The following is a 72,089-nucleotide window of genomic DNA, read 5'->3' as shown; positions in this document are numbered from 1 at the left end:
CTGCCTCCTGGAAGCCCTTATACACCACATCGACCGTCCTGCAATCATTCGGTCTCTCTGTTTCCAGTGTCCAACAACTTATTAAAACGCTATTTTCCCTGTTGCGATTCATGCTGGCTTTCTGTAAATCAACATGAGTTCAAGTGGCTAATAAATTTCTTCCAAAACGGCAATGATGATGAATAGATTTTTCATCTCCCATAAATTCCATGCAAAATTTGACATAGTTGATATGAATGTCCGAACTAAACATGTTACATTTCTCTCTTACAGGACCAGCCTCAAACCCCACTGCAGGTATGCTCTATACATATCCTTGTGGCTGTAATTTCAGGGACAGGATGATTGCTGAAAACCAAAAATGAGATTGCTTGAATCTGTCACTTTAGAAAATGTTATCGACCCTGAAACCATTGTCCTGAATCGTTTCTGCACATTTCGGCACTCTCTTCATATCCTTTTCACAGACAGACGGTGCGTAGATTGGGACACAATGCTCCAATCCTCCAATTTAAGCTGAACTGGTGTCTCAATACACGTTTATGATAAACCCTTTGCTCTTGTACTCTATTCCCATATTAATAAAGCTCGTATACTAAATACTCTATGAATCACTCTTGTATCATATCCTTCAGTTATGACATATGCACATATACACTCAGGTCCCTGTGCTCCTGTACATCCTTTGGAGTTGTATCCTACATAGACACATAGAAAGTAGAAGCAGGAAGAGACCATTAAGCCCTCAGATACTGCCCTCCAATTCGTTCTAATCATTGCTGATCACAAGTTCAATACTCTGACCTCACTTTCCCCCCCATATCCCTTGATCCCTTTAGCCCCAGGTGCTAATCTCATTACTTCTTTATATTGCACAATGTTTTCTCCTCAACTACTTTTGTGGCAGTGAATTACACAGATTCATAATTTTCCGGGTGAAGAAATTTCCCCTCACCTCAGTCCTAAAAGGTTAACGGCGTATCCTCAAACTATGAGCCCTAGCTCTGCACTTTCCCATCAACGGGACCATTTTTCCTCAACCTACCCTGTGTAACCTTTCAGAATTTTATACGTTTCTCTGAGATCCCCTCTCACTCTTCCAAACTCCAGTGAATATAATCCTCACCGATTTAGTAACTCCTCATATGGCAGTCTGACCATCCCAGGAATCAGCCTGGTAAACATTCGCTGAACTCACTCCCGAGCAAGAACATCCTTCCTCAGATAAGGACACCAAAATGGATGCAATACTCCAGGGGTGGCCTGACCAATGCCCTGTACAATTCTGGCATATGATCCCTATTCCCACAGTCAAATCCTCCCTGTAAAGGCCAACATAGTATTTGCCTTCTTTACTGACTGCTGGACCTGCGTGCTTACTTTCAGCAAGTGATGCACAAGGACACCAAGGTTTCACTGAGTATGCACCTTTCTCAATACACACATTCAAATAATGATCTCTGTATCTGTCTATACATAAGGGGTTAATGTATAGTCATTACAGTTGAATGATCACTAGAGGGCAGCACGCGTAAAGGGTATAAAAAACAGACGCAACCTGCTTTACTGCCTCTTTGTGTGTGTTGTGGCGAGAAAAAAGAGGTGTAGAGTTAGCTCAGAGTACAAGTATAATATTCACAGTTTAATCTGATTCTATCGTGTTTAGTTTGACTACTGGTAAAGTATTGAAGGATCAAACTCACAAAATAATTGATTAGTCACAGGATGATATCAAGTATTCATTTTTTTTGTAAATAAATTTAGAGTACCCAATTATTTTTTCCAATTAAGGGGCAATTTAGCATGGCCAATCCACCTATCCTGCACATCTTTTGGGTTATTGGGGTGAAACCCACGCACACACGGGGAGAAACCCACGCACACACGGGGAGAATGTGCAAACTCCACATGGACAGTGACCCGCGGCTGGGATTCTAACACGGGTCCTCAGCGCCAGAGGCAGCAATGCTAACCACTGTGCCACCGTGTAGCCCGATATCAAGCATTCATCATCATCAAACTTAAGTTCAACTCGGCATAAACAAATTAGTAACATATATTACTTAAAGTAATATAACATGCTACCAGGAGATGTAATATAATAAAACTCTGCCTTCCTATTTTTGCTGCCAATATGAATAAACACACATTTGTCACTTTAAAAAAGATTTTCATCCCTGGAACCATTCTCCTGAAGCTTTTCTGAACTTTTCTGCACTCCCTACACTTTCTGCTGACAGAGCAGACCTTAGATTTGAACACAATGCTGCTGTCCTCCACGTTAGGCTGAAGTGCCTTTGTACAAGTTTATGATAATTCTAAGCCGTTTTTAATCAAACTAGGAGTCTGTATCCCGCATTAACCACTCTCGCATCCTATCCTTCAGTTATGACTCACACATGTACACTCAGGTCCCTAAGCTCCTGTACACATCATTTTCATCCAAAAATATTAAAACGGTGCCCTGTACACTAAAGTCTAGATCTGTAATGTGTAACAGTATAAAAGGAGACGCAACGGTCCGATCGTTGATCTCTGGGGAACACCACTGCAAATTTCTTCCACCTCGTAGAATATCCAGTAACTACTACGCTCTGTTTTCTGTCACTCAGCCCATTTGGTATCCATGCTGCAACTGATTCTTTTATTCAATGAGCTAGATATTTCCTCAGAAGTATTTTGAGCGACCCTGTATCAACTGTCTCCTGGAAGTCCTTGTACACCACATCGACTGTCCTGCAATCATTTGGTCTCTCTGTTTCCAGTTTTCAGATGTCCAACAAGTTATTTAAACACAGTTTTCCCTGTTGCGATTCATGCTGGCTTTCTGTAAATCAACATGAGTTCAAGTGGCCAATATATTTCTTCCAAAACGGCAATGATGATGAATAGATTTTCATCTCCCATACATTCCCTGCAACATTTGACATAGTTGATATGAATGTTTGAACTAAACATGTTACATTTCTCTCTTACAGGACCAGCCTCAAACCCCACTGCAGGTATGCTCTATACATATCCTTGTGGCTGTAATTTCAGGGACAGGATGATTGCTGAAAACCAAAATGAGATTGCTTGAATCTGTCACTTTAGAAAATGTTATCGACCCTGAAACCATTGTCCTGAATCGTTTCTGCACATTTCGGCACTCTCTTCATATCCTTTTCACAGACAGATGGTGCGTAGATTGGGACACAATGCTCCAGTCCTCCAATTTAAGCTGAACTGGTGTCTCAATACACGTTTATGATAAACCCTTTGCTCTTGTACTCTATTCCCATATTAATAAAGCTCGTATACTAAATACTCTATGAATCACTCTTGTATCATATCCTTCAGTTATGACATATGCACATATACACTCAGGTCCCTGTGCTCCTGTACATCCTTTGGAGTTGTATCCTACATAGACACATAGAAAGTAGAAGCAGGAAGAGACCATTAAACCCTCAGATACTGCCTCCCCATTCGTTCTAATCATTGCTGATCAACAAGTTCAATACTCTGACCTCACCTTCCCCCCTTATCCCTTGATCCGTTTAGCCCCAGGAGCTAATCTCATTACTTCTTAAATTGCACAAAGTTGTCTCCTCAACTACTTTTGTGGCAGTGAATTCCAGAGATTCATAATTTTCCGGGCGAAGAAATTTCCCCTCACCTCAGTCCTAAAAGGTTAACGGCGTATCCTCAAACTATGAGCCCTAGCTCTGCACTTCCCACCAACGGGAACATTTCTTATGAATCTATCCTGTGCATCCTGTCAGAATTTTATAAGTTTCTCTGAGATCCCCTCTCACTCTTCCAAACTCCAGTGAATATAATCCTCACCGATTTAGTAACTCCTCATATGGCAGCCTGACCATCCCAGGAATCAGCCTGGTAAATATTCACTGAACTCACTCCCGAGCAAGAACATCCTTCCTCAGATAAGGACACCAAAATGGATGCAATACTCCAGGGGAGGGCTGACCAATGCCCTGTACAATTCTGGTATATGATCCCTATTCCCACAGTCAAATCCTCCCTGTAAAGGCCAACATAGTATTTGCCTTCTTTAATGACTGCTGGACCTGTGCGCTTACTTTCAGCAAGTGATGCACAAGGACACCAAGGTTTCACTGAGTATGCACCTTTCTCAATACACACATTCAAATAATGATCTCTGTATCTGTCTATACATAAGGGGTTAATGTATAGTCATTACAGTTGAATGATCACTAGAGGGCAGCACGCGTAAAGGGTATAAAAAACAGACGCAACCTGCTTTACTGCCTCTTTGTGTGTGTTGTGGCGAGAATAAAAGAGGTGTAGAGTTAGCTCAGAGTACAAGTATAATATTCACAGTTTAATCTGATTCTATCGTGTTTAGTTTGACTACTGGTAAAAGTATTGAAGGATCAAACTCACAAGTTAATTGATTAGTCACAGGATGATATCAAGTATTCATTTTTTTTGTAAATAAATTTAGAGTACCCAATTATTTTTTCCAATTAAGGGGCAATTTAGCATGGCCAATCCACCTATCCTGCACATCTTTTGGGTTATTGGGGTGAAACCCACGAACACACGGGGAGAAACCCACGCACACACGGGGAGAATGTGCAAACTCCACATGGACAGTGACCCGGGGCTGGGATTCTAACCCGGGTCCTCAGCGCCAGAGGCAGCAATGCTAACCACTGTGCCACCGTGTCGCCCGATATCAAGCATTCATCATCATCAAACTTAAGTTCAACTCGGCATAAACAAATGAGTAACATATATTACTTAAAGTAATATAACATGCTACCAGGAGATGTAATATAATAAAACTCTGCCTTCCTATTTTTGCTGCCAATATGAATAAACACACATTTGTCCACGTTATGATGCATCCTTATCATCCGTAAACCTTAAAATTATGTCCAGTTCTGCAAGGTCTACATCATTGATGTATGACAGGAGAAGCAATGGTCTGATCATTGACCACTGGGGAACATCACCACAAGCATTCTTTCAGCCCGAAGAACATCCAGTAACCACAATGTTAAATTTTCTGTCACTCAACCAATTTTGTACCTATGGTGCTACTGGCTTTTTACTCAATGAGCTAGAAGTTTCCTGAAGTCTTTTCAGCGATTCTTTTTCACCTGTCTGCTGGAAGTCCTTCTGCACCACATCAACTATGGTGCAATCATTGATTCCCTCTGTTTCCTGTTCACAAATGTCCAGCAAGTTAGATAAACTCTATTTTCCCTGTAGCAACCCATGCTGGTTTTGTTTACTAAATCAACATGTGTTCAAAAGGGTATTAAACATGTCACAAAACAGCAAAGTTTTTCATAATGTTTTAATGTTTTTCTTTTGCAGGAAGTCTATCCAAAATTTGATACAATTGATATGAGTGTTCAAACTAAATATGTTAAATTTCTTACTTACAGGAGGAACACCATCAAAACCCACTGCAGGTATACTCGAAAGATAGGCGTGTGGCTGTAATTTCAGGAATAGGAATTATTGCTGAAAACCAAAAATGAGATTGCTTGAATCTGTCACTTTAGAAAAGTTTTTCATCCCTGGAACCATTCTCCTGAACCTTTCCTGAACTTTTCTGCACTACATTCACTTTATGCTGACAGAGCAGAGCTTAGATTTGGACACAATGCTGCAGTCCTCCAGGTTAGGCCGATCTAGGGCCTTTGTACAAGTTTGTGATAACTCAAAGCCCCTTCTAATCCAACTAGGAGACTGTCTCCCGCATTACCCACTCTCGCATCCTATCCTTCAGTTATGACTCACGGACATATACACTCATGTCCCTAAGCTCCTGTACATGCATCATTTTAATCGAAAAATATTAAAACGGTGCCCTGTACACTAAAGTCTAGATCTGTAATGTGTAACAGTATAAAAGGAGACGCAACGGTCCGATCGTTGATCTCTGGGGAACACCACTGCAAATTTCTTCCACCTCGTAGAATATCCAGTAACTACTACGCTCTGTTTTCTGTCACTCAGCCCATTTGGTATCCATGCTGCAACTGTTTCTCTTATTCAATGAGCTATAAGTTTCCTCAGAAGTATTTTGAGCGACCCCGTATCAACTGTCTCCTGGAAGTCCTTGTACACCACATCGACCGTCCTGCAATCATTCGGTCTCTCTGTTTCCAGTGTCCAACAACTTATTAAAACACTATTTTCCCTTTTGCGATTCATGCTGGCTTTCTGTAAATCAACATGAGTTCAAGTGGCTAATAAATTTCTTCCAAAACGGCAATGATGATGATTAGATTTTTCATCTCCCATAAATTCCCTGCAAAATTTGACATAGTTGATATGAATGACCGAACTAAACATGTTACATTTCTCTCTTACAGGACCAGCCTCAAACCCCACTGCAGGTATGCTCTATACATATCCTTGTGGCTGTAATTTCAGGGACAGGATGATTGCTGAAAACCAAAAATGAGATTGATTGAATCTGTCACTTTAGAAAATGTTATCGACCCTGACACCATTGTCCTGAATCGTTTCTGCACATTTCGGCACTCTCTTCATATCCTTTTCACAGACAGACGGTGCGTAGATTGGGACACAATGCTCCAGTCCTCCAATTTAAGCTGAACTGGTGTCTCAATACACGTTTATGATAAACCCTTTGCTCTTGTACTCTATTCCCATATTAATAAAGCTCGTATACTAAATACTCTATGAATCACTCTTGTTTCATATCCTTCAGTTATGACATATGCACATATACACTCAGGTCCCTGTGCTCCTGTACATCCTTTGGAGTTGTATCCTACATAGACACATAGAAAGTAGAAGCAGGAAGAGACCATTAAACCCTCAGATACTGCCCTCCCATTCATTCTAATCATTGCTGATCACAAGTTCAATACTCTGACCTCACTTTCCCCCCCATATCCCTTGATCCCTTTAGCCGCAGGAGCTAATCTCATTACTTCTTTATATTGCACAATGTTTTCTCCTCAACTACTTTTGTGGCAGTGAATTCCAGAGATTCATAATTTTCCGGGCGAAGAAATTTCCCCTCACCTCAGTCCTAAAAGGTTAACGGCGTATCCTCTAACTATGAGCCCTAGCTCTGCACTTCCCCATCAACGGGACCATTTTTTCTCAACCTACCCCGTGTAACCTTTCAGAATTTTATAAGTTTCTCTGAGATCCCCTCTCACTCTTCCAAACTCCAGTGAATATAATCCTCACCGATTTAGTAACTCCTCATATGGCAGTCTGACCATCCCAGGAATCAGCCTGGTAAACATTCACTGAACTCACTCCCGAGCAAGAACATCCTTCCTCAGATAAGGACACCAAAATGGATGCAATACTCCAGGGGAGGGCTGACCAATGCCCTGTACAATTCTGGTATATGATCCCTATTCCCACAGTCAAATCCTCCCTGTAAAGGCCAACATAGTATTTGCCTTCTTTACTGACTGCTGGACCTGCGCGCTTACTTTCAGCAAGTGATGCACAAGGACACCAAGGTTTCACTGAGTATGCACCTTTCTCAATACACACATTCAAATAATGATCTCTGTATCTGTCTATACATAAGGGGTTAATGTATAGTCATTACAGTTGAATGATCACTAGAGGGCAGCACGCGTAAAGGGTATAAAAAACAGACACAACCTGCTTTACTGCCTCTTTGTGTGTGTTGTGGCGAAATAAAAGAGGTGTAGAGTTAGCTCAGAGTACAAGTATAATATTCACAGTTTAATCTGATTCTATCGTGTTTAGTTTGACTACTGGTAAAAGTATTGAAGGATCAAACTCACAAGTTAATTGATTAGTCACAGGATGATATCAAGTATTCATTTTTTTTGTAAATAAATTTAGAGTACCCAATTATTTTTTCCAATTAAGGGGCAATTTAGCATGGCCAATCCACCTATCCTGCACATCTTTTGGGTTATTGGGGTGAAACCCACGCACACACGGGGAGAAACCCACGCACACACGGGGAGAATGTGCAAACTCCACATGGACAGTGACCCGGGGCTGGGATTCTAACCCGGGTCCTCAGCGCCAGAGGCAGCAATGCTAACCACTGTGCCACCGTGTAGCCTGATATCAAGCATTCATCATCATCAAACTTAAGTTCAACTCGGCATAAACAAATGAGTAACATATATTACTTAAAGTAATATAACATGCTACCAGGAGATGTAATATAATAAAACTCTGCCTTCCTATTTTTGCTGCCAATATGAATAAACACACATTTGTCCACGTTATGATGCATCCTTATCATCCGTAAACCTTAAAATTATGTCCAGTTCTGCAAGGTCTACATCATTGATGTATGACAGGAGAAGCAATGGTCTGATCATTGACCACTGGGGAACATCACCACAAGCATTCTTTCAGCCCGAAGAACATCCAGTAACCACAATGTTAAATTTTCTGTCACTCAACCAATTTTGTACCTATGGTGCTACTGTCTTTTTACTCAATGAGCTAGAAGTTTCCTGAAGTCTTTTCAGCGATTCTTTTTCACCTGTCTGCTGGAAGTCCTTCTGCACCACATCAACTATGGTGCAATCATTGATTCCCTCTGTTTCCTGTTCACAAATGTCCAGCAAGTTAGATAAACTCTATTTTCCCTGTAGCAACCCATGCTGGTTTTGTTTACTAAATCAACATGTGTTCAAAAGGGTATTAAACATGTCACAAAACAGCAAAGTTTTTCATAATGTTTTAATGTTTTTCTTTTGCAGGAAGTCTATCCAAAATTTGATACAATTGATATGAGTGTTCAAACTAAACATGTTAAATTTCTTACTTACAGGAGGAACACCATCAAAACCCACTGCAGGTATACTCGAAAGATAGGCGTGTGGCTGTAATTTCAGGAATAGGAATTATTGCTGAAAACCAAAAATGAGATTGCTTGAATCTGTCACTTTAGAAAAGTTTTTCATCCCTGGAACCATTCTCCTGAACCTTTCCTGAACTTTTCTGCACTACATTCACTTTATGCTGACAGAGCAGAGCTTAGATTTGGACACAATGCTGCAGTCCTCCAGGTTAGGCCGAACTAGGGCCTTTGTACAAGTTTGTGATAACTCAAAGCCCCTTCTAATCCAACTAGGAGACTGTCTCCCGCATTACCCACTCTCGCATCCTATCCTTCAGTTATGACTCACGGACATATACACTCATGTCCCTAAGCTCCTGTACATGCATCATTTTAATCGAAAAATATTAAAACGGTGCCCTGTACACTAAAGTCTAGATCTGTAATGTGTAACAGTATAAAAGGAGACGCAACGGTCCGATCGTTGATCTCTGGGGAACACCACTGCAAATTTCTTCCACCTCGTAGAATATCCAGTAACTACTACGCTCTGTTTTCTGTCACTCAGCCCATTTGGTATCCATGCTGCAACTGTTTCTCTTATTCAATGAGCTATAAGTTTCCTCAGAAGTATTTTGAGCGACCCCGTATCAACTGCCTCCTGGAAGCCCTTATACACCACATCGACCGTCCTGCAATCATTCGGTCTCTCTGTTTCCAGTGTCCAACAACTTATTAAAACGCTATTTTCCCTGTTGCGATTCATGCTGGCTTTCTGTAAATCAACATGAGTTCAAGTGGCTAATAAATTTCTTCCAAAACGGCAATGATGATGAATAGATTTTTCATCTCCCATAAATTCCATGCAAAATTTGATATAGTTGATATGAATGTCCGAACTAAACATGTTACATTTCTCTCTTACAGGACCAGCCTCAAACCCCACTGCAGGTATGCTCTATACATATCCTTGTGGCTGTAATTTCAGGGACAGGATGATTGCTGAAAACCAAAAATGAGATTGCTTGAATCTGTCACTTTAGAAAATGTTATCGACCCTGAAACCATTGTCCTGAATTGTTTCTGCACATTTTGGCACTCTCTTCATATCCTTTTCACAGACAGACGATGTGTAGATTGGGACACAATGCTCCAATCCTCCAATTTAAGCTGAACTGGTGTCTCAATACACGTTTATGATCAACCCTTTGCTCTTGTACTCTATTCCCATATTAATAATGCTCATATACTAAATACTCTATGAATCACTCTTGTATCATATCCTTCAGTTATGACATATGCACATATACACTCAGGCCCCTGTGCACCTGTACATTCTTTGGAGTTGTATCCTACATAGACACATAGAAAGTAGAAGCAGGAAGAGACCATTAAGCCCTCAGATACTGCTCCCCCATTCGTTCTAATCATTGCTGATCTCAAGTTCTATACTCTGACCTCACTTTCCCCCCATATCCCTTGATCCCTTTAGCCGCAGGAGCTAATCTCATTACTTCTTTATATTGCACAATGTTTTCTCCTCAACTACTTTTGTGGCAGTGAATTACACAGATTCATAATTTTCCGGGTGAAGAAATTTCCCCTTACCTCAGTCCTAAAATGTTAACGGCGTATCCTCAAACTATGAGCCCTAGCTCTGCACTTCCCCCCCAACGGGAACATTTTTTCTGAATCTATCCTGTGCATCCTGTCAGAATTTTATAAGTTTCTCTGAGATCCCGTCTCACTCTTACAAACTCCAGTGAATATAATCCTCACCGATTTAGTAACTCCTCATATGGCAGTCTGACCATCCCAGGAATCAGTCTGGTAAACATTCGCTGAACTCACCCCCGAGCAAGAAAATTCCTTCCTGGACGCAATACTCCAGGGGTGGCCTGACCAATGCCCTATACAATTCTGGCATAAGATCCCTATTCCCACAGTCAAATCCTCCCTGTAAAGGCCAACATAGGATTTGCCTTCTTTGCTGCCTGCTGGACCTCGCACTTACTTTCAGCAAGTGATGCACAAGGACACCAAGGTTTCACTGAGTATACACCTTTCTCAATACACCCATTCAAATAATGATCTCTGTATCTGCCTATACATAAGGGGTTAATGTATAGTCATTACAATTGAATGATCACTAGAGGGCAGCACGCATAAAGGGTATAAAAAACAGACGCAATCTGCTTTACTGCCTCTTCGTTTGTGTTGTGGTGAGAAAAAAGAGGTGTAGTGTTAGCTCAGAATACAAGTATTGATAGTTTAATCTGATTCTATATTGTTTAATTTGACTACTGGTAAAAGTATTGAAGGATTAAACTCATAAGTTAATTGGAGTGGTTTCCGCTCCGCCGGCCGGTGCCAACGACCTTTGGCGCCCGCTGCCCAGCGTCGGGGCTGGCCGAAATGCCTTTGCCAGTCCGCGCATGCGCCGGTGCGTCAGCGGCCGCTGATGTCACTACCGGCACATGCTCGGTAGGGGGGTCTCTTCCGCCTCCGCCATGGTGGAGGCTGTGGCGGCAGCGGAAGAAAAAGTGTGCCCCCTCAGCACTGGCCAGCCGGCCGATCGGTGGGCCCCGATCACTGGCCAGGCACCGTGGGAGCACCCCCCAGGACCCTGGGGGCCCGCTCGCACCGCCAATCCCGCTGGTACCAGAGGTGCTCCAATTCCTGCCGGTGGGAGAGGCCTGTCAGCGGTGGAACTTTGGCTCATGGTGGGCCGGAGAATCGCCGCGTGGAGCACGCTGATCAGCGGGGCGTGATTCGCGCTCCTGCCGATTCCCGGGTGGCAGAGAATTCCGGCCACGGTGGGGGCAGAATTTACGCCGGCCCTGAGCGATTCCCCGATCCTGCGGGGGGTCGGAGAATTCCGCCCATAGTGCCCTCCAGTCCTGCAATACGATACTTTGAATGCGAGTCTTTGCATATAATTAAGTCTGCAGGTCCAAACCGAGCAACTGGAGAGAGGGGTAATCACAGGTTAAAGAGGTGTGAATTGTCTCAAGCCAGGACAGTTGGTAGGATTTCGCAAGCCCAGGTCAGATGGTGGGGGCGAATGTAATGCAACATGAATCCAAGGTGCCGGTTGAGGCCGCAGTCATTTGTGCAGAACTTGGCTATATGTTTCTGCTCGGTGATTCTGCGTTGTCGCGCGTCCTGAATGCCGCCTTGGAGAACGCTTATCCGGAGACCAGAGGCTGAATGCCCTTGACTGCTGAAGTGTTCCCCGACTGGAAGGGAACATTCCTGCCTGCCGATTGTCACACGATTCCATTCATCTGTTGTCGCAGTGTCTGCATGGTCTTGCCAATGTATCACGCTTCTGGACATTCTTTCCTGCAGCACATGAGGTAGACAACGTAGGCCGAGTCGCACGAGTATGTATCACGTACCTGGTGGATGGTATTCTCAAGTGTAATGGCGGTACCCACTTCGATGATCTGGCACGCCTTGCAGGGATTGCCATGGCAGGGTTATGTGGTGTCGTGGTCGCTGTCCTGAAGGCTGAGTAGTTTGCTGCAAACAATGGTTTGTTTGAGGTTGCGCGGTTGTTTGAAGGCAAGTAGTGGGGGTGTGGGGATGACCTTGGCAAGATGTTGGCCTTCATCGATGACGTGTTGAAGGCTGCAAAGAAGTTGTCGTAGTTTCTCCACACCGGGGAAATACTGGACGACGAAGGGTACTCTGTCGTTTGTGTCCCGTGTTTACTTTCTGAGGAGGTCGGTGTGGATTCTTGCTGTGGTACGTTGGAACTGTCAATCGATGAGTTGAGCGCCATATCCCGTTCGTACGAGGGCATCTTTCAGCGTCTGTAGATGTGTGTTACGCTCCTCCTTGTCTGAGCAACTCCTGTGATTACGCGGGCTTGTCCATCGGGGATGGCTTCTTTAATGTGTTTAGGGTGGAAGCTGGAGAAATGGAACATCGTGAGGTTATCCATGGGCTTGTGGTAAAGCGAAGTACTGAGGTGAGCGTCTTTGATGGAGATAAGTGTGTACAAGAATGCAGCCGATTCTGGAGAGTAGTCATAGATATTTTCATAGAATTTACAGTGCAGAAGGAGGCCATTCGGCCCATCGAGTCTGCGCCGGCTCTTGGAAAGAGCACCCTACCCGAGATCAACACCTCCACCCTATCCCGATAACCCAGTAATCCCACCCAACACTAAAGGCAATTTTGGACACTAAGGGCAATTTATCATGGCCAATCCACCTAACCTGCACATCTTTGGACTGTGGGAGGAAACCGGAGCACCCGGAGGAAACCCACGCACACACGGGGAGGATATGCAGACTCTGCACAGACAGTGACCCAAGCCGGAATCGAACCTGGGACCCTGGAGCTGTGAAGCAATTGTGCTATCCACAATGCTACCATGCTGCCCCAATGGTGAGTCTGATGGTGGGATGGAACTTATTAATGTCATCGTGTAGTCGGTTCCGTGATTCTTCACCGTGGGTCCAAAGGAAAAATATGTCATCGATGTATCTGCTGTATAACGTTAGTTGAAGTTCCGGTGCGGTGAGGAGGTCTTGTTCAAACTTGTGCATGACGATGTTGGAATATTGATGTGCAAATTTGGTTCCCATGGCTGTTCCGTGTGTCTGGATGAAGAACTTGTTGTCAAAGGTGAAGACGTTGTGATCCAGAATTAAGCGGATAAGTTGTAGAATTGCGTCTGGAGATTGGCAGTTGTCGGTGTTGAGTACTGAGGCTGTTGCAGCAAGGCCGTCGTCATGGGGGATGCTGGTGTAGTGACGAGACATCCATTGTGACCAGGAATGTTCCTGGTTCAACTGGTCCATGGCTGCTGAGTTTCTGAAAGAAGTCCGTCGTATCTCAACAGAAGCTGGGCATTCCTTGTACGATCGGTTTCAAGATGCCGTCAATGTAGCCACAGAGGTTCTCACACAGGGTCCCATTGGCTGATACAATAGAACGGCCTGGTGTGTTGGCCTTGTGTATTTTCGGGAGGCAGTAGAGATCTCCAACGCGGGGAGTATGTGGGATGAGAGCACTTAGGGTGCTCTGAAGGTCTAAATCCAAGGTCTTGATCAGTCTGTTGAGTTGGCGGGTGTGTTCCTTGGTCTGATCTGCAGGTAACTGTCTGTAGTGTTCCTGGTTGTTGAGTTGTCGGTACACGTCTTTGCAGTAGTCTGTTCTGTTCATTATGACGGTGGTCCCTCCTTTGTCTGCTCATTTGATGGCGATGCTGCGATTGGCCTTGAGAGCACAGATGGCATTGTGTTGTGCTTGGGTGACGTTCGGGGCTGTCTTGTGAATGCGACTGATGAATCTGGCATTGACACGACTCCTCAAGGCTTGTGCATACATGTCGAGTCTAGGGAAGCGGCCTTCCGGAGGGGTCCAATTCGACTCTTTCCTCTTCCGTTGCTGCACCACAGATCGCTCAGTCTGCTGTTCCGGTTCATTGGTCATCTCCTTGGGTTCACTGTCGGCCTCTTGAGGTCTGTGGAAAAACTCCCGGAGCCACATTCGCCTGATGAATTCCTCCATGTCTGCCGCAAGACTGATGGGGTCCACTTTGATGGTAGTGCAGAAATTGAGCCCTCTGCTGAGGATTTCGAGTTTGTCTAGTTGAAGGGTCCAGTCCAACAAGTTGACAATAGATTTCCCTGTAATGTTTTCTACTGTGGTATCGGGGAGGCTTGGTTGCTGCAGGTGATGATACCAAGTTTCTCAAGCTTCCTGTTCTTGGTGTGCATATAGATGGCGTAGTATCGTTGTCTTATCTGTTTGGTGATGTTTCACAGCTGGTCTGCTGAATCCTGAGTGCAAGTTTAGAATATGGACTCTATCTTGGTTTCCAGGTTGCGGTGTCTGCTGTAGAGTTGGTGTACGAGGTGGTTGAGGAGTGTGAGAGAGGTGAGAGACATCTTCATCAACATCAATATGCCAACATCTCTCACACTCCTCAACCACCTTGTAAACCAGTTCTACAGCAGACGCTGCAACCTGGAAACCAAGATAGAGTCCATCAACTTGCGCTCAGGAAGCAGCAGACCAGCTGCGATTTGGAGTGAAATTGATGCCCGCCACGATTTCGTTGTCGGAACCGTTTCTCTACCCAATTGCGTTACGTGATTCCACCGAAGGTTAACAGAGAATCTCACCCAGAATACTGAAAGAATAGAATTGAATCTTTATAGGGTGTGCCATGGGAGTCAGTGGGCTTATAATGAATATTAGTTGATAGTCTATCTCCAAAACTAAGACAGACATGCAAGGAAGGAAGGGAAGAGTTGGAGATGGATCACCTGAAACTGAGAGAAGGGTGGAAATGTAAATGTTTTCCAATTCAGGACAACTCCCTGATGCATGGTACTGGTATAGACATCAATGTAGCAGAAAGTAAGTTTTGGGAGGGGTCCCAAGTACGACTGGGACAAGAAATGTTTGACGTAACCAACAAAATAACAGGCACAGCTAGGACCCAGAGGGTCCCTAAAGCAAAACTTTTTACTTGGAGGAAGTGAGATGAGTTAAAGGAGAAATTGGTCAATGTCAGAACATCAGGTGGAAGAGGGTGGCAGTCAATGGAACGTTGTGGTCGTTTTAAGGAAGCAGTGAGATCCTTCAGAATAACCTTCTAAGGGATGGAGGTCAAGAGGAGACAATTATAACCAGGAAATTGAAACATTTCAAAAGTGACAGAAGGCATCAGAACAATCATGGATAGGGGTAGGGAGAGACAATGAGAGAAAAAATAGAGTTAAGGGAGGAAGAAATCAGTTCCGTGCACCAGGAATAAGTTGAAACAATAGGTCCTCCAGGGCACTCCTGTTTATGGATCTTGGGAAGGGGTTGAAATGAGATGTACAGCGTTGGTGAACTATGAAGCGGGATGCCATGGAGAGAGGCTTATGGGTGGAGATGTGGTCAGTGACTGTTCCGAAACAATGCATTGAAATGTGGGGTCACAAAATTAGGTGGGATATGAAATTGGTCAGGTGACAGGAAACAGCGTGTCGTGCTGAGTGGTAATTTTTCAGAGTGGAGAAAGATATATAGTGAGCTTTCCCAGGGGTTGGTACCAGGACTACTCTTGTTTTGATATATGTTGACCAAAACTTGGGTGTACAGAACACAATTTCAGAATTTGCAAATAACAAAAAACTTGAGAGTATTCTGAATTGTGAGTACGATAGTGACAGATTTCAACAGGGCATCAGCAGGCTGGTGGAATGGGTGAATATGTGGCAGATGAAATTTAATGCAGAGACGAATGAAGTAACACATTTTAGCAGAAGAACAAGAAGAGGTAATGTTTGGGACAAACGTCACTCAGAATCTGCAGTTATTTAAAGTCAGGGAATATTTATTAGTTTAAGATTTATTGTCACGCGTACCAAGGTACAGTGAAAAGTATTGTTCTGCGTACAGTCCAGGCAGATAGCACCATACATGAAAACATGTAACAAACGATAAATACGTGAGGATATTACACGCATGCAAAGAATGCTTTCTTGAGCAGCTCAAATAGTAATTACAACAGCAAACATTTAAACACAATAGAGATGACTAGGCATGTTAGTCAGAAAGTACAAGATGTAAGGAAAACAAATTGCAACTGAAACACAGTTCAGGCTTATTGGCTGGAATGAATTCGGACGTGATCCTCCAGCCACGCTGCGCCGGAAAAGCAACTCGCCATGGCGCAGCGTGGCTGGAGGATCTACCCAGCTCGCAACACCTTGCGAAGTTCAATGCAATCTCTCGAGACGTTGCAAGGTGAATCCCGCCCACAATGAGGCTTTGGGATTCAATCCCTTTGCCTCGGCACCTTGGACGAGCGCTGTTTAGTACTGGTCCCCGTTAATGTGGACCAGATGGAACAGCACTAGTTGGGGTCTCCAAGGGGATCGGAGGTACCCAGCTGCATGCCTTTTGAGCGCGGTGGTGCCCTGGCACTGCTTGTGCCACTGGGGTACTCTGGCATGCCAGCCTGGCACTTTGGCAGTGAGACCTGGGTGCCAGCCTGGCAAGTCCAGGTGGCACTACGAGCTTCCATGGGGACTGCCAAGTTGCTACTGCCAAGATGCCAAGCAGGCATTTTTTGTGTGTGCACGATCAGGCTGGGGTTTCCTGGCATGGGTGTTGGGGGAGAGCCAGGACACCCTCCCATATTGCGTTCGGGCTGGGGTGAGGTTGGGGATTCTTTTGGGAGCCTCGGAAATTCCGGTGAGAGGAGTTCCCCATTGTAAAATACAGGGCTATGTGCAGCCTTGATCACCTGTTCCCTATTCAGGCCCTTATGCAACGCGAGCCATGTTGAATACCGATGTGTTTCTTGGCACGGCAAGTCCCAGTAAAAATGTGGCCTAAAGCACTCAGTCACTCGAGGACTTTGTTCCCTTTAGGGTAGATCACACCCTGTATCACAAGAAAAATACTTATAGGAAAACAATAGCAGATGTGTAGGCCAAGGGTTGTGGCAGAAAAATATAGCAAGGGAAAGATAGCTTTCATGATTAGAACTCACTTTATAACTCATGTGAATCATGTTAATTATTTACTCACCACATCAGGTAATGTAAATAAAGGGTACAATTCAAAGCGGATGCAGGAAGAGAGGTACATATACACAAATTATTGCAGATGGCAAGGCAGGTTGAGAAATTGTTTAAAACGGCGTATGAGACTGTGGACTTTAGAAATAGAGGCAGAGTACAAAAGCAACATAGTTATGCAGAATCTTTATAAAACACTAATTCGGCATCAACTGGAGATTTTTTAAAAAGAAGTGATCAAAATCCCGAAGGGTCTGGGCGAAATATGGAGGGAGAAATTGTACCCATTGACGAAAGGGTCTCGAACGTGAGGTCACTGATTTATGGTCATTGACAAAAGAGCCAACAGCAACGTGAGGAATATATTTTTTCATGCAGAGGGTGGTTGGGATCCAAATGCACCCCCAGCTGAGAGAGTGATGGAGTCAGATTCAATTGTGCTTTCACTGCTGACTTAGAATGCAGGCTAGGAACACTATCAGAGTTACTGCAAACAACAGTAAACTGATTATATTAAATGTACATATTGAGAAGGAATAGGAAAATACTTCCATAAAGGAGGAATCTTAAAAAATAACTGATATTAATTAAAATGCAACCAATGTTGAATTTGGTTGTAAAGTTGTGAAACTAATAGAAATAAATAAGAAATAGAGTAGTCTTAGAAGAATATATGGGAAGAGCAGAAGGATTATTTGTGGTGAAATTTTTTTATAAAATGAAATGCATAACAACAAATAGGCATTCGGCGACATTTTCCCATAATTTGTCAGTATGTCAGGCTCTGACTGAAAACCGGTGAGTATTTCTCCAGATATACAGCTGAATTTTCAGACCAATTCTTGAGCCACTCTGATGAAATAAACCTTGAGGTGTGGTTTATGCCGTCAATCTGGTGGAGTGGGGCAGCTCAACAGAGATTGGGGTGCCACCTTTAAAGTGCACTCCAATCAGCACTGAGGTGAAACTCACCACCACATGGCACAATTATCGCTCATGCTTGCCCTCCCTCCTCACTCATTGCCACATCCCGACTTTCAAGGACCTCGGCGTTCCTGACATAATAGGCATTGAGCTCCCCAGAGGGCCCCCATCCTTGACTCAGCTGGCACAGGCTGGCACTGCCAACCTGACAGTGCCAACATGTGCTGGGGTAGTGCCAGGACACTTCCCGAGCATGTCCCTCTCCCCCTACCCCCCACCCCCAACCCCACTTCGGTACCATAGTGACCTTGGTGTCTGCTGTGGGATCCCCGTGACTGTTTCTCGTCTTCATAAAACTTTTTACACATTAGCGAAGTTTGAATATTCGTTGAGGACGGGGATCATGGAATGGGGTAGGGTATTTAACAGTATGTAAATTAACTTAAATGTATTTACATGAGGCCTCCTCTATTTCTGGGTGGGCACCTCTTTATGTCACCGGTGAGGGGTGGGTAAAATCGGCAATCAAGATCTTGCTGGCAAGAATCTCGGCCGGGATTCTCCTCTATCCGGCGGGGTGGGGGGTCCCGGCGTACCGGAGTGGCGAGAACCACTCCAGCGTCGGGCCTCCCCAAAAGGAGTGGCTCCCGCTCCGACGACTGGCGCCAACGGCATTTGGCACCCCTCTGACTGGTGTCGGGGCTGGCCAAAAGGCCTTTGCCGGACGGCTTGAGTCCGTGCATGCGCCGGAGCATCAGCGGCTGCTGACGTCACCACCGGCGCATGCGCAGTGGAGGGGGTCTCTTCTGCCTCCACCATGGTGAAAAATAGTGCCCCCATGGCACAGGCCTGCCTGCCAATCGGTGGGCCCTGATCGCGGGCCAGGCCACCGTGGGGGCAGCCCCCGGGGTCCGATCGCCTCACGAACCCCCCCCCCCAAGACCCTGGGGCCCGCTCGCGCCGCCTGCTCCCGCCAGCACCAGAGGTGGTTTAAACCACGTCGGCGGGCGAGGCTTGATAGCGGCGGGACTTCGGCTCATCAAAGACCGGAGAATCGCCGCGGGGGGCCCGCCGACCGGCGCTGGGAGCCCGCCAACCGATGGGGCGCGATTCCCACCCCTGCCGATTCCCGGGTGGTGGAGAATTCCGGCCACGGCGGGGGCGGGATTTACGAAGGCCCCGGGCGATTCCCCGACCCTGCGGGGGGTCGGAGAATTCCACCCCTCATTTCCCAATTCTAATGACATGATGCACACAGATCACCATTTACACTCACAGTGAATGTGGACACAAAGTCGGCCCCGTTATCTGGCATTTGGAGAGAATAAAAAATCATGTATCAAAAGTAGAAAAAATGCAGGAACAAATCCAAAAATGTTATATTGCAGTGAATAACCTTCCTTGAGAACCAGGCTGATGTATTTGGAGTAATATTTGAATTTGTACCAGGTGGGAGACTGTTGTTTCCTGATCAGTCAGCCGTTATGTATCCTGTTTGATTTTCCTTTTCAATAACTTCATTCTGCAAAATCCAGTTATCTGTTTCCCTGAAACAAAATGTTGACAGGTTTAGATAAATCAGACGATGAAAAGCTTTTCCCATTAGCTGATCATACAAGGACTTTGGGACACCTATCTGAGGTTTTGTGCAAGACATATGGGGGGGGGGGGGGGGGGGGGGGGGGGTAAGTGAGGGAGAACTTATTTTAACAAGCAAGTGATAATGACCAGGAACCCGTTGTCTATGAGGATGGGGTAGTTGAGATGATTGATGATTCCACAAGGAAATTGGGATAGGTATTTGAGAAAACTAAACCTGCAGTGTAATGGTGATAGAACGGGGTGGGGGAGGGAATGACCAAATTGTTCGACAGAGAGCCAGCATTGATTCGATGAGATAAGTGTCCTCCTTCTGTGTTGTATGAATTTATGCCTCGATGTGTACGGTAGCTCAAGACATGAGTTAACAAAGGGGTTTATTGATGAAAGGTAAAGGCAGTTAATAATAATCTTTATTATTGTCAGAAGTATGCTTACATTAACACTGCAATGAAGTTACTGTGAAAATCCCCGAGTCGCCACACCACGGCGCCTGTTTGTGTACACTGAGGGAGAATTCAGAATGTCCAATTCACCTAATAAGCACGTATTTCAGGACTTGTGGGAGGAAACTGGAACACCCGGAGGAAACCCACGCAGACACGGGGATAACGTGCAGCCTCCGCACAGACAGTGGCCCAAGCCGGGAATCCAACTCGATCCCAGCTGCTGTGAGGTAACAGTGCTTACCATTGTGCTACCATGTCACCTGTTGAGCAACAGGCACAGAACACTATCCATCAGATTTTTATACTTTAGCTCCCTGGGCCATACTGCCCAGGGTCCTGCTCCCAGGGCCCTGCACAAACCCCCCATTGGCCAGGGTTCATGGGCTATGCCACAATCGGACCCGAGCCGGTCACGTGGTCCGGGGAGCCTTCCAGACATGATGGGCTGAATGGTCTCCTTGTGCACCATAACCTTTCTGTGGCTCCATGATTGTTAGACACAGGTAAATATGTTGTATGCTGTGTTTAACGGCAGTATTTCTCATCAACACAAATTTACCTGCCTGTCTGCTGTCAACCTTACTGAATGACAGATTATGAAAGAGTTTTTGTTCTCTAAATTTCCTTGCGGCTGTAATTTCAGGTTCAGGAATAATTGCTGAAAATGAGATTGCTTGAATTTGCCAGTTTAGAAACTGTTTGTTTTTTAACTTTAAAGGAGAAATTGGTTAAGAATATATAGTTTCACTGGAATAGGCAACGCTAACAACAGTTTAATTTCTGACTTGTCTGCAACATGCAGCACAGCAGGCAGTTCCAGGTCACATTTCATTTGCAATTAATCTTGGCAGCGCTTAACAAATGAAGCTAGCTTTGGGAACTGTGGTGAACGTATTGTATTAACCATTCACCATGTATTACTCTGTATCACGCTGATGCCCATGTGGGCTCCACCTATGGACCATTGTACGATATTACATAGGATGCATCATGTTGGTGCACTTGTGGGCTCCGCCCCTGGCTCCACCCCATGAGGGGAGATATAAAGAGCAGCAGCTCTGTCGGCGGCTCTCTCTAGCAGATCAGTCGCAGGCAGGCTCTATTATAGTCGATTAAAGCCACAGTTTACATCTACTCTCTGTTTCGCGTGAATTAATGGTTGCATCAATTTAATCGACTACAACACCACAATGGAATGGGCCCTCAAACCTGACCGACTGGAACTCGACCCACAGGCCGTGGAGGCCAAAGGGATTTTTTCGCACTGGCTCCACTGTTTTGAGGCCTACCTCGCCGTTTCCTCCTCGCCTTCTGTCTCTGACGATCAGAAGCTGAGCCTCCTCCACGCCCAGGTGAGTCATCGAATCTCTGCACAACTTGAGGAAGCCTCCATTTACTCAGACGCCCTCACGATACTGAAGTGCCTATGCTTAAGGCCAGTGAACGAGGATACGCATGGCATCTCCTCACTACTTGCCGCCAACACCCCGGGGAACCGCTGGAGGAGTACCTACGCGACCTCAAAGTCCTTGCGTGAAGTTGCAAATCCCAGGCCGTTACGGCCACTCAACATATGGACCTCGCCGTCCGGGATGCCTACGTGGCTGGAGTCAGGTCCAACTACATGAGACAGCGCCTACTTGAGAAAGGCTCCCTCGACCTGGAAGAGACGGTAAATAGCTAGCCTACTCCCTAGAAGTAGCGTTCCAAAGTCTCAACGCGTTCCCGTCTGATCACGCGACCCCCTCGTGGACCCCCGGCCAGAGAGTACCAAAGGCCTGTGCTGCGCGGCTGCCTGCCCAACACAGGGGGGGGGCTACCCTGCTATTTCTGTGGCCAGCATCAGCACCCCAGGCAGCGCTGCCCGGCTCAGAACGTGAATTGCAGCGACTGCGGTAAGAAGGGACATTTCGCTAAAGTTTGCCTGGCCAGTTCCAAATCCTCAAAATTGCAGGCCCGACTCTCAGACTCATAGGCCCGCAGATCCCACAGTGTGGCAGCTTGCCTGCCGGCTCCGCCCCCCCCGGACACGTCATCGGCCTTGTGTTGTCCGTGGGGGCAGCCATCACCAAGCCCGCACAATGTGTGTGACTCACGGGGGCCGCCATCCTGGCCATCCTCGCCCACGTGGCCCGCCACGTGTGACTCATGGGGGCCGCCACCTTGGACGCCATCTTCCTCGCCGCCCGACACGTGCGATCGACGGGGGCAGCCATCTTGGGACCACCCCAGCACCTCCAACCACGCCGGCTACCTGCAGCTCAACGCGGTCACTCTTGACCAGTCGCGGCCCAAACACCTTCGGAGCTCCATGATGACCGTCCAGGTAAATGGACACGAAATGCCTTGCCTGTTCGACTCCGGGAGCACGGAGAGCTTCATTCATTCAGACATGGTAAGGCGCTGATCGCTCCCAATCTTCCCTGCACATCAAACCATCTCCCCCACTTCTGGGTCACACTCGGTGCCAATCCGGTGGTGCACTACCACAACCCTTGCAATACAGGGTGCCGAGTACGCCGATTTTAAGTTATATGTACTCCCCGACCTCTGCGCTCCTCTCCTGTTGGGACTGGACTTCCAGTGCAACCTCAGGAGCCCAACCCTAAAGTTCGGTGGGCCCCTACCCCCACTTACCGTATGTAGCCTCGTGACCCTTAAGGTCGACCCTCCCCCGCTCTTCGCAAATCTCACCACCGACTGTAAGCCAGTCGCCACCAGATTTAGGCGGTACAGCATCCAGGACAGGACTTTTATCAGGTCCGAGGTCCAATAACTCTTGCGGGAGGGGATCATCGAGGCCAGCAATAGCCCCTGGAGAGCTCAGGTGGCAGTCGTCAGGACCGGGGAAAAGAACCGGATGGTTGTAGACTACAGCCAGACCATAAACCGGTACACGCACCTCGATGCATACCCCCTTCCCCAGATCGCAGACATGGTTAACCAGATCGCACACTCGCGGGTGTTCTCCACGGTGGATCTGAAGTCTGCATACCACCAGCTCCCAATCCGCCCGGAGGACCGCCACTACACAGCCTTTGAGGCAAAGGGCCGCCTCGCCCACTTCCTCCGGCTCCCCTTCGGCGTCACAAACGGGGCCTCGGTCTTCCAAAGAACGATGGACCAAATGGTGGACGAGTACCGGCTGTGGGCCACATTTCTGTACTTGGACAATGTCACCATCTGCGGCCATGACCAGCAGGACCACAACGCCAACCTCCAGAGATTTCTCCAAACCGCCCAAACCCTTAACCTCACTTATAACAAGGAGAAATGCGTTTTCCGCACAACCAGACTAGCCACCCTCGGCTATGTCGTGGATAACGGAGTGCTAGGACCCGACCCCAACCATATGCCCCCTCCTGCAACTCCCCCTCCCCCACTGCCCCGAGGCCCTGAAAAGGTGCCTCGGGTTCTTTTCCTATTTTGCCCAGTGGGTCCCCAACTATGCGGACAAAGCCCGCCCACTAATCAAGGCCACTATTTTCTCACTGGCGGCCAATGCGCGTGGTGGATGAGTCCGTCCCGTTCCAGGTGGAGAGCGACGTGTCAGAGGTCGCCCTCGCCGCCACCCTTAACCAGGCGGGCAGGCCAGTGGCATTTGTTTCACGTACCCTCAACGCCTCCGAAATTCGACACTCCTCAGTCGAAAAAGAAGCCCAAGCCATCGTGGAAGCTATGCGGCACTGGAGGCACTACCTTGCTGGTAGGAGGTTTACCCTCATCACCGACCAACAGTCGGTAGCCTTCATGTTTGATAATACACAGCGGGGGATCTTGAGGGGGAGGATCAAACTCTCCACCAATTATTACAATATAGCGTATCGTCCTGGGAAACTCAATGAGCCCCCAGTGTCCTGTCCCGCGGCACGTGCGCCAACGCGCAAGATGACCGACTCCGGGCCATCCACGATGACCTCTGCCACCCGTGGGTCACCCGGCTCCTCCACTACATCAAGGCCCGCAACCTGCCCTACTCCACTGAGGAGGTCAGGGCCATGACCAGGGACTGCCAAATCTGCGCGGAGTGCAAGCCGCACTTCTATCAACCGGATAAGGCCCTTTGAGCGCCTCAGTATAGACTTCCCTCCCCTCCCCTCTACCAATAGCAACACGTATTTCCTCAACACCGTTGACGAGTTCTCCCGCTTCCCCTTTGCAACCCCCTGCCTTGACATGACACTGTCATTAGGGCCCTGCATAGTGTCTTCACCTTGTTCGGTTTCCCCACTTATGTCCACAGTGACCGGGGCTCGTCATTTATGAGCGACGAACTGCGTCAGTACCTGCTCGGCAAGGGTATCGCCTCGAGCAGCACTACCAGTTATAACCCACGGGGAAATGGGCAGGTGGAGAGGGAGAACGCGACGGTCTAGAAGGCCGTCCTCCTGGCCCTGCTGTCTGGGAATCTCCCAGTTTCCCACTGGCAGGGGATCCTCCCCGACGTACTCCACTCCATTAGGTCCCTCCTTTGCACAGCCACGAACGAGACCCCTCATGACCACCTGTTTGTTTTCCCCAGGAAATCCACCTCCGGGGTCTCGCTTCTGTCCTGGCTAAAGACACCGTCCTTCTCCACAAACACGTCAGGGGCCATAAGTCCGATCCCCTGGTCGAGAGGGTCCAGCTCCTTCACACCAACCCCCAGTATGCATACATAGAACACCCCGACGGCTGACAGGATACAGTTTCCCTCTGGGACCTGGCACCCACAGTTTCCACTACTACCGCCACCTCAACTTACCCCCCAACCTACGCCGATCAGCGGCCCCACGCCTACATGGCACCCGCATTCCTCCTGCCCCTCCACCCCCCTCCACCGACCCACAGGACCGAAGCTCCAGAAGACATGCTCCTGGAGTCCACATCTGTGCCTGCACCGGCGACTTCACCACCCAGGCCCGCACGGATGAGTTTGACACCCGGGAAGGCTGTGATACCAGAGAGTCGGCGATCACAGCGCACAATCAAGGTGCCAGACAGGCTGAACCTGTGAACTCTTCACCCCCGCCGGACTTCATTTTTTAACAGGGGGTGAATGTGGTGAACGTATTGTATTAACCATTCACCATGTATTACTCTGTATCACGCTGTTGCCCAGGTGGGCTCCACCTATGGACCATTGTACGATATTACATAGAATTAATCATGTTGGTGCCCTTGTGGGCTCTGCCCCTGGCTCCGCCCCTTGAGGGGAGGTATAAAGAGCAGCAGCGTAGGCGGCTCTCTCTAGCAGATCAGTCGCATGCAGGCTCTGTTCTAGTCGATTAAAGCCACAGTTTACATCTACTCTCTGTTTCGCGTGAATTGATAGTTGCATGAGGAACTAGACACAGAAAAATGTGGCTAACACTCAATGGTCAGGCAACAGGTATGGGGAGAAACAGAATTATTTCAGGCAATTGTGCCTTGCCCTGCTGATTCATTTGCAGAATTACCTGTTATTCTTTCAATTTGCAGCATCTGTTGCATTTTGCTTTTGTAAGCGAACTTGGAAATTCTGGACTCTAAATATTGTTATTTATTTAAATGAGCAGCAAATAATGATCAGCTGGTGGGTTGGCTCTGATTGAGCTGCCCAGGAATTTAGTTCTTTAAAGAATGGCGCGCCACTTTGAAAGGCAGCCCTGGTGCACAAAAGTTAAACTCAAACCCATCCTGCTATTCGACGGTACTTTGTCGTTTGATTCAGCCATAGGGAGTTTCTCTGCTGATTTCCTGTTGGTGAGCTGACCTTGCCAGTAGGAATGGCTATCCGCAGATCAGGGCGCCATTTTGAACAGTTAGCAGTGCCAAGGTGCCTGGGTGCCAGGGGGAGTGCCAGGGTACCATGCTGCCTGTCCCTGACCACCCGGGGGCCTCTACTGCCCTGCGAGAAGCCCAAGGTGCCATTACGCCTGGTCTACGTTTGTGCAGACCAGTACTAAATGGCATCCTTTCAAGACTTCGCAGACACGACCGTTGACCCCCAGGTGCCAGGTAAATCCATTCTCCAGGTATCTAAATGAGCCGAATGCTCCCTTGTAATGAAATAAGTAGAATAAAATGAAACATAAAATATGCGTGTCACAGGTGTCAGGTTGATAACACAAGACCCAGTCATCGAGGTTTACAGCATGAAAACGGCCCTTCAGCCCAACTTTTTGATGCCGCCCAGTTTTTACCACTCAGCTAGTCTCAATTGCCCGCATTTGGCCCATATCCCTCTATACCCACCTTTCCCATATACATGTCTAAATGCTTTTTAAAAGACAAAAATTGTACCCGCCTCTACTACTGCCTCTGGCAGCTCGATCCAGACACCCAGACTGAATGGCGAAGTTTCTGTAGAAAGTGGAAAACACAATAAGGAAGAAAAGACTGGCAGCAACCATGAAAGGGTATCTAAAAATCTTCAAATAAGAAAGAATTAGTAAAATATCAGGTAGAGGAGCTCATGATGGACCAATAAGAGGATCCACTCATGACGACAGAGGACATAGCTGAGGTATTAAGTGAACATTTTGCATCAGTCTATTCCTATCGAGGAACTGTTGCAATGTCACTATGAAAGAGGAGGTAGTTTAGACACTGGTACAGCAGAAAAATTGATAAACAGGAGGCATTACGAAGGTTTTTTGTGCTTAAAGCTGATAAGTCACCAGGACTGGATGGGATACAACTGAAAATGATGCGGGAAGTAAGGGTGGAAAGTGTGGAATTGCTGGCCATAATCGTCAAGCAAGTTGTGGAGAGCATATAAGGAGACTACACAAAATTATAGATAATTGAAGTGAGTGCAAAGATCTGGCAAATGGAGTATAATGTGGGAAAGTGGGAAATTTTCAATTTTAGCAGGAAGAATAAAAATGAAGCTTATTTTCTAAATGGTCAGAAATTGCAGAACTCTTAGATGCAGCGGTATTTGGGTGTCTAAGTGCATGAATTGCAAAAGGTCGGTATACAGATATAGAAAACAATTAGGAAAGCTAATAGAACATTATTATTTATTGTGAGAGAAATTGAAAACAAAATTAGAGAAGTTATGCTTCAGTTGTATAGGCACTAGTGAGACCACATTTGGAGTGCTTTGTACAGTGTTGGTCACTTTATTTCAGGAAGGATATAAATGGTGAATCAGTTCAGGTAAAGTTTACCAGACTAATACGTGGAATGTTTGGGTTGATTTATGATGAAATGTTGGACAGGACATGTATCCATTGGAGTTTAGAAGGGTAAGAGGTGACTTGATTGAAACATATAAGATACTGAAGGGACTTGACAGCATGGATGTGGAGAACATGTATTCGGAAAACAAAGGTAGTTTTAAGGGATTTATATTTATATTGGTAAACATTAGAAATAAGGTGCACACTGCAGTTGTACCTTGGTGGGATAAGAGGTGAATCTCCCAAAATTGGGCTCCGCGCTATGCGCCGGATTATCACAGGTCACCCGACTCTCCACCTGGCGCCATCTAGATCTTGTCCTTGATGGGCGAGATCCAGATCTGCATATTTAAATGAGCTGCACAGCTCACTGCATAGCTCACTGGGCTAAATCGCTGGCTTTTAAAGCAGACCAAGCAGGCCAGCAGCACGGTTCGATTCCCGTACCAGCCTCCCCGGACAGGCGCGAGAATGTGGCGACTAGGGGCTTTTCACAGTAACTTCATTGAAGCCTACTCGTGACAATAAGCGATTTTCATTTTTTCATTTCATTTCATTTAAATACTCAAACACTGGAATCATCCGGTGCCTGAGATTCAACAGCCATACCTGGAAATGCCTCGAAGTGCGACCTCGACAGAGAGAATCTCCCCGAGGCCAAAGAAACTGGCAAAGTGCCACTGTCACTTAGGGCAGCATGGTAGCACAGTGGTTAGCACAATTGCTTCACAGCGCCAGGGTCCCAGGTTCGATTCCCTGCTTGGGTCACTGTCTGTCTGGAGTCTGCACGTTCTCCCCTTGTGTGCATGGGTTTGCTCTGGGTGCTCCGGTTTCCTCCCACAGTCCAAAGACATGCAGGACATGCAGGTTAGGTGGATTGGCCATGCTAAATTGCCCTTAGTGTTCAAAATTGGCCTTAGTGTTGGGTGGGGCTACTGAGTTATGGGGATATGGTGGAGGTGTGGGCTTGGGTAGGGTGCTCTTTCCAAGGATCGGTGCAGACTCGATGGGCTGAATGGCCTCCTTCTGCACTGTAAATTCTATGAAATCTATTAAGAGCTGGTTCTTCCTCGGCGCTGCAGGCATCGAGAAATACCCTGCTGAACACGTCATACAATGGACTTTAACTCAAGTCTACTAAATTATAGTTTTGGATGTGCTTAAGTTCATGTTTCTGTGCCTTTAGTCCCAGCAGACTTTAGAGATAGATGAAACACTTGATGTCATTTTAATGCAGTCTGGGAATTGTGAGCTAAAGCAATTGTAAACAGCTTTTACAGCCATCAAGACAAGGAAATCCTACAATGAGTTGGTGTACAATCCTGAACTGGATTCGATGTTAAAATTGGAGCAGAAGCTTTGTTTCAAATGTCATTTGGAAATCCTGGTCTTGGCTTCGGAATGCAAACCGCTATGGGAAAGCGGTTATTTAGGAAAGAAGATTTTAAATTGTGTTTTTGTGATTGGATATTGGAAACTCTCACGTGACAATGATCTGGGGGGAGGAGCTCTGAGGAGACATCCAGAAACATTCAGTTGGAGTTCAGAATGTGAAGAGTTTATTTTCCCACCGTCACCTGGTGTACTTCAAAGGTGTTAATGAAACCATTGTAGATTAAGATATACTTTTTAATCTCTGTTGATCCTAAACCCTGTGTTTAATTTTTAAACTAAGGGGGGAGTAAAAGCTTGTTGCGTAAAAATCCATTTTTTTCATGTTGAATAAATGTTTTTTTCTTGTTGTTAAAACTTATTAACGGTCCTATAAAACAAATGTACAGTCTTTTGAGTCAGAATTCCTTTCTAGGATCTTCCTGTCCAGTTATAACACCAAGTGGGATCATAACACATGTTTCCTCTCAAGAGAGAATCTAGAACTGGGGTCATTGTTTAAAATTAAGGGATAACCCATTTAAAACAGAGATGAGGTGAAACTCTTTCTCTCAGAGGAGTTGAGCCTTTGGAACACTCTTGCTGAAAAAGTGATGGAGGCCGCGCCTTTGGATATCTTCAAGGCAGAGTGGGATGGGACCTTGAAAAGCAAAGAGGTGATACATTTTCGACGGTAGGCAGGCTGCGGATTGAGGTTACTATCAAATCAACCAGGACCTTCTTAAATGGCGGAACAAGTTAGAAGGGTCAAATGGCCGACTTCTGCTCCCTGTTCAAATGTTTGTATGTTCGAGGGCTCCACCGCGATTGGCACCGAGCCGGTCATGTGGTCCGGGGAGCCTACCGCCTTCAAGGGCGGCACTACCGCAATGCGCCACCAAGCGAAAGAGTTGTGAATCAAATGAACAGGAATATCCTTTTTTTTGGTAGTCAAGGTATTGCACTGTAAATATTGGTAGGATGGGTTAGAATGAAAAATGAAGATAATGCAATCATCCTAATGAAATTCTGATTTACAGACTCGTCCAAATAGAGGGAGTGTTTTATTTAATAGAATTATGTGATATCCAGTAAAACAAAACCCACAATAGTAAAGATTATGAATGACAATTGCTTCCTCTAGGAATTTGATGCATTCATGAATATTGTTGATGCAATTGTCCTAAATTAACATTTTTAAATCTCTCTCTTTCAGAAGTAACAATTCCAACCACTGCAGGTATCTTTTCAGAATTTCACTGCGGGTGAAATTATTGTTTAAAACTAAAAATGAAACTGCTTGCAGCTGTCAATTATTGCTTTTCCCTTTCGAGGGGCGTCAACCAGAATTGAAAATTCAAGAATCTACTGACAAATTACGAAGGATTTATTTACCTGCAAAGGGTTGTGAGTGGAGATCTTGTAACACAGTGGGTAGCGTCCCTACCTCGGAGCCAAAAGCTCCCAGTTCAAGCCTCACCCCAGGACTTGATGGCCAGGGAAGGTGCATTCATAACGCAGTCAAACAGATTAAGTGTGTCACCTACAAATTCTTCCAACACGCCAATGGCTGGCAGTAAGAGCATATGAGACTCATGGTCAGCTGCACTTGATGGCTATAATCCCCTGGTGGAGACTAGCAAACTGTTTCAGGAATTACTAGTTATGGAAACAAACATAAATCTGCCTTAGTGGACAACTAGGTGTAGGAAGACAATTGGAAATGGAAAGGGTGGTGATAATATGAGATGATCATTGAAGCTGAGTCAATTATAATATATCAAGAGACTATAATAATCACATTAAAACATTTCAAATCAGACCAGAGCAATTGTATTAGGATAGATAATTTCATTGGGAAAACCAGTCTCGACATTTTAATTTCCGATTCTTCTGATGCACGTACTCTGCTGCAGAATATTCTATGTTATATACCACCATTTTTGTCAGTGTACAGATAACAAGCTTGGTTCCTGTCGGTGAAAGTGATATTGGATTGAGAGTGTAAAATAGTGCAAATTTCCCTCCGTATCTCTCAGAGCTAACACAAGCAAGACATCTATGACTAGTCTAAGGAGAAATTGTGCATGTTGAGAATTAATAGGGACACACTTCCATAAATAAGACTTTTACAGAGATACTTGATTTGAATTGATAAATAATACACTCATGAATAAGTTATGGAACTGATGGAGAGATATTTCTGTAGTCATCCAAAGCAGGTTTATGACATCAACAACTTTCTTAGAAAGTCAGTTTCGAATCTGTACCACTCGCATTCGTTTTTCACTATGTTAGGTGGGGTTACGGGGATAGGGCGGGGGAGTGGGCCAATGTAGGATGCTCTTTCAAAGGGTCAGTGCAGACTTGATGGGCCAAATGGCCTCCAATTGCACTGTAGGGATTCTATGGAATTATTTTTTCTGGAAAGACCATGTGGTTGGAAGTCAATTATCTGTGTTCCAGCTTATCACTGCAGGAGTTCCTCAGGACAGTGTCGTCAGCCCAACCATCTTTAGCTGCTCAATCGATGACCTTCCTTCCAACATAAGGACAGAAGTGGGATTGTTCGCTGATGACTGCACAATGTTCAGCACCATCCGTGACTCGGCAGATACTGACCCAGTTCATGTCCAAATGCAGCAAGACCTGGACAATATCTAGGCTTGGGCTGACCAGTGGCACATAATATTCACACTACACATGTGCCACCATTTACAAAGCATAAGTCAGGAGTATGATGGAATACTCTCCACATTCCTGGATGAGTGCAGCTCCAACACTCAAGAGGCTTGACATCATCCAGAAGAAAGCAACCCGCTGGATTAACACCTCTGCCACAAGCATTCACCCTCTCAACCACTGATTCACAGTGGCAACAGTGTGTACCATCTACAATATGCACTACAGAAACTCAGCAAAGCTCCTTAGTCAGCACATTCCAAACGCACGGTAGCTACTATCTAGAACCACAAAGGCAGCAGACATATGGGAACACCAGCACCTGGACGTTTCCTTTCAAGTCACTCACCATCCTGATTTGAAAATGTATCATTGTTACTTCACTGTTGCATGCGTCAAAATCTTTGAATTCCATTCCTAACAGCACTGGGGTATACCTGTACAATATGGACAGCGATGGTTTAAGAGGGCAGCTCACCACCACCGCCTCACGGGCAATTAGGGATGAGCAATAAATGCTGGCTTAGCCAGTGAAGCCCATATCCCGTGAATGAACAAAAAAAAGATATTTGAATATCAAGCAGGACAGACAAACAGATATATATGACATTTAAAATGAGTTGAATGTGTACTAGTGGAAGACTATCCATTTATAAAAGATATGCTAATAAATGATTAACTTATAATGTAATTAGGTATTACCACATTATTTAATCATGATATAGGGGCTGGTTTAGAACACTGGGCAAAATTGCTGGCTTTTAAAGCAGACCAAGGCACGGTTCGATTCCCGTACCAGTTTCCCCAAACAGGCGCCGGAATGTGGCGACTAGGGGTTTTTCCACAATAACTTCATTTGAAGCCTACTCGTGACAATAAGCGATTTTCATTTCATTTCATTTTCATATCTTATCTTTCCCAGGTTCAAATTGCTCACCAAATCCCTGCGGAGGCACTGCAGAATGTGTGGCTCTGATCAATGGCTTTACTTGTGAATGCGCCTTTGATTTTTACTATGATAATGATACCGAAATCTGCATTCAAGGTATGGATGAAATCATTGTTCTCAAATGATGCAACTACACATAATATTTGTGAAGTATTTTAATATACGATATAATCTATGCAAAATAACATTTAGAATTTCCATATTTTACTTTGAGTATGTAAATACAAACTTACAATTTAAGTATAATTGAGTTTATTTAATTTTGACTACTTAATCTATTGTTCTGTCTGACTGAAAGGATAGAAAGCTTATTTTTCTTCTAAATTATTTAACAAATGACAGCTAACAATTGTACAAGGTCTAACTAAAGGGAGCAAGTAACTAAAAATGAAAATCTTAAAAACAGGAAAAGGAGGAGGCAAAATTAAGTAGAGAAACAATTTTAAAAAATAAATTTAGAGTACCCAATTATTTTTTTTTCCAATTAAGAGGCAATTTAGCGTGGCCAATCCACCTACCCTACACATCTTTGGTTTCATAAGTTCATAAGATATAGGAGCAATGTTAGGCCATTCGGCCCATCGAGTCTGCTCTGCCATACTATCATGGCTGGTATGTTCCTCATCTGCTACTTGCAGTTTTACAGACCAAGAGCTGATTTGCGAAATCAGCCAGAGCATCGCCTCCCTAGAACACATGACCGAGGGGCGGAAGTAGGCAATTTAGCTTCCCAAACTCCCTCAATGTGATCATGGCTGATCCCATCCTGGCCTCAAGTCCACCGTCCTGTGACGGAGAATCCCGACCACTATATCTACAGGATCCCCATTATCCACTTTGTTTGTTACATCTTCAATGAACATAGAACATAGAACAGTACAGCACAGAACAGGCCCTTCGGCCCTCGATGTTGTGCCGAGCAATGATCACCCTACTCAAACCCACGTATCCACCCTATACCCGTAACCCAACAACCCCCCCCCCCCCCCCCCTTAACATTACTTTTTAGGACACTACGGGCAATTTAGCATGGCCAATCCACCTAACCCGCACATCTTTGGACTGTGGGAGGAAACCGGAGCACCCGGAGGAAACCCACGCACACACAGGGAGGACGTGCAGACTCCACACAGACAGTGACCCAGCCGGGAATCGAACCTGGGACCCTGGAGCTGTTTATGCTAACCACCATGCTACCGTGCTGCCCGTAAAACTCAGGCAAATTAGTCAAACATGATTTGCCCTTCATAAAACCATGCTGACTCTGATCGATAGTGCTTTGGCTTTCTAAATGTCCTCATATTACGTCCTTGATAATTGATTCTAACAATTTTCCACAACAGATGTTAAACTAACTGGTCTGTAATTTCCCACATTCTGCCTCCCTCCCTTTTTGAATAAGGGCATTACGTTAACATTTTTCCAATACACTGGAACCTTTCCCGTGTCCATGTAATTTTGGAATATCATAACCAATGGATCCACTATCTTTGCTGTCACTTTCTTTAACACCCTAGGATGTAGGCCATCAGGCCCAGGGGACTTGCCTGCCCTCAATCCCAAGAGCTTGTTGAGTATCATTTCCATATTGATGCTGATTGTTCCAAATTCCACACTTTTTATTACCTCTGAATTGCCCGATTTCAATAGGAATTGTACTTGTGTCCTCCACTGTGAAAGCTGAGGCAAAGTATTGATTTAGCATCTCTGCCATTTCTGTGTTCCCCACTATTAACTCACCAGTTTCATCTTCCAAGGGGCCAACGTTCACCTTAGCGACTCTCTTCCCTTTTATGTACCTGTAGAAGATTTACCATCCTTTTTGATATTCTGTGCTAGTTTTTTTTCGGAACTTACCTGAGCTTTAATTATTACTTTTTTAGTATCCCATTGTTTATGTTTGAAAGTTTCCCAATCTTCCAATCTGCCACTGGCCTTTGCAATATGATATAACTTAGTTATTGTCTTTATAATGTCCTTGAACTCCTTGTTCAGCCATGGCTGTTTTTTTTACCCCTCTTCCCATCTTTCTTCCTCACTGGGATATATTTTAGTTGTGAGGAATTGAGTATCCCCTTAAACAACTGCCCCTGCTCATCAGTTGTCCACCTTTTAGCCTTCCTACCCAGTCTATACGGGCCAAATCTGACCTCAAGCCTATGTAATTTCCTTTGTTTAATTCCAGAACATAAGTATGGGACTCCACTTTCTCGCCACAAAACTGAATTTTGAATTATATCAGACTATGGTCACTACTCCATAGAGGATCCTTGGGCGAAATCCTACCATCGGGAGACTAAGTGCCGACGGCGGAGTGAAAACCGGAGTATTTCACTCCGGCGTCGGAGGCCGCTCCTCGCCCCCTATTCTCCCACCCCCAGGGGGCTAGGAGCGGCGCCGCGACAATTACGCGCGCCGGGCCTTGGCGCCGTTCAAAGCGGCAGCGTGTAAATTACGCGGCCAGCGGCGCGTACATGACGTCACCCGTGCATGCGCAGGTTGGCCGGCGCAAACCCGCGCATGCGCAGTTGCCGTCCTCCCCGCAGGCGCCCCGCAAGACATGGAGGATTGATCTTGTGAGGCGGCGGAGGAAAAGAGTGCGTCCTTTAGAGACGCCGGCCCGCCGGTCGGTGGGCACTGATTGCGGGCCAGACCCCCTGGTGCTCGATCCTCCCTCCCCCCCCACAGGCCGCACACGCAGCGTTCGCGCGCTGTTCACGCCGGCAGCGACCAGGTGTGGTTGGCGCCGGCGTGAACCCGTTGGATTGGGCAGGCCGCTCGGCCCATCCGGGCCGGAGAATCGGTGCTCGACCGTTAGAAACGGCGAGCGGCGATTCTCCGAGCGGCCTGTCATGAAACGCGGCACACCATTTTGGGGGGGTGGGAGAATCGCGTGCCGGTGCCAGGGCGGCATGGCGGGAATCGCCCGGCACTCCCACGATTCTCCCACCCGGCGTGGGGGTCAGAGAATTGCGCCCCTTAACTCTGAGGTCATTAATTAATCCCTCCACATTACAAAATACCAAATCAAGAGTAGCCTCCTCCCTGGTTGGTTCCCCAACATACTGTTCCAAGAAACAATCTCTAACTCAGTCAATAAACTCTGCCTCCAGGCTACCCTTTCCAATTTGATTCCTCCAGTTTATGTGCGTATTAAACTCACCCATTATTATTTCCATACCTTTTTTCCAAGCCCCAGTTTTTGCTGGTTCATACCGTCCCCACTGTAGAACTCCTGTTTGGGGACCTATAGATTACTCCTACTAAGGACTTCTTCCCTTTGTTATTTCTTATTTCTACCCAGACTGATTCCACATCTTGATCTCCAGTAATTATGTAATTTCTCATTACAGCACTGATCCTTTCCTTCACCAGCAAGGCTACGCCACATCCTTTTTTTTCACCCTAACTTTCTGAAATACTGCGAAGCCTTGGATATTCAATTCCCAGCCCTGCTCTCCCTGTAACCACGTTTCAGTAATCCCCACCAAGTCGTAACCTTTTGTTTCTATTTGCACCGTTAGCTCATTAAATTTGTTACAAATGCTTCTGGCATTTAGATAATTTAGGGTTGTGGGGGTGAGACCTACGCAGCCACGGGAGAATGTGCAAACTCCACACGGACAGTGACCTGGGGCGAGGATAGAACTCGTGTCCTCGGAGCTGTGAGGCATAAGTGCTAAACACTGTGCCACAGTGTTGCCCAAGTACAGAAACAATTACAGGCAATGATAACCCGGATAAGGTGAAATACCATAGGCACAACAATTAGCATCTCAAATAGAAGAGAGCTGCTGTGGTACTCCGCTGACAACGGAGGGGAATTTTGTTGTAATCACAAATAGTTTCATCTATACTTTCACATATCAGCTGAAGTAAATGTATTTTTATTCTGAGGTATATAATAATACCTTTTGCAAGTAATAAAAATGCAATTGAACAACAGAAGCAACTTACATCCACATTGCATCATTAATATGTAAAACTTTCTGAGGGTTTTCACAGGAGTGCTATCAAACAGAATTTAACAGCAAGTCACAGAAATAGATATTAGGACAGGCGCACAAACGTTTGGCCAAAGAGATAATATTAAAGGACAAGAGAGGTAAAACGCAGAGAGATTTGGAAAGGTAATTCTAGAAGTTTGAGCTTAGGAGGTTGAAAATACACCCTCTAATGGTGTAAAGCAATTTGAAGAAGTGCAGAGATCTTGCAGTAATGTTGTGCTTGGGAAGATTACAGCAATCGGGAGTGGCAAGACCATGGAGGGATTTAAAAATGAGGATGAGAATCTTAATGTTAATGCTGGCCCATGAGCCAATGTATGTCATCAAGCACAGGGTTGATGGGGGAATCAGACAATGCCTGTTAAGATATGGGGAGCAGAATTTTGGATGAGCCCAAGTATATGCAGGTCAGATGAGAAACCAACCAGGAGAATTGAAAATTCCTACTCCCGTGTTTATGTAAGAAGAATTGCGTTGAGAACTTTGGGGTTCTCCTGCTTTTCCACTTCAGACAAATAGCCACTAACAACCCATTTTCCAAACTTCCCACAGATTTTCAACCAAATGTAGAATGGTTAAGTTGAGCATCTGAATGGAAATTCACCCCTGAATATTTATATCTTCACTAATGAAGATGATGAAATCTGTGTCAGTGGAGAGGAAGAGACAATATTGGATAAGAAAGAAAAATGAAAGAAGATCTCTCAAAGTTATCAAGTCACCCAGCCCAGATGGGATCCATCCTAATTTGCCAAAGGAAACTTGGTTTGAGATAGCAGAGGCTCAAACCACAATCTTTCAATCCTCCTTGGATATGGAAGTTGTGTTAGAGGATTGAAGGACTGCAAATATTGCACCCTTGTTTCAAAAAGAAGCAAAGGGTAAGTCTGATATCTACAGGCTCGTCTACATAATGCCTAGATGGAAAAACAACTAGAAGCCATCTGATATAATAAATTATCACTTTTCCTTTATTCTTTCATGAGATGTGAGCATCACTGGCAAGGCCAGCGTTTGTAGCCCATCCCTAATTTTCCTAGCAGACGTGGTGGTCTACCTTCTTCTTAAATTACTGTAATTTATCCGGTTCAACTTTTCTGCAGCAGTTTTGGTACAACTGAATGCTATTTCAGAGGGTAGCTCAGAGTTAACCACATTACTGTGAGTCCCATTAAGGCCACACCATGTAAGAATGGCAGATTTCCTTCGCTAAAGGACATTAATGAACCAGATGGGTTTTATCACAATCAATAACAATTTTATGGTCACATTAATCAAATTCCAAACTTCTTAATTAATTGTATTAAATTAATTTAAGTTCCCCCGGCTGTTGTGCTGTGATTTGAACCAATGACCTGGAGCATTATTCAGGGCCTTTGAGTTACGAATCCAGGGACATTACCAGCATGTCGCCATCTCTTACGGTGGCACAGTGGTTAGCATTGCTGCCTCACAGCGCTAGGGACCCAGGTTCGATTCCGTTCTCAGGTGATTGTCAGTGTAGAGTTTGTACTTTCCACCCATGCCTGCGTGGGTTTCTTCCAGATGCTCTGGTTTCCTTCCCCAGTCCAAAGATGCGCAGGTTAGGTGGATTATCTATTCTAAATTGGCCCTAGGTGTGTTTACGGGAATAGTGTGGGGTTTGGGCCAAGGCAGAGTGCTCCTTCAGAGGGCCGGTACAGACCTGATGTGCCGAATAGCCGCCTACTGCACTGTACTCCCAATTAAGTCTACAGAATGCCGAGATGGAAAAACTACTGGAGGCCATCCGACATGATAAACTACCACTTTCCCGCCCGAACACCATAACCCTTTATTCCTTTATTCTTCAAAAAACTATCTATCTTTATCTTATGTCTGCCTGGGTTTCCTCCGGGTGCTTTTCTGCCTACAGTCCAAAGATGTGAATTAGGTTAGGTGGATTGGCCATGATAAATTGCCACTTGATGTCCAAAAAAAAAAAGGTTAGGTGGGTTTGCTGGCTTACGGGAATAGGGTGGAGGTGTGGGCTTCGGTAGGGTGGTCTTTCCAAGCGCCGGTACAGACTCGATGGGCCAAATAGCCTCCTTCTGCATTGTAAATTCTATGATTCTCTGATTCTAAGTATGGGTTCAATAAGAAAAGCCAAAAGGTACTTTTGAAAGCAAATTATGTCTGACTAACCTGATTGAATTATTTGTTTTATTAGTAAAGATTGTTGATGATGATAATGCAGTATGTTTGTTTCAATTGGTACTTGATTAAGTACAGCAGAACAGACTTATTCAGAAAATAGAAGCACAGAGCATTAAAGGAATGGTGGTAATTTGTTTACATAATTGGCTAAGGGACAGGAGGTCTGAAATTGATGAACAGATATATTTTCTGACTGGAGAGAAATGTACAGTGGCTCAACTGTTAGGGATTGGTACTAGGATCATTTATTTTATTAATGGTGTGGTTTGGGTACAGGGAGCGCAATTTTGAACTTGTTGATGATACAATATTTAGTAATGCATTAAAGCGTGAATAGAATAGAGGCTGACTTCAGGCGAAAATAGACAGATTGGTCAAATGGATAAACATGTAGTATTGCAATTTAATGAGGGTTTGCGAGAAGTGATGCTTTTGGACAAGAACAATGTAGAGAGACATCATAATTTAAATGGTGCTTTTTATGATGGGGAGGGCCAATAAGATATGGGCCGCAAAGGATGCTTTTTGAATAGGGGCATTGAAAACAAAAACAAAGAAGTCTTGCAAATCTTTTACAGATCACCGGTTATGTCCCTATTGGAGTACTGAGGCATAGAGATGGCACAGAGGAGGGTTACTAGGCATTGACTGGATTTACTCATATCAGTCTTCTTTAATCCCATGTTAGAAGTGTCCAAAAATCTTTTTCAAAAATACGTTGATAAACATTGGAAGAACATTTTCCAAAACATCCAATTGAAGTGAACAAATAAACTTAAAATAATTTTAACTTCATCTTGTGTTACTCGTCCTTTACACTTTCACTTAATGATCTAGACCAGTCAAGGAGGGCTTAATCACTATATTCACTTTGTTTACGTGTTCACCCATATGATGCCTCATTGTTAATTGCAAGACGAGAAAAACAAAAGCCTTTTTTAGTTATTGTAGTATTATACATGACACTGCAATTTGAGCACTGTTTAGATTATAGCAAAGGAGAGGGTTTAAGGGCAAAATAAATTGTCATTCATCAATCAATTTTCTGCACTTGTTCAAAATGTGAGCATTCAATTTCATTTTTAATATTTAGGTCAGTCTTTTGGCGGAAAATTGACCATTCAAATGGAATTTGATGAGAGCATGAAGGACACAACATCTCAAAAGTACTTTGAGCTTCGGAAGAGCGTAATATCCTTTGTAGGTATTCATAACTGTGAAGAAAATTAAAAAACATAATTAAGATAAACAAACCATTTATAAAGCAACATTAATTTTGGCTAAAAAAGATCGGTGACTGGATCGAGCAGAACGTTGTAATTTGAGCCCAATTCACTGGCAGGATATTAATTGGGATGGCACGGAAGCATACTGGTTAGCACTATTGTTTCACAGCGCCAAGGTCCCAGGTTTGATTCCCGGCTTGGGTCACTGTCTGTGCGGAGTCTGCATGCTCTCCCTGAGTCTGCGTGGGTTTCCTCCGGGAGATCCGGTTTCCTCCCACAAGTCTCGAAAGACGTGCTGTTAGGTAATTTGTTCATTCTGAATTCTCCTTCCGTGTACACGGACAGGTGCCGGAATGTGGCAACTAGGGGCTTTTCATAATAATGTAATTGCAGTGATAATGTAAGCCTACTTGTGACAATAAAGATTATTATTATTATTATTAAATTCATACATGCTGCGATTTCTCAACTTTAGCCATGCTGTTGTAGTAAAGCAAAGACAGAAGCTGGGCAGCTTCCACAAGAACAGAGAGACTTTAGGGCACCTGTGTGAGGTCCAAATGGAGGCCCCAAGCTTACATTTGCATGCAGAAAAGCTGCGTTTTCAGAGGCAGCCTCTAATTGGCCATCACTGAGTTTGTTCTGCTATTAAGGATGGTTGGGTTGGCTCTAAGTGCTGTGAGCCCAACCAGAGGGCTGCAGTTTTAGAACTTTGGTTACTTCACCAATGGAGGTGGGCACTGCTGATACAAGTTAGTTGGGGGCTTGTGGGGAGATGGCAGGGGAAATTGAGGGCAGCTCAAATAGGAAGGGCCCTCGTTGGCTGTGCATCTGAACTTAAATAACCGGAATATAGTTGGGTAGGTGATCTGGGTTGAAGGATAAACATGTCCACTAGATCATCCTCCAGTTAATTCAGACCATTCTTGCAACTCTGATGGCTCCGTGGCTGCCGCCTACATTGAGTTGGTGACTTCTGCAGGCGGGGTGGGGAAGGGACAAGGGAGGTGAGGGGAACTCTGCCACTGGCAAAATTCCGAAGAGGCTGTGGGCCTTAACTATGCAAATTGGATACCCACTTTCAAGGAGCTGGATCTGACCCTCTTCCCATCCCATCCCTGGGAAAGTTCCCCAGTTATAGGACTCTGTTGGGGTGCTTCAAGTCTACTATCATGAGGCAGGTAAAAGTTAACCCATTAGTTTAATGAGAGCCTTTTCCCATCACACCACTTAGTGACTAGTTATAGAGAAAGATTGCCTGAGATCTGGTAGATTTTGTGAATATTCTCTCAAATGGAGATAGTGAAAAGAGTCTGGGAAATAGATTCAGGAGTGGGCCATTCGGCGCCTTGAGCCTGTTTCTCTATTTTCTGAGATCATGGGTGATCTTCAACTTCAAATCCATTTTCGTGCCTGGTCAGCATATAATTCTATTCCCTTCGAGCCTAAAATGCATCCACTGCTCTCGAGGGTAGAGAATTCCCATGACTCATAACCCTCTGCGTGGAAAATATCTTCACCTCAGTCCAAATGTTCATCTACTTACTCTGAGATTGTTTCCCTTCGAAGTATTTCCCCAATCATCGAAAAGAGCGTTGCAGCACCTGCTCTGCCAAGCCCTCAGAATTATATGTGCTCCTTTGAGGTCATCTTTCATTCTTACAAACCCCAGAAAATATAGGCCCGTTTTACTTAATCTCTCCACTCGGTTCCCTCTCATTTCAGGAAGCAGCTCAGTGAACCTTTGTTGTACCTCTCTAAGGCAAGTATTTTCTTCCTGAGGGACAGAGACCAAAACTGCATGCGGTATTCCAGGGGATGGGACGTTTCGGCGTGGCCAGTTCGGCGTGGCCGATTCGGCGGGGCCAGTTCGGCGTAGCCGATTGGAATGGGACGTTTCGGCGTGGCCGATTCGGCGGAGGAGTTTTTCGGCGGAGGGACGGAAATTTATTTTAAAATCTATGCTAGCGCTTCCCATTGAGAGTCTACTGGGGGCGGGGGGAGAGGTTAGACCCCCGTAGACTCTCAATGGGAAGCGCTAGCATAGATTTTTAAATAAATTTAAAACCCCCATCGTGGATCTAATTAAAACAGTGTCAATTTCAGCAGCCGGAGAGGGAAGCTGCTCTCTCACTGAAACAATCAGCCGGCCGCTGAAATTGACACTGCCTGCTGCTCTCTCTCTCCAATCCAACTTTTAAGTTTTAATGTTTCTGATTGGAGGGAGAGAGCAGCAGGCAGTGTCAATTTCAGCGGCCGCTGATTGCTTCAGTGAGAGAGCAGCTTCCCTCTCTGGATCAAAGTGAGCCGGCCGCTGAAATTGACACAACTGACAGTTGGGGTCCATAAGCTCCCCCGCGGAGCACCAAACCGGGTCTGACTTTATACAGCCGGTGTTACTGAAGATATTGTGACTTTACACAATGTGTTAAGTCAGACAGCAGTGTAGATCACTGGGCAGCTGCTTCAATACTTTCAGTAACACCGGCTTTCTTTAAGAGTTTAATGTTGGTGCCTTTCTTTAAGAGACCCGGTTTGGTGCACAAACACGATATCTGAGGCGGCTGGAAGGAAAAGATACAAGAAATGGGCTGCACAAACATTTTGCGACTATAACTAATTTGACGCCGCAAGGTCCCTCCGCCGAAAAATTCCTCCGTCGAATCGGCTACGCCGAACTGGCCACGCCGAACTGGCCACGCCGAAACGTACCAAACCCGGTATTCCAGGTGTCGTCACACCACAGGTTCTGCAATTGCACTTAGGCTTCGTACTCTTGTACCCTAACCACTTTACAATAAAGGCCAGCATACCATTTGACTTTCTAATTGCTTGCTATACCTGCAAGTTAACTCACCGGATTGCTTCTCCAAGGACATATAAATTCCTCGGAAACAGTAGTTCTTCACCATTAAATAAAGTATTCCGCTATTCTATGATTACTACGAAAGAGACCTCACATTTCCCACTCCCATCATTATACTCCAACTGCCATATTCTTGTCTCCTCACTCCTTCTTCAGGTTGCTTCAACTTGCCACGGGTTGGATGCAATATTGTGCTTGTTGCTTCTAAAGTAAGCAATGAGACTTTTTGTAATGAGGTTTCATTGCTAACTAGCATGATACTCAGTAAGTCCTGATCTTTTCCACAGTGGCTAACCACAAATTTGCTTTGTCAGGAAAGTGCCAGGGATCTGTCACATATCTTGGTGATGTCTGGTTTCAACACCTTTAACCTCTTGCTCAGATTATCCACCATGGGCAGCACGGAAGCATACTGGTTACCACAGTTACTTCCCAGCTCCAGGATCCCAGATTCGATTCTCGGCTGGGTCACTGTCTGTGCAGAGTCTGCACGTTCTCCCTGTGTCTGCATGGGTTTTCTCCAGGTGCTCCGGTTTCCTCCCACAGTCCAAAAATGTGCGTGTTAGGTGGATTGGTCTTGCTAAATTGCCCTTAGTGCCCAAGACATGTTAAGTGGGGGTTACTGGGTTACAGGGGTGGATTAGATATGTGGGCTTCAGTAGGGTGCTCTTTGTAAGGGCCGGTGCAGACTCGATGGGTCAAATGGCCTCCTTCTGCACTGTAAATTCTATGATTCTATGATTTCTATCATACCAGATCTTAGACGGGTGTTATCTTCAACATATACCAATCAAAGCTGATGATAAACTCACTTAGTTTAGCTCATGTAATGGATAGGAACGAGAGTGAAGTGAAACCTCTGTTCCCTTCCCCTACTCTATAATGGTTGTGTTGTTTGAAAAGAAAGAGGTGCATGTTTCTTATTCATGAGTGTGGGACAGTTTGAATGACCAGCAGCAAGCTATTCATGTGTTTGAATGAAGAGGAATATTTATTCACGCATTCACTTGGAAAATCTAATGCTGCATCACTCAATCACATACCCGGGCAGAATACAGTAAAGAGAATAGTACACTTTTACAAGTTGTGAATAAAAGAATGGGTCATAACTCACAAGTTTAGTTCATCTTGGAAAAAAGCATGTGTTGAAGGCAGAGTTGTATACAATGGTGAATTTACACTTTGTGCTCACCTTCATTTTTGCCCCCCCCCCCCCCCCCCCAACCCACCCCCAGTGATGGCTGTAGACCCCCTGAGTGGCTGGCACACCTCATGGCTTTCACCTGGCGCCTCGTGCCTCACTGTTGCTGGCTGGTCTGCCCTCCTCAGCCCTGGCTGGGTCAAGTCTCCCCTCGCTGCAGCGCTTGCTACTTGATGACTGCTGACCAGCTGGCTCACCTTGGCTCGTGGCTTTCGACGGTACATCAAGCCTCACCTCCCTCTTGCTGGTTGGCCTGCCCTCAGCCCTGGGTCGAGAAAACTGCCGATTGTGCGTTTGTCGCAGAAGTAGATCACAGGACCGTCTGCCTCTGCCTCTTTCCCTCTTTGCCTTGTCACCTCTCACTCCTCACCATTCAGACCAGTATGTTTTCCTGCTCTCAGGGGACTCGGCCAATCAGAGTCTAATGTTCTTTCTGAATTGCCTGCATATTGAGCCTATCAGCAAATGCAGATTTATCAGGCTTTGATTGATCCCACAGACGCCGGCCGGCGCAGGTCCCCCATTGGTCACGGGCCTATGCCTCGGCACATCGTGTTTCATTATAAATCCGCCTCTGGTTGTATATTAGAATTGTTGCAGGATTCCCTCAGAGAGGAGTATTTTCAGCAGGCAATGAAGTTAGTTACTTGTAGTCTCTGGTTACCAGGAGGCCAGTTTTCTGTCCCGGCGCACTGAAAAAGGAACAGATGCAGGTGGTGCTGCCCTTTCTGTGGCTGATTCTGCAGTTTGGATTGGATTTGTTTATTGTCACGTGTACCTAGGTACAGTGAAAAGTATTTTTCTGATTCTGATGGTGAGCAGCTCAAACAGATCATTTAGTACATGAGAAAGAAAATAAAACAAAAAGAAAATACATAATAGGGCAACACAAGGTCCACAATGCAAATACTTGGACACCGGCATCGGGTGATGCATACAGTATTAATCAGGTCAGTCCATAAGAGGGTCGTTTAGGAGTCTGGTAACAGTGCTTTTGAGTCTGTTCGTGTGTGTTCTCAGACTTTTCTATCTGCTGCCCGATGGAAGAAGTTGAAAGAGTGAGTAAGCCGGGTGGGAGGGGTCTTTGATTATGCTGCCCGCTTTCCCCAGGCAGCGGGAGGTGTAGATAGAGTCAATGGATGGGAGGCAGGTTCGTGTGATGAACTGGGCTGTGTTCACGACTCTCTGAAGTTTCTTGCGGTCCTGGGCCGAGCAGTTGCCATACCAGGCTGTGATGCAGCCAGGTAGGATGGTTTCTATGGTGCATCTGTAAAAGTTGGTAAGAGTCAGTGTGGACATGCCGAATATTTTTTAGTTTCCTGAGGAAGAAGACGCGATGTTGTGCTTTCTTGGTGGTAGTGTCGATGTGGGTGGACCAGGACAGCCCTTGGGTGATGTGCACCCCTAGGAATTTGAAGCTGTTAGCCATGTCCACCTCGGCCCTGTTGATGCAGACAGGCGTGTGTACAGTACTTTGCTCGTTGTTCTAGGTTCAGTAGGCAGCACTTAAAGCCTTCTTTAAAGGGGACACACTGCACTGTGAGTGCCTTACCATATGGTCCTGCAGGGCTCTCTTCCCAATATGTTGTGGGGTTTACGTTAATGAGCTGCAAACCTGGGTCTTTATGTCTTTATTTGCAACATTAACCCTGGAGTCTGAAACAAACTTCGGGCTGAATTTTCCCAGAAATCGACAAAGGTCGATAGTGGATGGAAAAAGTGGCATTGAAGCTGCCAGAGTAACTTTGGCTTCCTCTGTCATATAATCCAGCACCTAGAGTAAAAAAACTTAAAGGGGGAGTCCCACAATGTAATGCCGTCTCTGATATGTCTTGTCCAATAGCAACTCAGTCCTTGAAGATCAGGGCACCATTTCCAAAGGCTGCTCCAGAGCAAAAGAGTTCACCCCACACTGCCCATTAGCACTGCCCAGGCAATTTCCCAGCATGGCCCACTGGGTACTACTGGAAATTATCTGGGAAGAATCCAGGCATGACCGTCTCCCCGCTGAGTGATGCACACACCTGATCTCCCCAAGGAGGTCTGCCGGCCCGGTGCACATCTTAGGAGACCAGTCAGGTTTTATGCCATTCTGCCCTCATGCCCACGTGGATGGATTTTCTGACTTCATGGGAGATTCATGCATAGAGGCCTGATAACGATATGGTCATTAATTCAACTGATCTTCCTGGTGCTGAACAAATGCAAATGTGCCCTGTCTTTGAATGGGGGCAGAGAGGGGCAGAAGGGACAATCCCTTCACCCATTTACATCAGAGTGAAATGCAAATTGAGAGTTCTCACAAATGTTTCCGCTCCTGCTGCCGATTAGCAGTGGAAAATCCTGGTTATTGTTCGTTTCTTCTGAAAAGACCCATTTAAATTAGAAATTCTAATCTGATGGTCTCAGGATTTGGGTATTGACACTTCTTAGCTTGGAAGGTGTCCTTTGAAATACAGACTGGCTGTTTGATTGCACATATCAAGTCAGGTGACTCTTAGCAGCCATCTTTTGCATCAATTTAAAGTGCATTTTTAAAAGATAACATGGTTCCAGAAGATTCTGATTATAGTTCATGTTTTAAAAGTTATGGATACTTATTTAATAAGTCATTATGTCAAGATCCCAACATTATTCCGTTCACTTCCGAGTATCACCAAGGGTGGTACGGTAGCACAGTGGTTAGCAGTTGCTTCACAGCGCCAGGGTCCCAGGTTCGATTCCCGACTTGGGTCACTGTCTGTGCAGAGTCTGCACTTCCTCCCCGTGTCTGCGTGGGTTTCCTCCGGGTGCTCTGGTTTCCTCCCACAGTCCAAAGATGTGCAGGTTAGGTGGATTGGCCATGCTTCATTTCCCTTAGTGTCCAAAAGGGTTAGATGGGGTTACTGGGTTACGGGGATAGGGTGGAGGTGTGGGCTTAGATAGGATGATCTTTCCAAGGGCCTGTGCAGATTTGATGGGCTGAATGGCCTCCTTCTGCACTGTAAATTATATGAATGGGTTTTCAAAACTGTAAAAAAAGTCAGAATATTTTCAAATATCTGATAGCTGACCAGACCGAGCCCATTTCCTAATCTAAGGGGTGTGGCTGCCTTTTGAGAGCTTCCTCCCTGATATCACAGAGCATCTGCACCACAGAAGTTCACTGAAGATCCTTGAGTTTCAGACTTTGCGGGTGTGGTTGCCTGGATCACAGTATTCTGCCCAAACCCCCATGGGCTGCAGTTGTGATACAATTCCTGGACTGTCACCTCCATACGTTATTTTATTTATTAATTTGCCTATGTATTATGGCAACTAAGCTAATAGTTTTTGACCTTTTCCCTAATTATTTAATTTAGTGTAAATTATAGCTGGATGAAAATTAAATTGATATCCGTCATGCAAACCCACAGAAAGTATTGGAAGCAAAATGCAGCCCTTACGCGCCAAATTGCCAAGGTTTGCAGTCTTTGAAAAGGGAAGAAGATAAAAGTAAAGTATTTATTTTGACCAGTACACAAATACGTTTACAGCTATAATTTAATTGAAGGTGGAATGGAGGTTTATCATACATGTTCAATGCTTGTAGTTTATCATACATGTTCTGACTTTTTTGCAGTTTAATTCTTCTTTTGCGCACATTGAAGGCTACAAAACAACTTTAATACTTGACGTTAGGTAAGGAAAAAAAATCTCAATTTCAAATACCTGTTCATTTTAATTATGGCCAGGTTCAAATATGTAATATTGTTATATGGAAACAGGAAAAACAGAAAAAGGAACATCCGAAATAAAGAGAATGACAATTCTACTGAATGTAAGGTCAATATTGCCAGTGCTGAATTATATTTCATTTAATGTCAAGATTTATTTAGTTATGGTCAGAATTTTTGTGATTTAGTTTGGGTGATATGTTGCCCACATAGTTCTTTTTTCTATATTTTTACTACAGTTTGCAAACTACTCAGTGGGATACTGCAACACAAGGTTTAAAGCATTCATTGAAATGTCTTTCTACAAGGAGCTAGTGCAGTAACTACAAGTTTGCATTGTTTTTGTGCACTTTCAATAAGTAACATGTGGTCATTAAGTGTACAATATAATTGGCAATTTGCATAACGTAGAAAAATGTCCCAACACATTTCATTGAAGTATAATTAAACAAAAAAATTTAAAATGTATAAAAAGATGGGAAGCTTCAGTCAGTGGTAAGGTGTCAACACCCATGAGGCAGTTTTAATTGATAACGTGATATCAATGCTGTCATTCATTATAAGATCATGGATGACAAAGCTGATGCTGGGTGGGATTCTCCCGTCCCCCAGTTGTGTGTTTCTCTGCGGAGTGGCGTTCACTGGTGGCGGAGTTCTCTCTTCCTACCGCTTGCCAATGGGAGTTCACATTGAAGCCACCACATGCCTTTGGGAAACACAAGGGCAGGGGTTGCGCTGCCAGCGGGAAAAGAGAATCGCTGCCATTGTCTTAATATATGGCTCAAAAATTGGCATGGGAAAAATGGGTTTCAAATCACGGGGCACTGACAACAGTACTGGGGAAAGCGGGAGCTGTGCTGGTGGGATAGTCTTCACTTGAACCGTGCTGAGATGAATGTTCCGGCGAGTCATATCACAGGAGTGGTAGAAAGGGTTTTAAAACAAATAGTGGGGGCAAAGGATCTTTAAAGATGCAACAAGTAACATGAATAATGGGAAACTTGTGGATATGAAGGCATTTGACAAAGTGCTACATAACAGGTTACTTGATTAATAAGAGGATCGGGGTTATGGGGAGAAGGCAAGAGAATGGGGATGATGAACATATCACCCATGATTGCATGGCATAGCAGATCCAATGGGCTGAATGGTCTGATTCTGCTCCTTTGTTTTATGGATTTTCACACTACCTTCATTGCAGTGTTAATGTAAGCCTACCTGTGACACTAATAAATATTATTATTATTATTATGGTCTTACGTCTTATGGGTTTCCATGCTGTAAACATCTACGACTCTAATACTGTTCAGAATAAGAGCTCATAGTGTCGAGGTTAACACATTAGCATTTATACATTAGCATGGTTAGCTGATTGATTAGCTAACAGAAAGTGGATAGTAGAGATAAATAGGTCATTTTCAGGTTGGCTAGATGTGACAAATAGAGGCCGGGATTCTCCCCTACCCGACGGGGTGGGGGGGTCCCGGCTTTGTGGAGTGGTGAGAACCACTCCGGCGTCGGGCCTCCCCAAAGGTGCGGAGAGGGGCTAGGCCCGCGCCGGAGTGGTTTCCGCTCCGCCAGCCAGCACGAACGGCCTTTGACGCCCCGCCAGCCGGGGCCGAAAGGCCTTCGGCGGAGGCGGAAGAGAAAGATTGCCCCCCCGGCACAGGCCCACCCGCTGATCGGTGGGCCATGATCGCGGGCCAGGCCACTGTGGGGGCACCCCCCGGGGACAGATTTCCCCGTGCTCCCCCCCAGGACCCCGGGGCTCGCCCGCACCACACCACCAATCCCGCCGGCACCAGACGTGCTTTGATTCTCGCTGGCGGGAAAGGCTTGTCAGCGGCGGGACTTCGGCGGAGAATTGCCGCGGGGGGCCCGCCAAACGGTGCGGCGTGATTCCCACCCCCGTCGATTCCCGGGTGGCGGAGAATTTGGGCCACAGCGGGGGCGGGATTGACGCTGGCCCCAGGGGGGGGGTCGGAGAAGTCCGCCCAGAGTGTCACAGGAATCAGTGCTGGTGCCTCAACTATTTATAATTTCTATCAATGACTTGTTTGAAGGGACCAAATATATAGTTGGTAAATTTGCTGATGGCCGACGCAGAGGTGACCCCCACTGCACATGCGTGGGGATGACGTCAGCAGCCGCTGACGCTCCTGCGCATGCGCGGACTTCCGCCAGCTGGCAGAGTCCCTTTGGCCCCGGCTGGCGTGGCGCCAAAGGCTGTTCCCGCTGGCCGGCGGCGCGCCAAGCACTTCGGCGTGGGCCTAGCCCCTAAAGGTGAGGGTGTGACCCCTAAAGGTGCCAGGGAGTCCGCACCTTTGGGGCGGCCCAATGCCGGAGTGGTTCACGCTACTCCATCCTGCCGGGACACACCACCCCGCCGGGTAGGGGAGAATCCAGCCCCATATGTTTATATGTCCAGCAAACAGACATTCTGGGGGGAATTGCACAGAGGGGCTGCTGCTCGAGGCATTGGCGTTCAGAGAAAGTTGAGAGATGAAGGCGGCAATCTGTGGGTTAATCCAGGACAATCTGCCTGGAGGAGAAATTAAAGGTGGCATGGCTGGGTGACAACAAAGGAAAGTGACTTGAGAGAAGGTTTCAAGAGTGATGAAGAGAAGAAAGGGTAAAAATTGACTCTTAATTGGGCTTTTTAACAGCTCACATGACTTAGTAACCATATTATCATGTACTTGTGCTAGTCAATGATAATATTTAACGTTCTAATTGCAGGAGTGGAAGTGTCATCACAGCTGTAACACACACATTTTTTCAAGATGCCGATGTGAATGATGAAGTCATTACACAAGCTGTAAAGAATGCCATCGAGGGAAATTCAGACTATTCATATAATTGTAAGTCATGGCATTTTTGGATTTTCTATCAGAAATGAAGTAGTTTTGGTCCACTATTATGAAGTGAAGTTTCTGGCCTTTATAATGCTACTCACTTCCACTGAACTTCTTCAGGAAGGCATCCAAGCATTCATTGGTGAAGGGGGCTGTCCTGGCTTCATTTTAGCACCTACCTGATATGCACCTACCAATCCTGATATGCTAAATCCAATAATACCATGGTATATAATGGAATTTGCACTCCCAGTAGAAAATACAGGAAGAAATAAAAAGGAAGAAATGAAATAATGTTTTTGATATAAAAGAAAATGGTAAGGACTTGTATAAAAGCATATAAAAACTAAAACAGTAGCTAAATGGCAAAATTGAGAATGTCGGTGTACTTTAGACGAGTGTGGAGCAAATGTTAGAGTTGATCACAGAAAAATAAATGGCCCTGAAAGGATTAGCAAAGCTCAGGGCAGATAAGTCACTGAACCCTGATGTCATACAGCCTTGGCTGTTGGATGAGGTCAGGAAATGTTTAATCCTTCTTAAATATTCAAATTTAACAGCATTGCTTCAAGAAGGATAGGTAGTTCAATCCAGATAGTTATCGGTCATTTGGTCCAGCACCAATTGCAGTGAAATATTGATTTTAACCTAACATACTCAGCTAGATTACTTGGCACCCCATCTGTTTTTACCCTGCATTGTTTTCAATGTAAAATTGTCAGGAGCGCAAAATGAGCATCAACCATGAAATAAATAGGTTCTTTAAAGACTTGTTGCATGGACTGGTTAAAGACAAGCAATATTGGAAAAATTTAACAGAGTTTTTGAAGAAGAAGTGACAAATTGGATATATAAAGGAAATGTAGCAAATGCATTGCGTCTGGAACATTTAGAAGATACATCAGAAAAATTCAGGTGCGTGGTACGAGGAGATGTGGATAAAATGTTTTGGTGGACTGAAAACAAAGGGCGCCATTCTCCGGCCTCATTATGCTCTCCCTCAAGTGAAACAAGGCCGGCGAATAGTGGGAGAGGCCAAAAAGAGAACTGCGCCAAGCGCCAAACAGTTTGCAATGCAACTGGACTGCTCCCGTAGGCGAAATCAGGATCTCGCCATGGCGTGGCGAGAGGCCAATTACCATCACTTAACCCCATTTCCATACAATTACCGGGAGACACCCCATAGCAAATGGCCTCCCGTGATTCATCTGTCTCCCCAATAAATGGTCATGTTGGCACCGATTAGTAGTCCTTTTGAAAAATGTGAACCTGGCTGAAGGGCTTCTGTGGGGAGCCGAGGAGGTGAGTAGCTATCTTTGCTCAGAGGCAAAAACCCGGGGGCGCTGGGCCTGCGACCCCAGTGCTCGGTGGGCAGTGGGGGACACTCTACAGGGGTGGGCCACCATGGGAGGATGGGGGGAAGGCGCTGCAAGCGGAGGCCCACACCAGGTGGGTAGCCAGGCAGTTTTTAATGCACAGGCTATTGTCTGGTAAGGGGGGGGGGGGGAGCAACTTTGGGTGTCCCTTTTGCTCATTGGACCACCTCCAAAGGATCACATTTAACTTCCACCACTAGCTCCTTTACCCCAGCCTCTCAAAATGGCTCCTTCTATCTCCCTCACCCAGTTTGTTCATCAGCCAGGCCCTACCAATATCCAGAATGTACCTTGAAGTCTGACTCCATTAGCTGATCTTGTTCAGGAACTAGCTGTAGTCCCAACTGTGGCCATTGCTAAAACCAATAGGATTGGCCTGCAGTTCTGTAAGGTTGGACCTCCATCCCAGGTGGGGGCGGATGTCCCACCCCAGCTAATTAATGCTGCCCCACTGGAAAATGGAAGGCAGCCTTTTGGTGGGCAATGTCCTCACCAACTGTGCAGTTGAAGAATGGAGGCATCACAGAAAGTATGGCACCTTGTAAAATCCAGCATGGTGATATTAGTCTAAGTACTTGAGAGCAGGAAGAACCTTGTTGGTGTTAGAAGCTACAACATGTCTCCTTTTATAACTACTGAAGAAGAGGAGAAACATCAGAAATTACATGAGAAATCCGCTTTCTACGAGGGCCGGGATTCTCCAACCTCGCGCCGTTCGGGGTTCGAGAATCGTGCCATACCCCCCCCGCCGATTCTCCAGCGTCGATTCTCAGGACCGTTGAAAGCGGCACACCCTGGCGATTCTCCGGGCCGCGACGGGCCAGGTGCCTGCCGAGTTCAGCCGAGTCCCGCGTATGGTCCCACCCAGCGGGAGCCGGAGTTCTGCCTGGGGTGCCGTCCTGGTGGGAGGTGGGAGGGGTGGGGGAATTCGACCTCGAGGGGGATGCATCCATGGTGCCCTGGCCCGCGATCAGGGTCTACTGATCGGTGGACAGGTTAGTTCCGTGGAAGGCCTATGTTCCTCCGTGCTGGACCTTTTAGGGCTCCGCCATATTGCCCGGGGGCAGGCGCGGAATCAGGAGCCCATGCGCATGTGCGGACTCGCGCTAGCTGTGGCGCGCATGCGCGGACTCACGCGCCGGCTTTCGGGCACTGGAGGCTGCAGACACCACTCTGGTGCCATACTAGCCCCATAGGAAGGGGTGAATACCTGCCACTTGAGCCCATTGACGCTGGACTGGCCTGCGGCTCTTTTCAAGCCGGTGTCAGAACTTGGCCGCGGGATTGGAGAATCCCGGCCAAGATTTCTTTGGTGGTTCTGTCATCTGTTTGTAACTGCCCAATATCTGCTAGCAGAGCTGAAATGTCCCACTGTTAAAAACAACTGGAAAATGAATACTTAGTATACAATTTTTTAATGTTAATGGAAAAGTTACTTAATATTCACAATAATGTGAATTTGAGGCTTTAGGCTACAATCGATGTGTCATTGAATACGGTGTGTGTATTAGATGTTTGGAAATTGACTTCCTATTTTGATGTCTTTAACAGCTGTGCCTGGATGCAAAGTGAAAAATTGTGACAAAGAGACAACGTCAAATTGTTTTCAGGAACCTAGGGGAATACTAGCTGAGTGCATCTGTAAAATTGGATTTTATAAAACAGATGTAAACGAAACAACATGCAGAGGTATTTTCCTTTAGCACCTAACCTTTTATACCTATATTAAACATTTAGCGTGCTTATTGAGATGCAATTTTTGTGGGACTGGGCAAGTGCAAGGTCAGTTCCAGCCCAGCCGGTCCCGGGGTCAGAATGCAAATGAATTAATCAATCGTTTTTATGAAGATACCCAAAGTCTTTGTCCTTGGCTGGCCAGTAATTACAGCCACCAGGTTTGTAAGGTTAAACACAAATACTGTTTATTTATAACAAGAACTATAATGAACTGTGCAGCAAATACAACTGGTTAACTATTAACTAATTCCTAACTCCCCACTTTAACTTGCCCCCACCCTCTACACATACAGAGGACAGACTAATAAAGAAGAGTGGAAAGGAGTAAAAAACAATAAACAAAAAGAAAAAAAGTTTTTGTTTCAGATAGTTGTTAGCACACCTTTCTTCACTGCAAGCTTGCAGATTAAAGATATGCTTTGCAGCCTGGAATGGTCTTCTCTGTAGATTCATATCCAGGTTCTCTGTAGTTCAGAAATGCAATACTTACAGTTTTTCTGGAGAGATGGCACTCATAGGCTTTCTGGAGAAGTACAACACTCACGGGATTTCTGGAGAAAGATCGTGCTCACAGACTTTCTGGAGAGAGATGGAACTCACAGGCCTTCTTGAGAAATACAGCACTCACAGCAGTGTCCTGGAGAAAGAGATACTTCATTCTCTCTCTGCACTGCCAGAATCAAAACTGAAATGCCCAAGGACTTTGAAAACTATCCCACTGGGATATATAATCCAATCACCACCTGTTATCAGGCAGAGTACGGCCATTTGGACCTATTCATTGGCCACCAGCCAATCAATCAACCCGATTGATCCCGGGGAATGATCCCGGCCAGGTGGTTGAAGTTTCAGTTGGTGATGACTTTGGGATTAGTGATCACAATTCTGTAACTTTTAGAATACTCATGGACAAAGACGAGAGTGGTCCTAAAGGAAGAGTGCTAAATTGGGGAAAGGCCAACTATGACAAAATTCGGCAGGAGCTGGGGAATGTGGAGTGGGAGAAGCTGTTTAAGGGTAAATCCACATTTGAAATGTGGGAGTCTTTTAAGGAAAGGTTGATTAGAGTGCAGGACAGACATGTCCCTGTGAAAAATGAGGGATAGAAATGGCAAGATTAGGAAACCATGGATGACGGGTGGAATTGTGAGACTAGCTAAGATGAAAAAGGAAGCATACATAAGATTTAGGTGACTTAAAACTGATGAAGCTTTGGAGGAATATCGGGAAAGTAGGACAAATCTCAGACGTGCAATAAAGAGGGCTAAAATGGGTCATGAAATATCTTTGGCTAACAGGATTAACGAAAATCCCAAAGCCTTTTATTCGTATATAAGGAGAAAGGGGGTAACTAGAGAAAGGATTGGCCCACTCAAAGATAAAAGAGGGAAATTTAGCGTGGAGTCAGAGGAAATGGGTGAGATTCTTAATGAGTACTTTGCATCGGTATTCACCAAGTTGAGGCTAGGGATGGATGTTTAAATACTCTAAGTCAAGTCAGCATAAGGAAGGGGGAGGTTTTGGGTATTCTAAAAGGCATTAAAGTGGACAAGTCCCCAGGTCCAAAGAACAAAGAACAAAGAAAATTACAGCACAGGAACAGGCCCTTTGGCCCTCCCAGGAGCAGACCCACACTATCATGCTGACAGGGTAGGCTCTGCAGCAACCTCAGCTCCTTGGCACCCCGATCTGAAAAAAGAATAAAAGGCCCTCCTCACCACCCGCGCCCCCGTCATGGAAATGGAAACAACCCCCCTGCAAGAACATGGGACCGCCCCACTCTCCCACAGACACGAGACCCACCCTAAAAAGCCATCCCTCTATGGACAGGCCTCCCCCTTCCCCAGGAACATCCCCTATTCCGAATTGCCCCAATGTAAGCCCACCTGGCACTGCCCCCTGGCACTGACACAGTGCCAGGTGCCAGTGCCAGGGTACTGCCCTGACATAATACTCTTCCCCCCATTGGGGCTGTACCTACCTGTGCACCTTTGGCGGGGACCGTTTGCCAATCCCATTGGTCTAGATCTGTTGGGAACCCTGCCGACGTGATTTCACAATTAGAGGCATGACACAACCCACTCAAATGGCCTCCGGCTTCCCAAAGCACTGTTAGTGACAACACTATAGAAGCCGGAGACCGTCTGGGTGGGTTGTGCCGTACCTCTAGTTGTTTCTGGTGTGGCCTGTGCAGTGCCATGTGTTGGAAAGGGTGCCTCCTGAAGCTTCCTTTGCATTCACTAGAAGCTTCTAAGCATGCACTGCTGTGGCATCCAGCAGCTGTAGCAGCTGATTTGAAGCTCAATTTATACATCAGGACCATGCAGGTCCATTCAACTAATTCACTTGTCAGTTACCAATGAACATGCGTTCAGCTGCATTGCTAACATTATTTAAAGGTCCAGGGTGCGAACTTGTTGATAAGATCATTTAGAATAAATTATGCCCTTGCTACATCTCTTGAATTATAGCTGCAAATTGTTTCTGGGGATGTTGTGGTGTATTTCTGGATTGTGGTAAGGGATGTTGTTACTCCCTCACAGAGAGGGCAGAGGATCTGATGACTGTGGGTTTGCAGCATGACAGGGAGGTAGAGGTGGCTGTGGGAAGACGAGACCTGTCCAGTTTCCTCTGCAAAGATAAAAACAGAATCCTCCATGTTCCTTAACAATACGAGGAGTTTATCTAGTTGGTCAACCAATGCATCCAGCATCTCAGATCTAAGATTCCTTATCAGCATTCACCATATGCTCCTCCATCAAGTTCCTTATCTGACCCTGCCATAGCAGAATTCATGCTCCAGTAAACTGGCACACAAACCATCCATCTGTCAGGCCTGGCTGCAGCTCAGTCAAGCCCAGTGACTCACTATGGGCTGATTCCAATTCTATACTCGCCTTTAAGGTACATGCAGTGCCAGTATCTGAACTGGTGGTTGTAAATATCAGATCAAATGAAAGTGCTGAGCTGTTCCTCTCTCTTCTCCTCCTGGGTCTCCTTTAGCTGAGTAAGTAACAGTTTTTCGATGTTTGAAAGCAGCAAATTAGAAAGGAAAGATGGGGCGACTGTAGGAGGATGGGATGGAAAGCAAGAGGCCCTTGGTCACACCACCTGCAGCTTGCTTACTATGCCAGAGAGTAGAATCATAGAATTTACAGTGCAAAAAGTGGCCCATTGAGTCTGCACCAACCCTTGGAAAGAACACCTCCCTTAGCCCACGCCTCCACCTTAACCTCGTAACCCAGTAACCCTACTTAACCTTTTGGACACTCAATTTAGCACGGCCAATCCACCTAACCTGCACATCTTTGGACTGTGGGAGGAAACCGGAGCTTCCGAAGGAAACAAAGATGATCTAGAAATTGAGAAGAGGCATTAAGCACAAACATACCACCTTCGTCAATGTTCTCAGTGATGCCAGGCGCCACAGTCTCTGTTGCAGCCAACCACATCATGTGGGACTTCAGGAGGCATAGGCATCCTTGTCCTCCACTGGATCTGTTCTGCTCCCTTCTATTGTGTATCACCGTGGCCTGCAGACAAGAGGGAAGAATGTTAGTAATTGTGCTTGTTAGAGGTGAAAATATTCACACAAAGGCCTGAGTATAAGTAAAAAAAGCAGTGTATTATATCAGAATTCTGGGAGAGAAGGCTTGAGAATCCGCAGCCTATTGACACCACCTTTTCTCACTTGAGTTAAGGCTCACATGGGTTAATATACAGATTCAAGGGGCGGATTCTTATTTACATACAATCAATCCACTATATTCATAGAACATAGAACATAGAACAGTACAGCACAGAACAGGCCCTTCAGCCCTCGATGTTGTGCCGAGCAATGATCACCCTACTTAAACCCACGTAACCCGTATACCCGCAACCCAACAATCCCCCCATTAACCTTACACTATGGGCAATTTAGCATGGCCAATCCACCTAACCCGCACATCTTTGGACTGTGGGAGGAAACCGGAGCACCCGGAGGAAACCCACGCACACACGGGGAGGACGTGCAGACTCCACACAGACAGTGACCCAGCCGGGAATCGAACCTGGGATCCTGGAGCTGTGAAGCATTGATGCTAACCACCATGCTACCGTGAGGCCCTATTCGTGTCACATTTTATTACATGCAGTCAATCAATTTTCTTAGCATCCCAGTTATCACCTATATGGTTAAAGTGGGCGTTGTCTTACCCACCCCTAACTTCATACAGAAGTAATTCAAAACTAACACAAGGATATGTCTACAGCTGTGAATCTTGAGCTTTATCAAGGATACACTGCATGTCTTGTTCTGTTAAGCTGTTATCAGCGGCTGTTGGGATACTCCCTATACATACCTACGGTTGGTTCTCATGAGACAGTTTACAGGGAATGTGGCTTGGTCAGCCAGTTTGTGTCTTTAATATCACAAAATAGCTAACAGCCATTTTGTGTCTTTTCTGATATAAACAGCATTGTGTATACACTATCTATTTCTACAAATTGCCTCTTCCAAACAGGCATCTAAGCCAATGAGTACCTTTTGTCTCATCAGAACTATTCAAAAGTAATATAGGAGCACAAATGTAGTTACAGGGCCACCTATAATTTATATCATAGTCCTGTATCAGAAAATGCCCTCCAACAGTGCTGCACTGTGTTGGGGTAATGTGTATTCCATTGTTGGGTAACTGGATGTATTTGGAAGTATGGGAGTTGAGTTTGATGTTCTCATTCTTGGTGTATGTGGGAGGCTGAGGTATACCATTTGGATGTTAAACCTGACTCCTGAGTGCTCGGGGTACTGCTGGGTGAATGATGGGATGTGGTGCAGAGAAGTGGATCGTGTGGTAGGGAGGAGGTGTCATGTGAAGATGAATTTACTGACCTTGATCACCTACATAAGATCATTATACTTCTTGTGGTACAGCTGCCAAGTGCTCGGGGACAGACACCGAGCACACATTTTAATGAAGAGGCAACACTAAATTGTCGAGCTATTTACATTTCAATCAGCAGGCAAGGAAAATCATGCATTACAATCCCTGCACTTCTTTTCATGGGCTATTTAATTTAGTCCTCAGGGGGTAATTCATTGTAGGAGGATAGGTGAGATATTAAACTGAGGCCCTGTCTGCCTGTACATTTAGATGTTAAACAGCCTGTGGCATCATCTGAAAAAGGGCAGGATGTTCTCCCATGTGATGGAAAACAGTTATTCCTCAATGAATGACTAAAACGGATTAACAGGTCATTTACCCCATTTGTGTTCTTGGAACTTTCCTAGGTACAAATTGACGGTTGTATTTATCAACATAACAATAGTGTCCACACTTTAACTTGGCCGTGAAGTATTTTGGAATTCTCTGACGTGAAAGGCATGAAGTAATTGCATCTCTTGTCTTCCCTTATCAAAGCCTTCATAATTTTAAACAGAACTGTGATGATTGATTATCTGTGAAATGACTGATTAATGAAAGAGCTTAACCTTCTTTACTCAAATGAACAGAGATTTCCTTTTTCTCATAACTGAAACATATAGGTATCACCTTGGAGAACAATTTAACCTCCAACTTTTAAAGATTTACGTGTCAGAACCTTTAAATCACAATCTACACTGTGGTAGCATTCCCCTTTAAGGGGACGATTACTCAGAGGGTTATGTGACCCATAGAATGCAAATCCTGGGGCTCAGTTACGAGTTTGGAGTCATGGAGTAGAGTAGTCATTATGTCACTCACTGTAAATAGTTATTTGCCTTAATAAACCATTTATTCGTTAATCCATTTGGTGGTTGCCAGCCTTTCAAGATGCTACATACACCTTTTAAGGTTTCACCAGCATGGGAGAAAAGTGCTGCACATTCTCCTGATCTCCTGCCTTTGGCCGAAGGTTAGGAAAAATCTTGGAGCAAAGGATACGTACCTTTCTAGCTAAGCTGCCATTAGTAAATTTGGCTAACCAATCCTGACTGAAATTTCAAGTGTATTTGTCCTCTCCTTATTCATCCTTCCTGGATGTATCACCTTATAGTTGTCTGGAATAAATTTCTTCTGAATTTTATGCAGCAGTTCTACATGTGTAAAGTAGTTTTTTAACGTAAGATACTAATGTAGAAAACATTTTAATTATATCTGTCTAAAGTTTTCAATAAAATCCATAGCCACTTACAGTAATTGTCTTTAATACCTTCAGATTCATGTCATTTGATCTGCGATGGAAAGAATAAGTACATTGTTCGAAGGAATGACCGTAAATGCGAGTGTAAATGTCTTCCTGGATATGAAATAATCAACAAAGAATGTCAAAGGTTGAGTCTGAATAACTAACGTACAAGATTACTTTTATTTTACAATTCTTTCTTCCCCTACAGGCTGCTCATCACACATTGTCATCCAGCCAGTGGGGGAGATGCGGCTGGAAGAAAGCGGCTGTGTGCAGTGAGATATCCCTCTGAACAGGATTCATGATTCCTGCCACAAATCCACTCACAGCTATAAAGCTTGTCTATGATAAAAGCCTTGCTACCGCAAGGAACTATCAAAAAATAATCAGTGCGCTGAAGCACCCCCTCCACTGCCTGATGTATTTGGAACAACATTGAGGCCTATCCCTGAGTGGCTTTCCAGATTTGTGTCTGCTGCCACCCCCACAGTTCTGTTATCATGAGGGACCCGTCCTTGCCAGCATTGGGCAACTACAAGTGAATGAGGAATAGGAAGAAATGGAAGATAAAGAGAAGGAAGTAGGGAAAGAGAAGCAGCAAACACCAGAACCCTATCTGCTCAAGCTCTGAGAGCGGAAAATGTTACTTCAGTCATCCCTCCTATTCCCTTCCCCATTCACTACTTTTCCCACAATCCTTACCACTTTCCTCACAACTAAAATCCTAAATTGTCTTCTTTAGCCTCTGATTGAAGGGTCTTGCCTTCACTTCAAATAACCTTGAAGAATGACCGCAAGCAGCTCTTGGCCTAGAGGTTCCCAATGCAGAATGTTTCGTATTAGCTTGGACTGTGCTTTTCTGGGCCTGGTACGCTGAGTGGCATCAACAATGGGTTGGCCAGACTATTTGGCAGGCGAAGTGTCATCATGAGATGCATTTTCCATGCCAAGGTCATTTTCCTGCGGCAGCAGTTTGGCACTCCTAATGCTCTGTTGGAGAATGGAATGATGCAACCAAGGGGCTAGTTTAGCACACTGGGCTAAATCGCTGGCTTTTAAAGCAGACCAAGGCAGGCCAGCAGCACGATTCAATTCCTGTACCAGCCTCCCCAAACAGGTGCTGGAATGTGGCGACTAGGGGCTTTTCACAGTAACTTCATTGAAGCCTACTCGTGACAATAAGCGATTTTCATTTCAGGGGCCTCACGGTAGCATGGTGGTTAGCATCAATGCTTCACAGCTCCAGGGTCCCAGGTTCGATTCCCGGCTGGGTCACTGTCTGTGTGGAGTCTGCACGTCCTCCCCTTGTGTGCGTGGGTTTCCTCCGGGTGCTCTGGTTTCCTCCCACAGTCCAAAGATGTGCGGGTTAGGTGGATTGGCCATGCTAAATTGCCCGTAGTGTAAGGTTAATGGGGGGATTGTTGGGTTACGGGTATACGGTTACGTGGGTTTAAGTAGGGTGATCATTGCTCGGCACAACATCGAGGGCCGAAGGGCCTGTTCTGTGCTGTGCTGTTCTATGTTCTATGTTCATAGAAGCACCATTCAGGAGTGACCCCTTAAATTGAAAATGGCTGCCACCTGAGATTTCACGGCAGCAGCCTAGGTTGCCTTAGTAGAGGTCTAAGCCTCGATGGCAGCAGTTTGTGTCAGAGCTGCCTATGGAGGCAGGCCTTTTAACCAGCCTACCTTGGTGGCACTTGTCAGGGCATTCAGGGTCAGCAAGCAGGTATTACTGTCCCGCCAAAGGTGAACCCTCGCTTCGGGTTCCCCCACGGCCTGGCTGACAAGCAGGCTGACTGTGGCGGGACTAGAAGATGCCGCCAGCTGCTGATGGCAAGCTGCCTCCGTCGCAGGAAAATCTGCCACGGGGAAACTGGAAAATCCCAATCCTTGTTTCTAATCGTTCTTGGTGTATGGGGAATGGAAGCAGGGTTGCATTTATTTCACATTCCTGCTTTACATGAAAAAGTGGTATTGTTCCTGAATAGCTGCCATCCTCTAATGGTGGTACCCTTATAATTGTGTTAGGAATAGATTTCTGGGATGTTGTTCCCAATGACGTTGAAAGAATGCTGATGTATGCCCACATCAGGATGATGTGCGACTTGGAGAGGGCATTGGAAGTGGTAGTGTTGCGATAACTTTGCTGATAATGTCCCTCTGTGATTGAGCAGCAAGCTGAAAATCACCATCAAAGTTCATGTAAATAAACTATGATGTGTTTGCTCTGCCCAAAGACAGTCCCTTGGCTTCGTGTCTTTTCTGTATTTTCTGTATTTTTGTATTTTCTGTTCAGGATTTATGAAAATGTTAGGATAAGCAGATTCATTAGAGAGATTTGCAAAGATAAATAAACACTATTGGGAACTGAGTAAAGCTGAACTATAAGATACACAATTTTCAGTTTTTTACTCTTATTTCAAGTTAACTGTTTTAGTAGTCAAAAGTTAATTCAAAATGTTACACAAAGCATTTATTATTACTAGTTTCAACTAATGGTGTATTTCTTTTAATTTAGTTGTCCATTTGGCTTTAATGGAGTGGACTGCAATGATGGTAAAAAATTCAATTAATAGCTTCAAACTCACACATAATATGAAATGGATAGAATGTTTTCATTAATGGAAGAACAGTGCTTCCCTGGTGGTGCATGTGTGTGCGTGGGTGGGCGTGTCTGTGGGGTGGAGTTGAGCCATGAGAAATTACTATCAAAGGATATTGGACAAACTCAATGAAGGGGGTTCGAATCCATCTCTAATGTGTGGCATAACTGTCTTGTTAATGCTGAAGTATGTTTCAGAACAATGATACCGCATTTCCAAGCAATGACATCCTTCATCTTGATGAGCACAAAATTTACTTTCCAAAAATCTGGGGCGGAATTCTCCAAGCCGAGTCCCGCCGGCGTCGTTCGCGTATGGTCCGACCCTGCGGAATATCGGCATTCTGGCTGTGGGGGCCGTCCTGGTGGGGGGGGGTGGGGGGAGCCGACTCCGGGAGAGGCTTCCACGGTGGCCAGGCCTGCGGTCGGGGGCAACCGATTGGCGGGCATGCTAATTCCGGGGGGGGGCCTAAATTGCACCGTGCAGGGCCCCTGTAGGGCACCGCCATGTTGCCAGTGGGCCGGCGTGGAGATGGCCGTGGCGCGTATGCGTGGACCCGCGGCAGCCGTGTATGGCCGGCATTCAGGGCCGGAGCAGCGACAGCACTCCGGCGCCATTCTAGCCCACGAGGAAATGGAGAATGACTGGGCCTGGAGGCCCGTTGGCGCAGCCGTCGCTTGCACCAGTTTTGACGCCAGCATCAGCGCTTGGCCGGGATTTCGGAGAATCCCGGCCAAGAACTCCAAGGCAAGGGGCATGATATTTCAAATGGACTTCCTCTGTCTCAATAGAAGAAGGATTTTTTAATATTTATTTATTGTTAAAAAAATTAAGCACACGGACAATTTATTTGCTACACCTAATGGATCCTCTTGCATCAAAAAGCATTAATTTATGGGTTATGAATATATGTGTAAAAAAATCGTAATGAATAAATTGTCAATAATTATCGCTAGATGCTGCTGGTTTAAAACTAAGATAACATTAATATTAAGACTCTATATTGCAGCTATCACAATCGCATCTGGCTCACTAATGTCCTTTAGTGAAGGAAACCTGCCATCCTTACCTTGTCTGGCCTGCATGTGATTCCAGACCCACAGCAATGTGGTTGACTCTTAAATGCCCTCGGGAACAGCCCAGCAAGCAACTCAGTTCAAGGGAAATTAGGAACGGGCAACAAATACTGGCCTTGTCAGCAACACCCACATGAATAAAAAAAAGCTCTGTTCACCTTGTGTTGGTGTACGTGAAATTAAAATTGAATAAACCCATTCAGTCTGTGAGGTCAACTAACAACTGAGGTTATAGCAGACCCTGTTTTCGAAACAAATGTTAGATTGCATGTCCAAACAACATTCAACTGTGCTATATTTTCTCATTATCCTGCTTTATTTTACTGATACATTTATAAACCACTTATCTACAAAAAGAAAGAACAAAATTAAGATCAGGAATCTCCGGTCTCCAAGCTGCGTGTTACGCAGCGGCTGGAGGCAGTGCGCCACTCACTGGTGTCGAGATTCTCTGCTCCTGCCTCTGTCAAAGGAAATTCCCATTGAAGCCAATGCATGCGTCAGGAAGCCCGCAGGAAGGTGTGTGCTGCCGGAGAAATCAGAGAATCCCGCCTCCGGTGAACGGCCGGAGAATTCCGACCTAAAAGTTTGAAAGGTAGAGAAATAGCTTGGAATTCTTTTTTAAAGAGTAGGGAAGGTTCAGGGGATATTTCATGGGGGTGATCAAGGAGTAATTTTGAGAAAATATTTTCCTGGCACTGGGCACAAGTCAGAGGATCTAACTTTAAGATAAAAGAATCAGAGGGATGATAGATTGTTGTTACGCAGCAGTCTATATGATCCGGAATGCATGGCCTGAAAAACTGGTGGAAACATATTCAATAGTAACTTGCAGAATGAAATTGGATATAAACCTGATAAGTAAAAAAAAGAGGTGTTCTGCTAAAACAGTGCGAAAGGAGAATTGAATCACTAGCTCTTTCAAAGAGACACAGTCGGTGAAGATTTCCGCAAAACCCGCCATATGTTTCACGGTAGCGGCCCACCATTGTCTGGCAAAGATCCCGCCGTTGTCAATGGCAATTCCTGTTGAATGAACCCCTCACCAATGGGAAAGTCCAATCCCGCCAGCATGAATGGCTGGAAAATTCTAGCCTATGAGTCAGATTGCCTCTTTTAGGCTGTATGATTTATAGAGCAATGTAATAACATTTTACAGCATCAACATTGAGGTTCAAAGGTTTCAAGTACAGCTTGTGATTCTTCATTTGATAATTATTTTAAAATGTGATTTCATTTTGCAGGATTTAAACTCAGTACTGTCGTGATAGGTGTTGTACTTGGAATTTCATTACTGGGTGTGACAATTGGACTCATTTACGCATGTACCAGGTAATATTATTTATTTTATCTGAATCCAATATTCTTCATAATTGATATACAAGGAAGACCCCCAAAAAAGTACAACTCAAGATAAAGAAGTTTAATTATCACTGAAGTAATTTCATAAATTTGCAAATGTACTTCTGAAATGTCTGTTTTTTTAGGGTATACATTATAACATTAGAATCATAAAATTTACAGTGCAGAAGGAGGCCATTCAGCCTATCGAGTCTGCCCCGGATCTTGGAAAGAGCACCCCACATAAGCCCACATCTCCACCCTATCCCTGTAACCCAGTAACCTCACCTAAACTTTTTGGACACGAAGAGCAATTTAGCATGGCCACTCCGCCTAATCTGCACATTTTTGGACTGTAGGGACATGCCAGGGATCAGGCCCAAGGATGCCCTGCCCTTATGAGGTGGTGTGAGGGGGAGGGGGGGGGGTGTTCAAGGACCCCCTAAGAGGTAAGCTGAGACATTGGGAGGGCCCGGAGTCCGTGATGGGGATGCCGGGAATTTGAGCAGTCAGGGTGAGGTCCGGAGGCCACACTTACCTTAATTTCCTGCACAGAAATAAAGGTAAGTGCAGCCTCAGCAGGCCAATGTATGAATGACAGGGCCAAAAAAAAAACAGTTTGATAGCGGGGTTGTAGATGGGGTTGCTGAGAAATAACCCGCTAAATGTAACCAACACAGGACTCTATTATATTTCTGCTAAATTGCGCTCCCATCTCCTTTCCACCCATCACATTGTGAGAAACACAAGGCATGCTACGAGTGTTTTATCTGATAGAATCACAGGCCCCATCAATTCTCAAAAATTATACAAGAATACAGCAAACAAGTGATATTAGGCATTTTTTATCAGTAAAAAGAAAATGAAAATATCACCTGTGCCACTTTAAAGCTGGTATTTTTTCAATTTTAACTTTCTCCCACTATGTCTTGATGCAACCTTGACATCAGTGGATGAGGTGGAAGCAGCCTGCTCAATGTGTTGCCTTGGATGACCATGGCAGGCGTCCTCTGGAGCTGTGGAGTCTTGAGGGCTCCAGTCTACTGCAGGTCTCTTGCACTGGTGCAGGGGCAACCCTCTCAGCCTCACCTGCTGAAGCTGTTGGGGTCAATAGTGGAGGGGATGAAAATACACCACTAAGCTCGGAACTGTCATTAAATAAAGTCCGTTGGGCAGCTGTCATGCACTCCTCCACCATTTGAGTACATGAAGGCACTCCTCCTGTCTCGTTGCAGTGAAGGGGCTCCTGGAGGGAGGCCCCGGGGTCTCATCCAACTCTCACCCAGCCACTGCTGCATTATGCCCTTGGCTAAAGTGATGGATTGCAGATCAAGGCACATATGCAATGAATGTTCAACGTTGCTCCTATTGGTGCTCGGCATCCTTTCCATGGATGAAACCATGCACACAGAAGCCTGGGATGTGGCATAACACATAGCGTGCATGGATACCTCTATTCTTTGTATAATCGCTGATATCGCCCCTACATTTGCCTCTTCCCTCTGTTGCATGTCCATCAGGCTTCTTATGGCCATGACCAGAGCAGAGATCTGTCGCCCGGGACCTGATCTCCAGCACTCTTATCATCCTCAGGGGACCCATTCGGTGGCTGCTCTGTGGTGTGCTCACCAGTCTGTACTCCAGAATCTACATACTACTCCCCCACAGACTGTGTTGGTGTAACTGGTGAAGGTGGATGATGAAGCATATGGCTTCTTCGTTCCCAGTCTTTTGCCTTCTTTCTTGGCTGTGGCTGTCTTTGGATAGTGATGACCTGTGGTGAACAGAAAAAAGGTTGCCTTGTCCTCCTTACTGCTGGTTGGTCCAGCTCGCCACTTTCCACTGATCGCATCCTTCGCCAGAGATTTCCATTGTCTGCTCCTTGGTGGCTGGGAGGAGCCTTAGGTCTGGAACTCTTCCTCCTCCTCCTCCTCCTGTGCATCTCCTCTCCCTGACATTGTGGGTCTGCTTGTCCAACATGACAAAGTGCAGAGTGACATCTAACCTCCTTATCTGCATGCAATCCATCACACATATGATCCTGTCATTCACACATTGCATCCACAAACACACAAAAGGCAAACTTCCACATGCTTTGGTCTCAAGTGCCATGTGGCACTAAGGTTGATTTTACATTCACTTTTCTGACATAACTGCCCACTTGCAGACATTTTTGATGACCATTGCTACTTACCCTTGTGGATCAGAGTAAGCTGTTTACTCGTTTTCTGAAATGAAATGAAAATCGCTTATTGTCACGAGTAGGCTTCAATAAAGTTACTGCGAAAAGCCCCTAGTCGCCACATTCCGGCGCCTGTTCGGGGAGGCTGGTACGGGAATTGAACCGTGCTGCTAGCCTGCCTTGGTCATTGAAGCCTACTCATGACAATAAGCGATTTTCATTTCATTTTCATTTCATTTTCATTGACAGCAGGTTTCACCAATTAGAAGCTTCCTCTGCAGATAAATCGAACATATTTTCCATGCGTGCAGCTGGCACCAAAAGTGGAAAGGCAGCGGAGACCCTCAGTTCTAATTATGGCATTGGGAATGACACTCCATTGAAACAATCCTAGCCAAAGTGTTTTTTCATGATTTAAATAGCAATCCGCACCTAAAATTACAAGGGATGTCGCCAATTGCCCTTTCTTTCTCAATTTTCTGTTTTATAACTCCTTTTCCTCCTCAATCTGTTTGTATACCCACATCTTCTGATAAAGTAGACGTGGAGCGAATGCTTCCACTTGTGGGTCATTCTAGAGTGAGAGGTCATAGTCTTAGGATAAAAGATAGCAAATTTAAAACAGAGTTGAGGTAAAATTACTTCTCCCAAAGGGTTGTGAATCTGTTGAGTTTGCTACCTCAGAGTGTGGTGGATGCTGGGACAGTGAGTAAATTTAAGGAGGAGATAGACAGTGGACAGATTTTTAATTGGTAATGGGTTGAAGGGTTATGGAGAATGGGCAGGACGGTGGACATAAGGCCAGGATGAGATCAGCCGTGTTTGAATGGCAGAACAGACTCAATGGGCCAAAAGGCCAAATTCTGCTCCTATATCTTATGAACTTATAAGTGGACATTCTAGGGCAGCACAGTGGCGCATTGATTAGTGCTGCTGTATCACAGTGCCGAGGTCCCAGGTTCAATCCCAGCTCTGGGTCACTGTCTGTGTGGAGTTTGCACATTCTCCCCGTGTTTGCGTGGGATTATGTTTCGCCCCCACAACCCAAAGATGTGCAGGATAGGTGGATTGGCCACGCTAAATTGCCCCTTAATTGGAAAAAATGAATTGGGCATTCTAAATTTTTTTTTTTTTAAAGTGGTCATTCTTCATGTCCAATCTAGGCACTGTAGAATTCAGCAAACAATGTAAATTGTTTCTTTAGTAGAAGGAGGGAAGTTGACGCTGATTAATTGTTTAAAGAAGCATTACTTTAATATAAACATGGCACTGTAGCATTCTGATCAAGAGTCTAAAATCTTCCGGAAAATACTGACCTTTCTTCTCAGGCACATCTGCAAAATATAATTCAAATAGTTTCCTCCCCAAGGTAGCCAAAAATAGCTGATGATACAAAAAAGAGCAGAAATGTCTGAAATGCTTGGAGAGTGGAGAGGTAACATCAATAGATCATCAACACACAAGTGTGAGACAGCAGTTCATTGGACCATGATGGAAACAGTTCTATGGTTCAAAAATCTATTCTGCTCAAGAAAATAGTAAGAAGTTTAACAACACCAGGTTAAAATAGTAGAAGGTTCCAAACTCTGATCCATTGTAGAGTTGCTTCATTTTCTAATACAGATATACTTTCTAAATGAGCAACTATTAAATTTCACTGCTGCAGACTGAAACATGTTGAAAATAGTGAACATGAACAACTCTTGAATGACCAATCGAACACAGGAGGACATCAAATAAAGATTCCAAGAGTAAATATGGGCACCAACTCGATGATGGTGAGCAGATCATCAGCAAAATACTGATGAGTTATTTTTAAATAATTTGATATGCTTTACATGAGGATTGTGCACCAGTACAGAACACCTCAGATTTTTCCTTAAGTTAAATTAGGGTCATATATGAGCTATGTAGCTCTTCCCACCCAGCTCTCCTCTTTGAGTTATACAGTGGCAGTGAAAACACATTTATCCGAAATACTTTGACTGACTTTGAATTAATGTCTTAAACTAAACCAATTTAAATGTGTTGCTGAGTGAATTACTTTAGGGAAGTGTGGATGATGCTCAGCAAGGTTCAGCAAAGTTATTTAATTTATGCAATTTAATTAACCATGACTTCACTAGGAAAATAGCTGACTCTTTAACAAGAACAATTTTCCAATTTATTTTGGTTGCTTGGGAGATTGGCTGGTAAAATTGGGAGACAGGTGGTTGGCTGGTAAAATTCCCAGGTGCAACATCAGGAAGGGTCCAAAATGCAGTCCTCTTGCTGGACATTTTCCCAGCGGCATGAAACTGAAGCGATTCAGCTGCTTCCTTCTCCTAGGCCAATGGCCAATTTAAATAATTGAAGAACTAATTGACAACCATTTTCCTGGGCCACTTGAATTTTCCCAGTGGTGAATTGGTTCCCACTGAGTGGGAGAGCCACCAGCTGAATGGGGGCATCCTCCCAGTGGCATCCCAGTGTCGGGGAGGTAGCATCAAAGTTGGAGGCTCCAGTACTCAAGAAGGGGGACCCAGAGGCAATGGCCACCCCTCAGACACTGGTTGAGTGGTTTCACCTCCAATCGCTGGGACCTGCCTGCCTGACCCTGTCACAGGACCAAATCTTTTACCATCTCTATAAAGGTACCTTAAAATGGAGGCACCATCTGGTTCTCCTTGCAGCCTCGGCATCTGCCCCTTCACTCCATGATTCTGCAAAGGCTACAGAGGTGTTGGCCCCTGATTAGGCCAACAGCATGGAAAGCCTTCTTACTATCCTTAATTGAATGGTGGCCTCAGTGACAGCTTCTTAATTGACTGCCACCAGGAGTATTGTTGCCTGTGGTCCCACTGCCTCCCCATATGCGTTTTGTATCCACGTTAGGTCCCAATGTTGGGACTCATCCCTTCCCAGGAAAATCTCAACCCTTATTTTATTTAATATTGGCACATTATAAATTTCATCTCACCAATTCCAAATTTCCAATAATATTTCCAAAATGTTGATATGCACAAGCCCACGGAGGGCAAAAATGCCTCTCTGCTAATATCCTAATACTTGATAAAATGCTCACATAAAGTTAATCCTATTTTCAACTGACAAACATTTATAAATTGTTGAAATTATTTTTTAGTTTCTTGCTCCGTTGCACTTTTTCCCCCACTTGTTCCTCTCATGATTTTTTATTATAGGCAGTCAAATTCCAGACGTTCGCTGAGACTAGTAGATGTTTATCACTCTGCTAATGCAAACCTGAAGTGTGTGTAACAGTAACTATCAACCATAATGTTAAAAATTACCTAATAACAAGTGTAGAATTAGGCAAACTAATTATTTTAAAGTAGCTAATTAAATAGTTTTAGTACCTTCTTGCAAAATGATTAATTCTCATATTCATAGAGAAAAAAACAACTTCTTATTTTGTCGATGTTTTCTTCTTCCTCTAATTCTTTACTTACTTCCAACTCTACACAGAAAACGCAAAGCCAAGAATGGAATGAAATGAGTAACCAAGGCAACGGGTATCAAAATCATGCCATGGAACATGAAATTCCCAGAGGAAGGCGCTACTGAGCTGACTAAAATACTCTGAGAAAGTGTGAAAAAACACAACAGTTAACATCTACAATAAAAATGACAGATGCATGTGCTGTTCTTTAGTTCAAACAAAGTATCATATCCGTAACATTAACTTAACTTTCTGATTTACAAATTCCGACTGACCAACATTTTATTTCCAATGTTTTCTGCTTTTGTGTCAGATTTTTGACATTGCCATATTTTTTCCTTTTCAGAGATCTGAACAATGACCAAACAATTAATATCATCCCAGTACTTTTAGTTCATGATGTTCATATCAGTTGACAATAATTTTTCAGTTTTTTATTCAATTTCAGTTTTGATTATTTCCCACTAATGCACATACTGTAACTTGCATCGTGTAAATCATGCTGACACATCAGACAACCCTGTTTCTCCAGCCCCAAAATCCACGGCTGGAATTTCTCTCCCCCCACTGTGGCAGAGTTTGTGGCTGGCAGGCAGAATTCTCTGATTCAGCGGCTATGTCCGGAGGAGTGTCTGGTCTTACGACCAAAAAGTCGCAGGCGCCCCCCCACCGAGGCTCCGCCCAATGGGGGCTAGTAACCGCGGCACGTAAAGCCCCCGGCTTTACCTGCCGATACGACCGGCCGCATGCGGACCCAGCCTGCCAAATACTGTCCCCTTGTAACCCCCCCCCCCCCCACCCTGATTTTGGCATTAAAAGGGGTGTCTGCCTGATGCTCCTACTCCCTTTGGGTGCCTCAGGTCCCTCCATGATTCCTTGGGGCAAAGGGGCAACTGAAGGAAGGTTGAGGTGCCTATCCCCCTTACATAGCCACTGCAAAATCTCTTACATAGCTACATCAATAAAGTTACAGGTTTGAGTGCCTCTCCGGCAGAAACTGGACTTTCTGCTAGACCAGGTTCTCCCTGGTGCCCACCAGCCCCTCCATACCAGAGTGACCTCGATGTGCTCACTAGATTAGAGAGCGGGTGGACAGGCTCCTCCACCTCATCTACCACTCTGTTGAGGGCCCCAGGCACATTTGCATGATGTTCCCTTGCCTCTCGCTGCATCTCAAAAATCCTGTCCATTACTGTTCCCAGAGGCTCATCTTCAGACTTAATCTTAGCAGCGATCCCTTCCCCAGCAGTCTGCAAGTGCCAGGAACCTTGGCTTTCCCTACCTCTTGTTGCGAACATGTCTCCATGCGGTGACCACCAGAGTGTGAGATCCAGCCTAAACTAGGTCTATGTCTCACTGAGATGAATGTTTCTGGATTGAGCGGAGGGTGCAGGTGAATGCTGTGAAGGCTCTACTGGTGAAAATTCATTGACATTGTCATCTCCCTTGCTCCTCTGCAAGCTGGGGCTGAGTTCTATATCGGGGTGTGGATTCACCCTCTTCCTGCTGGAATATATAATGGAAAGAGAAACAAATGATCAACTGCATGATTTGCCTTCTACATTGCACAGAACCTCACCCTCAGGTTTCAATGTGCAGAGAGTACTTCAACAGCACCATCCAGACTTACTCAAATTAGTAACTGGACGGACAAAAACCACAGAGGCATAGCCTTTGCAGCCAACC

General features: G+C 45.4%; 1 protein-coding gene across 1 annotated transcript; it reads left to right on the top strand.

Moving 5' to 3' along the window:
* Window positions 1-32,421: 32,421 nt before the first annotated feature.
* LOC119962447 (mucin-13-like) lies at window positions 32,422-70,589 on the top strand. Its single transcript, XM_038790403.1, has 10 exons — window positions 32,422-32,567; window positions 39,747-39,853; window positions 47,548-47,606; window positions 50,381-50,502; window positions 53,424-53,561; window positions 59,790-59,904; window positions 62,281-62,318; window positions 64,686-64,773; window positions 68,631-68,742; window positions 70,430-70,589. Exons 2-10 carry the CDS (start codon window positions 39,779-39,781, stop codon window positions 70,526-70,528), a joined length of 846 nt encoding a protein of 281 aa, XP_038646331.1. The 5' UTR covers window positions 32,422-32,567; window positions 39,747-39,778; the 3' UTR covers window positions 70,529-70,589.
* Window positions 70,590-72,089: the final 1,500 nt, after the last annotated feature.

This window comes from Scyliorhinus canicula, chromosome 2 (assembly GCF_902713615.1).
Source record: "Scyliorhinus canicula chromosome 2, sScyCan1.1, whole genome shotgun sequence".
Classification (NCBI taxonomy): Eukaryota; Metazoa; Chordata; class Chondrichthyes; order Carcharhiniformes; family Scyliorhinidae; genus Scyliorhinus; species Scyliorhinus canicula.
Note: the sequence above shows the minus strand (reverse complement) of the source record. Positions and strands in the feature narration are given on the sequence as shown.

What these genes read in the sequence shown, in the direction of transcription:
- LOC119962447 (XM_038790403.1), top strand. Translation starts at nt 39,779, where the DNA reads ATGGAATTTGATGAGAGCATGAAGGACACAACATCTCAAAAGTACTTT. An exon ending in ATCAACAAAGAATGTCAAAG is followed by an intron (nt 59,905 to 62,280) that starts GTTGAGTCTGAA and finishes CTTTTAATTTAG; the next exon opens with TTGTCCATTTGGCTTTAATG. An exon ending in CTCATTTACGCATGTACCAG is followed by an intron (nt 64,774 to 68,630) that starts GTAATATTATTT and finishes TCACTGCTGCAG; the next exon opens with ACTGAAACATGTTGAAAATA.